At 49.5% G+C, this 71,689-nt stretch overlaps 8 pseudogenes; all 8 read right to left on the bottom strand.

The window, feature by feature from the left end:
- Positions 1–37,032: 37,032 nt before the first annotated feature.
- LOC138489833 (5S ribosomal RNA) lies at positions 37,033–37,151 on the bottom strand (annotated as a pseudogene).
- Positions 37,152–37,257: 106 nt separating this feature from the next.
- On the bottom strand, positions 37,258–37,376 carry LOC138490247 (5S ribosomal RNA; annotated as a pseudogene).
- A 761-nt stretch (positions 37,377–38,137) lies between these two features.
- Positions 38,138–38,256, bottom strand: LOC138490358 (5S ribosomal RNA; annotated as a pseudogene).
- A 1,466-nt stretch (positions 38,257–39,722) lies between these two features.
- LOC138490136 (5S ribosomal RNA) lies at positions 39,723–39,841 on the bottom strand (annotated as a pseudogene).
- A 678-nt stretch (positions 39,842–40,519) lies between these two features.
- Positions 40,520–40,638, bottom strand: LOC138490472 (5S ribosomal RNA; annotated as a pseudogene).
- A 10,618-nt stretch (positions 40,639–51,256) lies between these two features.
- LOC138491024 (5S ribosomal RNA) lies at positions 51,257–51,375 on the bottom strand (annotated as a pseudogene).
- Positions 51,376–51,695: 320 nt separating this feature from the next.
- Positions 51,696–51,814, bottom strand: LOC138490902 (5S ribosomal RNA; annotated as a pseudogene).
- A 1,954-nt stretch (positions 51,815–53,768) lies between these two features.
- Positions 53,769–53,887, bottom strand: LOC138490785 (5S ribosomal RNA; annotated as a pseudogene).
- Positions 53,888–71,689: the final 17,802 nt, after the last annotated feature.

Genomic DNA, 71,689 nt, shown 5'->3' with positions numbered 1-71,689 from the left:
CAGAAAGGTCCCCTCGTCTAATGGGAACTAGCCCACTCACACTGAAGCAGCTATTTCCCATTAGAGAAACGGCCCTCCGACCTGGAGAGGCAGAAAGGTCCCATCGTCTAATCGGAACTAGCCTACTCACACTGAAGCAGCTATTTCCCGTTAGAGATACGGCCCTCCGACATGGAGAGGCAGAAAGGTCCTTTCGTCTAATGGGAACTAGCCGCTGACACTGAAGCAGCTATTTCCCATTATAGAAACAGGCCTCTGATCTGTAGAGGCAGAAAGGTCCTTTCGTCAAATGGGAACTAGCCCACTCACACTGAAGCAGCTATTTCCCATTAGCAAAACAGCCCTTCGACCTGGAGAGGCAGAAAGGTCGCCTTGTCTAATGGAAACTAGCCCACTCAGACTGAAGCAGCTATTTCCCATTAGAGAAACTGCCCTCTGACTTGGAGAAGCCGAAAGTTTGCCTCGTCTAATGGGAACTAGCCCACTCACACTGAAGCAGCTATTTCCCTTTAGAGAATCGGCCCTCCGACCTGGAGAGGCAGAAAGGTCCTTTAGTCTAATGGGAACTAGCCCACTCACACTGAAGCAGCTATTTCCCATTAGAGAACGGCCCTCCGACCTGAATAGGCAGAAAGGTACTCTTGTCTAATGGGAATTAGCCCACTCACACTAAAACAGCTGTTTACCATTAGGGAAACGGCCGTCCGACCTGGAGAAGGAGAAAGGTCCTTTTGTCTAATGGGAACTAGCCCACTCACACTGAAGCAGCTATTTCCCATTAGAGGAACGGTCCATCGACCTGGAGAGGCAGAAAGGTCTTCTCGTCTTATGGGAACTAGCCCAGTCACACTGAAGCAGCAATTTCCCATTAGAGAAACGGCCCTTTGACCTGGAGAGGCAGAAAGGTCCCCTTGTCTAATGGGAACTAGCCCACTCACACTGAAGCAGCTATTTCCCATTAGAGAAACGGCCCTCCGACCTGGAGAGGCAGAAAGGTCCCATCGTCTAATCAGAACTAGCTTACTCACACTGAAGCAGCTACTTCCTATTAGAGAATCGGCCCTCTGACCTGGAGAGGCAGAACGGTCCTTTAGTCTAATGGGAACTAGACCACTCACCCTGAAGCAGCTATTTCCCATTAGAGAAACGGCCCTCCGACCTGAAGAGGCAGAAAGGTACTCTTGCCTAATGGGAATTAGCCCACTCACACTGAAAGAGCTGTTTCCCATTAGAGAAACGGCCATCTGACCTGGAGAGGCAGAAAGGTCCCCTCGTCTAATGCGAACTAGCCCACTGGCACTGAAGCAGCTATTTCCCATTAGAGAAATGGCCCTCCGACCTGGAGAGGCAGAAAGGTCCTCTAATCTAATGGGAACTAGCCCACTCACACTGAAGCAGCTATTTCACATTAGAGAAACGGCCCTCCGACCTGGAGAGGCAGAAAGGTCCTTTTGTCTAATGGGAACTAGCCTACTCACACTGAAGCAGCTATTTCCCATTAGAGAAATGGCCCTCCGACCTGGAGAGGCAGAAAGGTCCCTCGTCTAATGGGAACTAGCCCAATCACACTGAAGCAGCTATTTCCCATTAGAGAAACGGCCCTCCAACCCGAAGAGGCAGAAAGGTCCTCTCGTCTAATGGGAACTAGCCCACTCACACTGAAGCAGCTATTTCCCATTAGAGAAACTGCCCTTTGACCTGGAGAGGCAGAAAGGTCGCCTCGTTAATGGGAACTAGCCCACTCACACTGAAGCAGTTATTTCCCTTTGGAGAAACGGCCCTCCGACTTGGAGAGGCAGAAAGCTCCTTTCGTCTAATGGGAACTAGCCCACTCACACTGAAGCAGCTATTTCCCATTAGAGAAACGGCCCTCCGACCTGGAGCGGCAGAAAGGCCTCATCGTCTAATCGGAACTAGCCTACTCACACTGAAGCAGCTATTTCCCATTAGAGAAACGGCCCTCCAACCCGAAGAGGCAGAAAGGTCCTCTCGTCTAATGAGAACTAGCCCACTCACACTGAAGCAGCTATTTCCCATTAGAAAAACTGCCCTTTGACCTGGAGAGGCAAAAGGTCCCCTCGTCTGATGGGAACTAGCCCACTCACACTGAAGCATCTATTTCCCTTTGGAGAAACGGCCCTCCGACCTGGAGAGGCAGAAAGCTCCTTTCGTCTAATGGGAACTAGCCTACTCACACTGAAGCAGCTATTTCCCATTAGAGAAACGGCCCTCCGACCTGAAGAGGCAGAAAGGTACTCTTGTCTAATGGGAATTAGCCCACTCACACTGAAAGAGCTGTTTCCCATTAGAGAAACGGCCATCTGACCTGGAGAGGCAGAAAGGTCCCCTCGTCTAATGCGAACTAGCCCACTGGCACTGAAGCAGCTATTTCCCATTAGAGAAATGGCCCTCCGACCTGGAGAGGCAGAAAGGTCCTCTAATCTTATGGGAACTAGCCCACTCACACTGAAGCAGCTATTTCACATTAGAGAAACGGCCCTCCGACCTGGAGAGGCAGAAAGGTCCTTTCGTCTAATGGGAACTAGCCTACTCACACTGAAGCAGCTATTTCCCATTAGAGAAATGGCCCTCCGACCTGGAGAGGCAGAAAGGTCCCTCGTCTAATGGGAACTAGCCCAATCACACTGAAGCAGCTATTTCCCATTAGAGAAACGGCCCTCCAACCCGAAGAGGCAGAAAGGTCCTCTCGTCTAATGGGAACTAGCCCACTCACACTGAAGCAGCTATTTCCCATTAGAGAAACTGCCCTTTGACCTGGAGAGGCAGAAAGGTCGCCTCGTTAATGGGAACTAGCCCACTCACACTGAAGCAGTTATTTCCCTTTGGAGAAACGGCCCTCCGACTTGGAGAGGCAGAAAGCTCCTTTCGTCTAATGGGAACTAGCCCACTCACACTGAAGCAGCTATTTCCCATTAGAGAAACGGCCCTCCGACCTGGAGCGGCAGAAAGGCCTCATCATCTAATCGGAACTAGCCTACTCACACTGAAGCAGCTATTTCCCATTAGAGAAACGGCCCTCCAACCCGAAGAGGCAGAAAGGTCCTCTCGTCTAATGAGAACTAGCCCACTCACACTGAAGCAGCTATTTCCCATTAGAAAAACTGCCCTTTGACCTGGAGAGGCAAAAGGTCCCCTCGTCTGATGGGAACTAGCCCACTCACACTGAAGCATCTATTTCCTTTTGGAGAAACGGCCCTCCGACCTGGAGAGGCAGAAAGCTCCTTTCGTCTAATGGGAACTAGCCCACTCACACTGAAGCAGCTATTTCCCAGTAGAGAAACGGCCCTCCGACCTGGAGAGGCAGAAAGGTCCCATCGTCTAATCGGAACTAGCCTACTCACACTGAAGCAGCTATTTCCCATTAGAGATACGGCCCTCCGGCATGGAGAGGCAGAAAGGTCCTTTCGTCTAATGGGAACTAGTCGACTGACACTGAAGCAGCTATTTCCCATTAGAGAAACAGCCCTCTGACCTGTAGAGGCAGAAAGGTCCTTTCGTCTAATGGGAACTAGCCCACTCACACTGAAGCATCTATTTCCCTTTGGAGAAACGGCCCTCCGACCTGGAGAGGCAGAAAGGTCCTTTCGTCTAATGGGAACTAGTCGACTGACACTGAAGCAGCTATTTCCCATTAGAGAAACAGCCCTCTGACCTGTAGAGGCAGAAAGGTCCTTTCGTCTAATCGGAAGTAGCCTACTCACACTGAAGCAGCTATTTCCCATTAGAGATACGGCCCTCCGGCATGGAGAGGCAGAAAGGTCCTTTCGTCTAATGGGAACTAGTCGACTGACACTGAAGCAGCTATTTCCCATTAGAGAAACAGCCCTCTGACCTGTAGAGGCAGAAAGGTCCTTTCGTCTAATGGGAACTAGCCCACTCACACTGAAGCAGCTATTTCCCATTAGCAAAACAGCCCTTCGACCTGGAGAAGCAGAAAGGTCCCCTCGTCTAATGGGAACTAGCCCACTCACACTGAAGCAGCTATTTCCCATTAGAGAAACGGCCCTTCGACCTGGAGAGGCATAAAGGTCCCCTCGTCTAATGGGAACTAGCCCACTCACACTGAATCAGCTATTTCCCATTAGAGAAACGGCCCTCCGACCTGGAGAGGCAGAAAGGTCCCATCGTCTAATCGGAACTAGCCTACTCACACTGAAGCAGCTATTTCCCGTTAGAGATACGGCCCTCCGACATGGAGAGGCAGAAAGGTCCTTTCGTCTAATGGGAACTAGCCGCTGACACTGAAGCAGCTATTTCCCATTATAGAAACAGGCCTCTGACCTGTAGAGGCAGAAAGGTCCTTTCGTCAAATGGGAACTAGCCCACTCACACTGAAGCAGCTATTTCCCATTAGCAAAACAGCCCTTCGACCTGGAGAGGCAGAAAGGTCGCCTTGTCTAATGGAAACTAGCCCACTCAGACTGAAGCAGCTATTTCCCTTTAGAGAAACTGCCCTCTGACTTGGAGAAGCCGAAAGGTCGCCTCGTCTAATGGGAACTAGCCCACTCACACTGAAGCAGCTATTTCCCATTAGAGAATCGGCCCTCCGACGTGGAGAGGCAGACAGGTCCCTTTGTCTAATGGGAACAAGCCCAATCACACTGAAGCAGCTATTTCCCATTAGAGAAACGGCCCTCCAACCCGAAGAGGCAGAAAGGTCCTCTCGTCTAATGAGAACTAGCCCACTCACACTGAAGCAGCTATTTCCCATTAGAGAAACTGCCCTTTGACCTGGAGAGGCAAAAGGTCCCCTCGTCTAATGGGAACTAGCCCACTCACACTGAAGCATCTATTTCCCTTTGGAGAAATGGCCCTCCGACCTGGAGGGGCAGAAAGCTCCTTTCGTCTAATGGGAACTAGCCCACTCACACTGAAGCAGCTATTTCCCAGTAGAGAAACGGCCCTCCGACGTGGAGAGGCAGAAAGGTCCCATTGTCTAATCGGAACTAGCCTACTCACACTGAAGCAGCTATTTCCCATTAGAGATACGGCCCTCCGGCATGGAGAGGCAGAAAGGTCCTTTCGTCTAATGGGAACTAGTCGACTGACACTGAAGCAGCTATTTCCCATTAGAGAAACAGCCCTCTGACCTGTAGAGCCAGAAAGGTCCTTTCGTCTAATGGGAACTAGCCCACTCACACTGAAGCAGCTATTTCCCATTAGCAAAACAGCCCTTCGACCTGGAGAAGCAGAAAGGTCTCCTCGTCTAATGGGAACTAGCCCACTCACACTGAAGCAGCTATTTCCCATTAGAGAAACGGCCCTTCGACCTGGAGAGGCAGAAAGGTCCCCTCGTCTAATGGGAACTAGCCCACTCAGACTGAAGCAGCTATTTCCCATTAGAGAAACTGCCCTCTGACTTGGAGAAGCCGAAAGTTTGCCTCGTCTAATGGGAACTAGCCCACTCACACTGAAGCAGCTATTTCCCATTAGAGAATCGGCCCTCCGACCTGGAGAGGCAGAAAGGTCCTTTACTCTAATGGGAACTAGCCCACTCACACTGAAGCAGCTATTTCCCATTAGAGAACGGCCCTCCGACCTGAATAGGCAGAAAGGTACTCTTGTCTAATGGGAATTAGCCCACTCACACTAAAACAGCTTTTTACCATTAGGGAAACGGCCGTCCGACCTGGAGAAGGAGAAAGGTCCTTTTGTCTAATGGGAACTAGCCCACTCACACTGAAGCAGCTATTTCCCATTAGAGGAACGGTCCATCGACCTGGAGAGGCAGAAAGGTCTTCTCGTCTTATGGGAACTAGCCCAGTCACACTGAAGCAGCAATTTCCCATTAGAGAAACGGCCCTTTGACCTGGAGAGGCAGAAAGGTCCCCTTGTCTAATGGGAACTAGCCCACTCACACTGAAGCAGCTATTTCCCATTAGAGAAACGGCCCTCCGACCTGGAGAGGCAGAAAGGTCCCATCGTCTAATCAGAACTAGCTTACTCACACTGAAGCAGCTACTTCCTATTAGAGAATCGGCCCTCTGACCTGGAGAGGCAGAACGGTCCTTTAGTCTAATGGGAACTAGACCACTCACCCTGAAGCAGCTATTTCCCATTAGAGAAACGGCCCTCCGACCTGAAGAGGCAGAAAGGTACTCTTGTCTAATGGGAATTAGCCCACTCACACTGAAAGAGCTGTTTCCCATTAGAGAAACGGCCATCTGACCTGGAGAGGCAGAAAGGTCCCCTCGTCTAATGCGAACTAGCCCACTGGCACTGAAGCAGCTATTTCCCATTAGAGAAATGGCCCTCCGACCTGGAGAGGCAGAAAGGTCCTTTCGTCTAATGGGAACTAGTCGACTGACACTGAAGCAGCTATTTCCCATTAGAGAAACAGCCCTCTGACCTGTAGAGGCAGAAAGGTCCTTTCGTCTAATGGGAACTAGCCGCCCCCACACTGAAGCAGCTATTTCCCATTAGCAAAACAGCCCTTCGACCTGGAGAAGCAGAAAGGTCCCCTCGTCTAATGGGAACTAGCCCACTCACACTGAAGCAGCTATTTCCCATTAGAGAAACGGCCCTTCGACCTGGAGAGGCATAAAGGTCCCCTCGTCTAATGGGAACTAGCCCACTCACACTGAATCAGCTATTTCCCATTAGAGAAACGGCCCTCCGACCTGGAGAGGCAGAAAGGTCCCATCGTCTAATCGGAACTAGCCTACTCACACTGAAGCAGCTATTTCCCGTTAGAGATACGGCCCTCCGACATGGAGAGGCAGAAAGGTCCTTTCGTCTAATGGGAACTAGCCGCTGACACTGAAGCAGCTATTTCCCATTATAGAAACAGGCCTCTGACCTGTAGAGGCAGAAAGGTCCTTTCGTCAAATGGGAACTAGCCCACTCACACTGAAGCAGCTATTTCCCATTAGCAAAACAGCCCTTCGACCTGGAGAGGCAGAAAGGTCGCCTTGTCTAATGGAAACTAGCCCACTCAGACTGAAGCAGCTATTTCCCATTAGAGAAACTGCCCTCTGACTTGGAGAAGCCGAAAGTTTGCCTCGTCTAATGGGAACTAGCCCACTCACACTGAAGCAGCTATTTCCCATTAGAGAATCGGCCCTCCGGCATGGAGAGGCAGAAAGGTCCTTTCGTCTAATGGGAACTAGTCGACTGACACTGAAGCAGCTATTTCCCATTCGAGAAACAGCCCTCTGACCTGTAGAGGCAGAAAGGTCCTTTCGTCTAATGGGAACTAGCCCACTCACACTGAAGCAGCTATTTCCCATTAGCAAAACAGCCCTTCGACCTGGAGAAGCAGAAAGGTCTCCTCGTCTAATGGAAACTAGCCCACTCACACTGAAGCAGCTATTTCCCATTAGAGAAACGGCCCTTCGACCTGGAGAGGCAGAAAGGTCCCCTCGTCTAATGGGAACTAGCCCACTCAGACTGAAGCAGCTATTTCCCATTAGAGAAACTGCCCTCTGACTTGGAGAAGCCGAAAGTTTGCCTCGTCTAATGGGAACTAGCCCACTCACACTGAAGCAGCTATTTCCCATTAGAGAATCGGCCCTCCGACCTGGAGAGGCAGAAAGGTCCTTTAGTCTAATGGGAACTAGCCCACTCACACTGAAGCAGCTATTTCCCATTAGAGAACGGCCCTCCGACCTGAATAGGCAGAAAGGTACTCTTGTCTAATGGGAATTAGCCCACTCACACTAAAACAGCTGTTTACCATTAGAGAAACGGCCGTCCGACCTAGAGAAGGAGAAAGGTCCTTTTGTCTAATGGGAACTAGCCCACTCACACTGAAGCAGCTATTTCCCATTAGAGGAACGGTCCATCGACCTGGAGAGGCAGAAAGGTCCTCTCGTCTTATGGGAACTAGCCCAGTCACACTGAAGCAGCAATTTCCCATTAGAGAAACGGCCCTTTGACCTGGAGAGGCAGAAAGGTCCCCTTGTCTAATGGGAACTAGCCCACTCACACTGAAGCAGCTATTTCCCATTAGAGAAACGGCCCTCCGACCTGGAGAGGCAGAAAGGTCCCATCGTCTAATCAGAACTAGCTTACTCACACTGAAGCAGCTACTTCCTATTAGAGAATCGGCCCTCTGACCTGGAGAGGCAGAACGGTCCTTTAGTCTAATGGGAACTAGACCACTCACCCTGAAGCAGCTATTTCCCATTAGAGAAACGGCCCTCCGACCTGAAGAGGCAGAAAGGTACTCTTGTCTAATGGGAATTAGCCCACTCACACTGAAAGAGCTGTTTCCCATTAGAGAAACGGCCATCTGACCTGGAGAGGCAGAAAGGTCCCCTCGTCTAATGCGAACTAGCCCACTGGCACTGAAGCAGCTATTTCCCATTAGAGAAATGGCCCTCCGACCTGGAGAGGCAGAAAGGTCCTTTCGTCTAATGGGAACTAGTCGACTGACACTGAAGCAGCTATTTCCCATTAGAGAAACAGCCCTCTGACCTGTAGAGGCAGAAAGGTCCTTTCGTCTAATGGGAACTAGCCCACTCACACTGAAGCAGCTATTTCCCATTAGCAAAACAGCCCTTCGACCTGGAGAAGCAGAAAGGTCCCCTCGTCTAATGGGAACTAGCCCACTCACACTGAAGCAGCTATTTCCCATTAGAGAAACGGCCCTTCGACCTGGAGAGGCATAAAGGTCCCCTCGTCTAATGGGAACTAGCCCACTCACACTGAATCAGCTATTTCCCATTAGAGAAACGGCCCTCCGACCTGGAGAGGCAGAAAGGTCCCATCGTCTAATCGGAACTAGCCTACTCACACTGAAGCAGCTATTTCCCGTTAGAGATACGGCCCTCCGACATGGAGAGGCAGAAAGGTCCTTTCGTCTAATGGGAACTAGCCGCTGACACTGAAGCAGCTATTTCCCATTATAGAAACAGGCCTCTGACCTGTAGAGGCAGAAAGGTCCTTTCGTCAAATGGGAACTAGCCCACTCACACTGAAGCAGCTATTTCCCATTAGCAAAACAGCCCTTCGACCTGGAGAGGCAGAAAGGTCGCCTTGTCTAATGGAAACTAGCCCACTCAGACTGAAGCAGCTATTTCCCATTAGAGAAACTGCCCTCTGACTTGGAGAAGCCGAAAGTTTGCCTCGTCTAATGGGAACTAGCCCACTCACACTGAAGCAGCTATTTCCCATTAGAGAATCGGCCCTCCGGCATGGAGAGGCAGAAAGGTCCTTTCGTCTAATGGGAACTAGTCGACTGACACTGAAGCAGCTATTTCCCATTCGAGAAACAGCCCTCTGACCTGTAGAGGCAGAAAGGTCCTTTCGTCTAATGGGAACTAGCCCACTCACACTGAAGCAGCTATTTCCCATTAGCAAAACAGCCCTTCGACCTGGAGAAGCAGAAAGGTCTCCTCGTCTAATGGAAACTAGCCCACTCACACTGAAGCAGCTATTTCCCATTAGAGAAACGGCCCTTCGACCTGGAGAGGCAGAAAGGTCCCCTCGTCTAATGGGAACTAGCCCACTCAGACTGAAGCAGCTATTTCCCATTAGAGAAACTGCCCTCTGACTTGGAGAAGCCGAAAGTTTGCCTCGTCTAATGGGAACTAGCCCACTCACACTGAAGCAGCTATTTCCCATTAGAGAATCGGCCCTCCGACCTGGAGAGGCAGAAAGGTCCTTTAGTCTAATGGGAACTAGCCCACTCACACTGAAGCAGCTATTTCCCATTAGAGAACGGCCCTCCGACCTGAATAGGCAGAAAGGTACTCTTGTCTAATGGGAATTAGCCCACTCACACTAAAACAGCTGTTTACCATTAGAGAAACGGCCGTCCGACCTAGAGAAGGAGAAAGGTCCTTTTGTCTAATGGGAACTAGCCCACTCACACTGAAGCAGCTATTTCCCATTAGAGGAACGGTCCATCGACCTGGAGAGGCAGAAAGGTCCTCTCGTCTTATGGGAACTAGCCCAGTCACACTGAAGCAGCAATTTCCCATTAGAGAAACGGCCCTTTGACCTGGAGAGGCAGAAAGGTCCCCTTGTCTAATGGGAACTAGCCCACTCACACTGAAGCAGCTATTTCCCATTAGAGAAACGGCCCTCAAACCTGGAGAGGCAGAAAGGTCCCATCGTCTAATCAGAACTAGCTTACTCACACTGAAGCAGCTACTTCCTATTAGAGAATCGGCCCTCTGACCTGGAGAGGCAGAACGGTCCTTTAGTCTAATGGGAACTAGACCACTCACCCTGAAGCAGCTATTTCCCATTAGAGAAACGGCCCTCCGACCTGAAGAGGCAGAAAGGTACTCTTGTCTAATGGGAATTAGCCCACTCACACTGAAAGAGCTGTTTCCCATTAGAGAAACGGCCATCTGACCTGGAGAGGCAGAAAGGTCCCCTCGTCTAATGCGAACTAGCCCACTGGCACTGAAGCAGCTATTTCCCATTAGAGAAATGGCCCTCCGACCTGGAGAGGCAGAAAGGTCCTCTAATCTAATGGGAACTAGCCCACTCACACTGAAGCAGCTATTTCACATTAGAGAAACGGCCCTCCGACCTGGAGAGGCAGAAAGGTCCTTTCGTCTAATGGGAACTAGCCTACTCACACTGAAGCAGCTATTTCCCATTAGAGAAATGGCCCTCCGACCTGGAGAGGCAGAAAGGTCCCTCGTCTAATGGGAACTAGCCCAATCACACTGAAGCAGCTATTTCCCATTAGAGAAACGGCCCTCCAACCCGAAGAGGCAGAAAGGTCCTCTCGTCTAATGGGAACTAGCCCACTCACACTGAAGCAGCTATTTCCCATTAGAGAAACTGCCCTTTGACCTGGAGAGGCAGAAAGGTCGCCTCGTTAATGGGAACTAGCCCACTCACACTGAAGCAGTTATTTCCCTTTGGAGAAACGGCCCTCCGACTTGGAGAGGCAGAAAGCTCCTTTCGTCTAATGGGAACTAGCCCACTCACACTGAAGCAGCTATTTTCCATTAGAGAAACGGCCCTCCGACCTGGAGCGGCAGAAAGGCCTCGTCGTCTAATCGGAACTAGCCTACTCACACTGAAGCAGCTATTTCCCATTAGAGAAACGGCCCTCCAACCCGAAGAGGCAGAAAGGTCCTCTCGTCTAATGAGAACTAGCCCACTCACACTGAAGCAGCTATTTCCCATTAGAAAAACTGCCCTTTGACCTGGAGAGGCAAAAGGTCCCCTCGTCTGATGGGAACTAGCCCACTCACACTGAAGCATCTATTTCCCTTTGGAGAAACGGCCCTCCGACCTGGAGAGGCAGAAAGCTCCTTTCGTCTAATGGGAACTAGCCTACTCACACTGAAGCAGCTATTTCCCATTAGAGAAACGGCCCTCCGACCTGAAGAGGCAGAAAGGTACTCTTGTCTAATGGGAATTAGCCCACTCACACTGAAAGAGCTGTTTCCCATTAGAGAAACGGCCATCTGACCTGGAGAGGCAGAAAGGTCCCCTCGTCTAATGCGAACTAGCCCACTGGCACTGAAGCAGCTATTTCCCATTAGAGAAATGGCCCTCCGACCTGGAGAGGCAGAAAGGTCCTCTAATCTTATGGGAACTAGCCCACTCACACTGAAGCAGCTATTTCACATTAGAGAAACGGCCCTCCGACCTGGAGAGGCAGAAAGGTCCTTTCGTCTAATGGGAACTAGCCTACTCACACTGAAGCAGCTATTTCCCATTAGAGAAATGGCCCTCCGACCTGGAGAGGCAGAAAGGTCCCTTGTCTAATGGGAACTTGCCCAATCACACTGAAGCAGCTATTTCCCATTAGAGAAACGGCCCTCCAACCCGAAGAGGCAGAAAGGTCCTCTTGTCTAATGGGAACTAGCCCACTCACACTGAAGCAGCTATTTCCCATTAGAGAAACTGCCCTTTGACCTGGAGAGGCAGAAAGGTTGCCTCGTTAATGGGAACTAGCCCACTCACACTGAAGCAGTTATTTCCCTTTGGAGAAACGGCCCTCCGACTTGGAGAGGCAGAAAGCTCCTTTCGTCTAATGGGAACTAGCCCACTCACACCGAAGCAGCTATTTCCCATTAGAGAAACGGCCCTCCGACCTGGAGCGGCAGAAAGGCCTCATCGTCTAATCGGAACTAGCCTACTCACACTGAAGCAGCTATTTCCCATTAGAGAAACGGCCCTCCAACCCGAAGAGGCAGAAAGGTCCTCTCGTCTAATGAGAACTAGCCCACTCACACTGAAGCAGCTATTTCCCATTAGAAAAACTGCCCTTTGACCTGGAGAGGCAAAAGGTCCCCTCGTCTGATGGGAACTAGCCCACTCACACTGAAGCATCTATTTCCCTTTGGAGAAACGGCCCTCCGACCTGGAGAGGCAGAAAGCTCCTTTCGTCTAATGGAACTAGCCCACTCACACTGAAGCAGCTATTTCCCAGTAGAGAAACGGCCCTCCGACCTGGAGAGGCAGAAAAGTCCCATCGTCTAATCGGAACTAGCCTACTCACACTGAAGCAGCTATTTCCCATTAGAGATACGGCCCTCCGGGATGGAGAGGCAGAAAGGTCCTTTCGTCTAATGGGAACTAGTCGACTGACACTGAAGCAGCTATTTCCCATTAGAGAAACAGCCCTCTGACCTGTAGAGGCAGAAAGGTCCTTTCGTCTAATGGGAACTAGCCCACTCACACTGAAGCAGCTATTTCCCATTAGCAAAACAGCCCTTCGACCTGGAGAAGCAGAAAGGTCCCCTCGTCTAATGGGAACTAGCCCACTCACACTGAAGCAGCTATTTCCCATTAGAGAAACGGCCCTTCGACCTGGAGAGGCAGAAAGGTCCCCTCGTCTAATGGGAACTAGCCCACTCACACTGAAGCAGCTATTTCCCATTAGAGAAACGGCCCTCCGACCTGGAGAGGCAGAAAGGTCCCATCGTCTAATCGGAACTAGCCTACTCACGCTGAAGCAGCTATTTCCCGTTAGAGATACGGCCCTCCGACATGGAGAGGCAGAAAGGTCCTTTCGTCTAATGGGAACTAGCCGCTGACACTGAAGCAGCTATTTCCCATTATAGAAACAGCCCTCTGACCTGTAGAGGCAGAAAGGTCCTTTCGTCAAATGGGAACTAGCCCACTCACACTGAAGCAGCTATTTCCCATTAGCAAAACAGCCCTTCGACCTGGAGAGGCAGAAAGGTCGCCTTGTCTAATGGAAACTAGCCCACTCAGACTGAAGCAGCTATTTCCCTTTAGAGAAACTGCCCTCTGACTTGGAGAAGCCGAAAGGTCGCCTCGTCTAATGGGATCTAGCCCACTCACACTGAAGCAGCTATTTCCCATTAGAGAATCGGCCCTCCGACGTGGAGAGGCAGACAGGTCCCTTTGTCTAATGGGAACAAGCCCAATCACACTGAAGCAGCTATTTCCCATTAGAGAAACGGCCCTCCAACCCGAAGAGGCAGAAAGGTCCTCTCGTCTAATGAGAACTAGCCCACTCACACTGAAGCAGCTATTTCCCATTAGAGAAACTGCCCTTTGACCTGGAGAGGCAAAAGGTCCCCTCGTCTAATGGGAACTAGCCCACTCACACTGAAGCATCTATTTCCCTTTGGAGAAATGGCCCTCCGACCTGGAGGGGCAGAAAGCTCCTTTCGTCTAATGGGAACTAGCCCACTCACACTGAAGCAGCTATTTCCCAGTAGAGAAACGGCCCTCCGACGTGGAGAGGCAGAAAGGTCCCATTGTCTAATCGGAACTAGCCTACTCACACTGAAGCAGCTATTTCCCATTAGAGATACGGCCCTCCGGCATGGAGAGGCAGAAAGGTCCTTTCGTCTAATGGGAACTAGTCGACTGACACTGAAGCAGCTATTTCCCATTAGAGAAACAGCCCTCTGACCTGTAGAGCCAGAAAGGTCCTTTCGTCTAATGGGAACTAGCCCACTCACACTGAAGCAGCTATTTCCCATTAGCAAAACAGCCCTTCGACCTGGAGAAGCAGAAAGGTCTCCTCGTCTAATGGGAACTAGCCCACTCACACTGAAGCAGCTATTTCCCATTAGAGAAACGGCCCTTCGACCTGGAGAGGCAGAAAGGTCCCCTCGTCTAATGGGAACTAGCCCACTCAGACTGAAGCAGCTATTTCCCATTAGAGAAACTGCCCTCTGACTTGGAGAAGCCGAAAGTTTGCCTCGTCTAATGGGAACTAGCCCACTCACACTGAAGCAGCTATTTCCCATTAGAGAATCGGCCCTCCGACCTGGAGAGGCAGAAAGGTCCTTTAGTCTAATGGGAACTAGCCCACTCACACTGAAGCAGCTATTTCCCATTAGAGAACGGCCCTCCGACCTGAATAGGCAGAAAGGTACTCTTGTCTAATGGGAATTAGCCCACTCACACTAAAACAGCTTTTTACCATTAGGGAAACGGCCGTCCGACCTGGAGAAGGAGAAAGGTCCTTTTGTCTAATGGGAACTAGCCCACTCACACTGAAGCAGCTATTTCCCATTAGAGGAACGGTCCATCGACCTGGAGAGGCAGAAAGGTCTTCTCGTCTTATGGGAACTAGCCCAGTCACACTGAAGCAGCAATTTCCCATTAGAGAAACGGCCCTTTGACCTGGAGAGGCAGAAAGGTCCCCTTGTCTAATGGGAACTAGCCCACTCACACTGAAGCAGCTATTTCCCATTAGAGAAACGGCCCTCCGACCTGGAGAGGCAGAAAGGTCCCATCGTCTAATCAGAACTAGCTTACTCACACTGAAGCAGCTACTTCCTATTAGAGAATCGGCCCTCTGACCTGGAGAGGCAGAACGGTCCTTTAGTCTAATGGGAACTAGACCACTCACCCTGAAGCAGCTATTTCCCATTAGAGAAACGGCCCTCCGACCTGAAGAGGCAGAAAGGTACTCTTGTCTAATGGGAATTAGCCCACTCACACTGAAAGAGCTGTTTCCCATTAGAGAAACGGCCATCTGACCTGGAGAGGCAGAAAGGTCCCCTCGTCTAATGCGAACTAGCCCACTGGCACTGAAGCAGCTATTTCCCATTAGAGAAATGGCCCTCCGACCTGGAGAGGCAGAAAGGTCCTCTAATCTAATGGGAACTAGCCCACTCACACTGAAGCAGCTATTTCACATTAGAGAAACGGCCCTCCGACCTGGAGAGGCAGAAAGGTCCTTTCGTCTAATGGGAACTAGCCTACTCACACTGAAGCAGCTATTTCCCATTAGAGAAATGGCCCTCCGACCTGGAGAGGCAGAAAGGTCCCTCGTCTAATGGGAACTAGCCCAATCACACTGAAGCAGCTATTTCCCATTAGAGAAACGGCCCTCCAACCCGAAGAGGCAGAAAGGTCCTCTCGTCTAATGGGAACTAGCCCACTCACACTGAAGCAGCTATTTCCCATTAGAGAAACTGCCCTTTGACCTGGAGAGGCAGAAAGGTTGCCTCGTTAATGGGAACTAGCCCACTCACACTGAAGCAGTTATTTCCCTTTGGAGAAACGGCCCTCCGACTTGGAGAGGCAGAAAGCTCCTTTCGTCTAATGGGAACTAGCCCACTCACACTGAAGCAGCTATTTCCCATTAGAGAAACGGCCCTCCGACCTGGAGCGGCAGAAAGGCCTCATCGTCTAATCGGAACTAGCCTACTCACACTGAAGCAGCTATTTCCCATTAGAGAAACGGCCCTCCAACCCGAAGAGGCAGAAAGGTCCTCTCGTCTAATGAGAACTAGCCCACTCACACTGAAGCAGCTATTTCCCATTAGAAAAACTGCCCTTTGACCTGGAGAGGCAAAAGGTCCCCTCGTCTGATGGGAACTAGCCCACTCACACTGAAGCATCTATTTCCCTTTGGAGAAACGGCCCTCCGACCTGGAGAGGCAGAAAGCTCCTTTCGTCTAATGGGAACTAGCCTACTCACAGTGAAGCAGCTATTTCCCATTAGAGAAACGGCCCTCCGACCTGAAGAGGCAGAAAGGTACTCTTGTCTAATGGGAATTAGCCCACTCACACTGAAAGAGCTGTTTCCCATTAGAGAAACGGCCATCTGACCTGGAGAGGCAGAAAGGTCCCCTCGTCTAATGCGAACTAGCCCACTGGCACTGAAGCAGCTATTTCCCATTAGAGAAATGGCCCTCCGACCTGGAGAGGCAGAAAGGTCCTCTAATCTTATGGGAACTAGCCCACTCACACTGAAGCAGCTATTTCACATTAGAGAAACGGCCCTCCGACCTGGAGAGGCAGAAAGGTCCTTTCGTCTAATGGGAACTAGCCTACTCACACTGAAGCAGCTATTTCCCATTAGAGAAATGGCCCTCCGACCTGGAGAGGCAGAAAGGTCCCTCGTCTAATGGGAACTAGCCTAATCACACTGAAGCAGCTATTTCCCATTAGAGAAACGGCCCTCCAACCCGAAGAGGCAGAAAGGTCCTCTCGTCTAATGGGAACTAGCCCACTCACACTGAAGCAGCTATTTCCCATTAGAGAAACTGCCCTTTGACCTGGAGAGGCAGAAAGGTCGCCTCGTTAATGGGAACTAGCCCACTCACACTGAAGCAGTTATTTCCCTTTGGAGAAACGGCCCTCCGACTTGGAGAGGCAGAAAGCTCCTTTAGTCTAATGGGAACTAGCCCACTCACACTGAAGCAGCTATTTCCCATTAGAGAAACGGCCCTCCGACCTGGAGTGGCAGAAAGGCCTCATCATCTAATCGGAACTAGCCTACTCACACTGAAGCAGCTATTTCCCATTAGAGAAACGGCCCTCCAACCCGAAGAGGCAGAAAGGTCCTCTCGTCTAATGAGAACTAGCCCACTCACACTGAAGCAGCTATTTCCCATTAGAAAAACTGCCCTTTGACCTGGAGAGGCAAAAGGTCCCCTCGTCTGATGGGAACTAGCCCACTCACACTGAAGCATCTATTTCCCTTTGGAGAAACGGCCCTCCGACCTGGAGAGGCAGAAAGCTCCTTTCGTCTAATGGGAACTAGCCCACTCACACTGAAGCAGCTATTTCCCAGTAGAGAAACGGCCCTCCGACCTGGAGAGGCAGAAAGGTCCCATCGTCTAATCGGAACTAGCCTACTCACACTGAAGCAGCTATTTCCCATTAGAGATACGGCCCTCCGGCATGGAGAGGCAGAAAGGTCCTTTCGTCTAATGGGAACTAGTCGATTGACACTGAAGCAGCTATTTCCCATTAGAGAAACAGCCCTCTGACCTGTAGAGGCAGAAAGGTCCTTTCGTCTAATGGGAACTAGCCCACTCACACTGAAGCAGCTATTTCCCATTAGCAAAACAGCCCTTCGACCTGGAGAAGCAGAAAGGTCCCCTCGTCTAATGGGAACTAGCCCACTCACACTGAAGCAGCTATTTCCCATTAGAGAAACGGCCCTTCGACCTGGAGAGGCAGAAAGGTCCCCTCGTCTAATGGGAACTAGCCCACTCACACTGAAGCAGCTATTTCCCATTAGAGAAACGGCCCTCCGACCTGGAGAGGCAGAAAGGTCCCATCGTCTAATCGGAACTAGCCTACTCACACTGAAGCAGCTATTTCCCGTTAGAGATACGGCCCTCCGACATGGAGAGGCAGAAAGGTCCTTTCGTCTAATGGGAACTAGCCGCTGACACTGAAGCAGCTATTTCCCATTATAGAAACAGGCCTCTGACCTGTAGAGGCAGAAAGGTCCTTTCGTCAAATGGGAACTAGCCCACTCACACTGAAGCAGCTATTTCCCATTAGCAAAACTGCCCTCTGACTTGGAGAAGCCGAAAGTTTGCCTCGTCTAATGGGAACTAGCCCACTCACACTGAAGCAGCTATTTCCCATTAGAGAATCGGCCCTCCGGCATGGAGAGGCAGAAAGGTCCTTTCGTCTAATGGGAACTAGTCGACTGACACTGAAGCAGCTATTTCCCATTAGAGAAACAGCCCTCTGACCTGTAGAGGCAGAAAGGTCCTTTCGTCTAATGGGAACTAGCCCACTCACACTGAAGCAGCTATTTCCCATTAGCAAAACAGCCCTTCGACCTGGAGAAGCAGAAAGGTCTCCTCGTCTAATGGGAACTAGCCCACTCACACTGAAGCAGCTATTTCCCATTAGAGAATCGGCCCTCCGGCATGGAGAGGCAGAAAGGTCCTTTCGTCTAATGGGAACTAGTCGACTGACACTGAAGCAGCTATTTCCCATTAGAGAAACAGCCCTCTGACCTGTAGAGGCAGAAAGGTCCTTTCGTCTAATGGGAACTAGCCCACTCACACTGAAGCAGCTATTTCCCATTAGCAAAACAGCCCTTCGACCTGGAGAAGCAGAAAGGTCTCCTCGTCTAATGGGAACTAGCCCACTCACACTGAAGCAGCTATTTCCCATTAGAGAAACGGCCCTTCGACCTGGAGAGGCAGAAAGGTCCCCTCGTCTAATGGGAACTAGCCCACTCAGACTGAAGCAGCTATTTCCCATTAGAGAAACTGCCCTCTGACTTGGAGAAGCCGAAAGTTTGCCTCATCTAATGGGAACTAGCCCACTCACACTGAAGCAGCTATTTCCCATTAGAGAATCGGCCCTCCGACCTGGAGAGGCAGAAAGGTCCTTTAGTCTAATGGGAACTAGCCCACTCACACTGAAGCAGCTATTTCCCATTAGAGAACGGCCCTCCGACCTGAATAGGCAGAAAGGTACTCTTGTCTAATGGGAATTAGCCCACTCACACTAAAACAGCTGTTTACCATTAGGGAAACGGCCGTCCGACCTGGAGAAGGAGAAAGGTCCTTTTGTCTAATGGGAACTAGCCCACTCACACTGAAGCAGCTATTTCCCATTAGAGGAACGGTCCATCGACCTGGAGAGGCAGAAAGGTCCTCTCGTCTTATGGGAACTAGCCCAGTCACACTGAAGCAGCAATTTCCCATTAGAGAAACGGCCCTTTGACCTGGAGAGGCAGAAAGGTCCCCTTGTCTAATGGGAACTAGCCCACTCACACTGAAGCAGCTATTTCCCATTAGAGAAACGGCCCTCCGACCTGGAGAGGCAGAAAGGTCCCATCGTCTAATCAGAACTAGCTTACTCACACTGAAGCAGCTACTTCCTATTAGAGAATCGGCCCTCTGACCTGGAGAGGCAGAACGGTCCTTTAGTCTAATGGGAACTAGACCACTCACCCTGAAGCAGCTATTTCCCATTAGAGAAACGGCCCTCCGACCTGAAGAGGCAGAAAGGTACTCTTGTCTAATGGGAATTAGCCCACTCACACTGAAAGAGCTGTTTCCCATTAGAGAAACGGCCATCTGACCTGGAGAGGCAGAAAGGTCCCCTCGTCTAATGCGAACTAGCCCACTGGCACTGAAGCAGCTATTTCCCATTAGAGAAATGGCCCTCCGACCTGGAGAGGCAGAAAGGTCCTTTCGTCTAATGGGAACTAGCCTACTCACACTGAAGCATCTATTTCCCTTTGGAGAAACGGCCCTCCGACCTGGAGAGGCAGAAAGCTCCTTTCGTCTAATGGGAACTAGCCCACTCACACTGAAGCAGCTATTTCCCAGTAGAGAAACGGCCCTCCGACCTGGAGAGGCAGAAAGGTCCCATCGTCTAATCGGAACTAGCCTACTCACACTGAAGCAGCTATTTCCCATTAGAGATACGGCCCTCCGGCATGGAGAGGCAGAAAGGTCCTTTCGTCTAATGGGAACTAGTCGACTGACACTGAAGCAGCTATTTCCCATTAGAGAAACAGCTCTCTGACCTGTAGAGGCAGAAAGGTCCTTTCGTCTAATGGGAACTAGCCCACTCACACTGAAGCAGCTATTTCCCATTAGCAAAACAGCCCTTCGACCTGGAGAAGCAGAAAGGTCCCCTCGTCTAATGGGAACTAGCCCACTCACACTGAAGCAGCTATTTCCCATTAGAGAAACGGCCCTTCGACCTGGAGAGGCAGAAAGGTCCCCTCGTCTAATGGGAACTAGCCCACTCACACTGAAGCAGCTATTTCCCATTAGAGAAACGGCCCTCTGACCTGGAGAGGCAGAAAGGTCCCATCGTCTAATCGGAACTAGCCTACTCACACTGAAGCAGCTATTTCCCGTTAGAGATACGGCCCTCCGACATGGAGAAGCAGAAAGGTCCTTTCGTCTAATGGGAACTAGCCGCTGACACTGAAGCAGCTATTTCCCATTATAGAAACAGGCCTCTGATCTGTAGAGGCAGAAAGGTCCTTTCGTCAAATGGGAACTAGCCCACTCACACTGAAGCAGCTATTTCCCATTAGCAAAACAGCCCTTCGACCTGGAGAGGCAGAAAGGTTGCCTTGTCTAATGGAAACTAGCCCACTCAGACTGAAGCAGCTATTTCCCATTAGAGAAACTGCCCTCTGACTTGGAGAAGCCGAAAGTTTGCCTCGTCTAATGGGAACTAGCCCACTCACACTGAAGCAGCTATTTCCCATTAGAGAATCGGCCCTCCGGCATGGAGAGGCAGAAAGGTCCTTTCGTCTAATGGGAACTAGTCGACTGACACTGAAGCAGCTATTTCCCATTAGAGAAACAGCCCTCTGACCTGTAGAGGCAGAAAGGTTCTTTCGTCTAATGGGAACTAGCCCACTCACACTGAAGCAGCTATTTCCCATTAGCAAAACAGCCCTTCGACCTGGAGAAGCAGAAAGGTCTCCTCGTCTAATGGGAACTAGCCCACTCACACTGAAGCAGCTATTTCCCATTAGAGAAACGGCCCTTCGACCTGGAGAGGCAGAAAGGTCCCCTCGTCTAATGGGAACTAGCCCACTCACACTGAAGCAGCTATTTCCCATTAGAGAATCGGCCCTCTGACCTGGAGAGGCAGAACGGTCCTTTAGTCTAATGGGAACTAGCCCACTCACACTGAAGCAGCTATTTCCCATTAGAGAACGGCCCTCCGACCTGAATAGGCAGAAAGGTACTCTTGTCTAATGGGAATTAGCCCACTCACACTAAAACAGCTGTTTACCATTAGAGAAACGGCCGTCCGACCTGGAGAAGGAGAAAGGTCCTTTTGTCTAATGGGAACTAGCCCACTCACACTGAAGCAGCTATTTCCCATTAGAGGAACGGTCCATCGACCTGGAGAGGCAGAAAGGTCCTCTCGTCTTATGGGAACTAGCCCAGTCACACTGAAGCAGCAATTTCCCATTAGAGAAACGGCCCTTTGACCTGGAGAGGCAGAAAGGTCCCCTTGTCTAATGGGAACTAGCCCACTCACACTGAAGCAGCTATTTCCCATTAGAGAAACGGCCCTCCGACCTGGAGAGGCAGAAAGGTCCCATCGTCTAATCAGAACTAGCTTACTCACACTGAAGCAGCTACTTCCTATTAGAGAATCGGCCCTCTGACCTGGAGAGGCAGAACGGTCCTTTAGTCTAATGGGAACTAGACCACTCACCCTGAAGCAGCTATTTCCCATTAGAGAAACGGCCCTCCGACCTGAAGAGGCAGAAAGGTACTCTTGTCTAATGGGAATTAGCCCACTCACACTGAAAGAGCTGTTTCCCATTAGAGAAACGGCCATCTGACCTGGAGAGGCAGAAAGGTCCCCTCGTCTAATGCGAATTAGCCCACTGGCACTGAAGCAGCTATTTCCCATTAGAGAAATGGCCCTCCGACCTGGAGAGGCAGAAAGGTCCTCTAATCTAATGGGAACTAGCCCACTCACACTGAAGCAGCTATTTCACATTAGAGAAACGGCCCTCCGACCTGGAGAGGCAGAAAGGTCCTTTCGTCTAATGGGAACTAGCCTACTCACACTGAAGCAGCTATTTCCCATTAGAGAAATGGCCCTCCGACCTGGAGAGGCAGAAAGGTCCCTCGTCTAATGGGAACTAGCCCAATCACACTGAAGCAGCTATTTCCCATTAGAGAAACGGCCCTCCAACCCGAAGAGGCAGAAAGGTCCCCTCGTCTAATGGGAACTAGCCCACTCGCACTGAAGCAGCTATTTCCCATTAGAGAAATGGCCCACCGACCTGGAGAGGCAGAAAGGTCCTCTGATCTAATGGGAACTAGCCCACCCACACTGAAGCAGCTATTTCACATTAGAGAAACTGCCCTCCGACCTGGAGAGGCAGAAAGGTCCTTTCGTCTAATGGGAACTAGCCTACTCACACTGAAGCAGCTATTTCCCATTAGAGAAACGGCCCTCCGACGTGGAGAGGCAGAAAGGTCCCCTCGTCTAATCGGAACTAGCCCACTCACACTGAAGCAGATATTTCCCATTATGCAAACGGCCCTTCCGCCTGGAGAGGCAGAAAGGTCCCCTCGTCTAATGGGAACTAGCCCACTCACACTGAAGCAGCTATTTCCCATTAGAGAAACGGCCCTTTGACCTGGTGAGACAGACAGGTCCCCTTGTCTAATGGGAACAATCCCAATCACACTGAAGCAGCTATTTCCCATTAGAGAAACAGCCCTCCAACCCGAAGAGGCAGAAAGGTCCTCTTGTCTAATGGGAACTAGCCCACTCACACTGAAGCAGCTATTTCCCATTAGAGAAACTGCCCTTTGACCTGGAGAGGCAGAAAGGTCGCCTCGTTAATGGGAACTAGCCCACTCACACTGAAGCAGTTATTTCCCTTTGGAGAAACGGCCGTCCGACTTGGAGAGGCAGAAAGCTCCTTTCGTCTAATGGGAACTAGCCCACTCACACTGAAGCAGCCATTTCCCATTAGAGAAACGGCCCTCCGACCTGGAGCGGCAGAAAGGCCTCATCGTCTAATCGGAACTAGCCTACTCACACTGAAGCAGCTATTTCCCATTAGAGATACGGCCCTCCGGCATGGAGAGGCAGAATGGTCCTTTCGTCTAATGGGAACTAGCCGACTGACACTGAAGCAGCTATTTCCATTAGAGAAACAGCCCTCTGACCTGTAGAGGCAGAAAGGTCCTTTCGTCTAATGGGAACTAGCCCACTCACACTGAAGCAGCTATTTCCCATTAGAGAAATGGCCCTCCGACGTGGAGAGGCAGAAAGGTCCCCTCGTCTAATGGGAACTAGCCCACTCACACTGAAGCAGCTATTTCCCATTAGAGAAACGGCCCTTCGACCTGGAGAGGCAGAAAGGTCCCCTTGCCTAATGGAAACTAGCCCAATCACTCTGAAGCAGCTATTTCCCATTAGAGAAACGGCCCCCCAACCCGAAGAGGCAGAAAGTTCCTCTCGTCTAATGGGAACTAGCCCACTCACACGGAAGCAGCTATTTCCCATTAGAGAAACGGCCCTTCCACCTGGAGAGGCAGAAAGGTACCCTTGTCTAATGGGAACTAGCCCATTCACACTGAGGCAGCTATTTCCCATTAGAGAAACGGCCCTTCGACCTGGAGAGGCAGAAACGTCCCCTCGTCTAATGGGAACTAGCCCAATCACACTGAAGCAGCTATTTCCCATTAGAGAAACGGCCCTCTAACCCGAAGAGGCAGAAAGGTCCCCTCGTCTAATGGGAACTAGCCCACTCGCACTGAAGCAGCTATTTCCCATTAGAGAAATGGCCCTCCGACCTGGAGAGGCAGAAAGGTCCTCTGATCTAATGGGAACTAGCCCACTCACACTGAAGCAGCTATTTCACATTAGAGAAACGGCCCTCCGACCTGGAGAGGCAGAACAGTCCCCTCGTTTAATCGGAACTAGCCCACTCACACTGAAGCAGACATTTCCCATTATGGAAACGGCCCTTCCACCTGGAGAGGCAGAAATGTCCCTTTGTTTAATGGGAACAAGCCCAATCACACTGAAGCAGCTATTTCCCATTAGAGAAACGGCCCTCCAACCCGAAGAGGCAGAAAGGTCCTCTCGTCTAATGGGAACTAGCCCACTCACACTGAAGCAGCTATTTCCCATTAGAGAAACTGCCCTTTGACCTGGAGAGGCAGAAAGGTCCCCTCGTCTAATGGGAACTAGCCCACTCACACTGAAGCAGCTATTTCCCTTTGGAGAAACGGCCCTCCGACCTGGAGAGGCAGAAAGCTCCTTTCGTCTAATGGTAACTAGCCCACTCACACTGAAGCAGCTATTTCACAGTAGAGAAACGGCCCTCCGACCTGGAGAGGCAGAAAGGTCCCATCGTCTAATCGGAACTAGCCTACACACACTGAAGCAGCTATTTCCCATTAGAGGTACGGCCCTCCGGCATGGAGAGGCAGAAAGGTCCTTTCGTCTAATGGGAACTAGTCGACTGACACTGAAGCAGCTATTTCCCATTATAGAAACAGCCCTCTGACCTGTAGAGGCAGAAAGGTCCTTTCGTCTAATGGGAACTAGCCCACTCACACTGAAGAAGCTATTTCCCATTAGCAAAACAGCCCTTCGACCTGGAGAGGAAGAAAGGTCGCTTCGTCTAATGGAAACTAGCCCACTCAGACTGAAGCAGCTATTTCCCATTAGAGAAACTGCCCTCCGACTTGGATAGGCCGAAAGGTCGCCTCGTCTAATGGGAACTAGCCCACTCACACTCAAGCAGCTATTTCCCATTAGAGAATCGGCCCTCCGACCTGGAGAGGCAGAAAGGTCCTTTCGTCTAATGGGAACTAGCCCACTCACACTGAAGCAGCTATTTCGCATTAGAGAAATGGCCCTTCGACCTGGAGAGGCAGAAAGGTCCCCTCGTCTAATGGAAACTAGCTCAATCACTCTGAAGCAGCTATTTCCCATTAGAGAAACGGCCCTCCATCCCGAAGAGGCAGAAAGTTCCTCTTTTCTAATGGGAACTAGCCCACTCACACGGAAGCAGCTATTTGCCATTAGAGAAATGGCCCTCCGACCTGGAGAGGCAGAAAGGTCCCCTCGTCTAATGGGAACTAGCCCACTCACACTGAAGCAGCTATTTCCCATTGGAGAAACGGCCCTCCGACCTGGAAAGGCAGAAAGCTCCTTTCGTCTAATGGGAACTAGCCCACTCACACTGAAGCAGCTATTTCCCATTAGAGAAACGGCCCTCCAACCTGGAGAGGCAGAAAGGTCCCATCGTCTAATCGGAACTGGCCGACTCACACTGAAGCAGCTATTTCCCATTAGAGATACAGCCCTCCGACATGGAGAGGCAGAAACGTCCTTTTTGGCTAATGGGAACTAGCCGACTGACACTGAAGCAGCTATTTCCATTAGAGAAAAAGCCCTCTGACCTGTAGAGGCAGATAGGTCCTTTCATCTAATGGGAACTAGCCCACTCACACTGAAGCAGCTATTTCCCATTAGCAAAACAGCCCTTCGACCTGGAGAGGCAGAAAGGTCGCCTTGTCTAATGGGACCTAGCCCACTCACACTGAATCAGCTATTTCCCATTAGAGAAACTGCCCTCCGACTTGGAGGGGCCGAAAGGTCGCCTCATCTAATGGGAACTAGCCCACTCACACTGAAGCAGCTGTTTCCCATTAGAGACTCGGCCCTCCGACCTGAGAGGCAGAAAGGTCCTTTAGTCTAATGGGAACTAGCTTACTCACACTGAAGCAGCTAATTCCCCTTTAAAGAAACGGCCCTCCGACCTGAATAGGCAGAAAGGTACTCTTGTCTAATGGGAATTAGCCCACTCACACTGAAACAGCTGTTTCCCATTAGAGAAACAGCCGTCTGACCTGGAGAGGCAGAAAGTTCCTTTTGTCTAATGGGTACTAGCCCACTCACACTGAAGCAGCTATTTCCCATTAGAGAAACGGTTCATCGACCTGGAGAGGCAGAAAGTTCCTCTCGTCTAATGGGAACTAGCCCACTCACACTGAAGCAGCTATTTCCCAGTAGAGAAACAGCCCTCCGACCTGGAGAGGCAGAAAGGTCCCATCGTCTAATCGGAACTAGCCTACTCACACTGAAGCATCTATTTCCCATTAGAGATACGGCCCTCTGGCATGGAGAGGCAGAAAGGTCTTTTCGGCTAATGGGAACTAGTCGACTGACACTGAAGCAGCTATTTCCCATTAGAGAAACAGCCCTCTGACCTGTAGAGGCAGAAAGGTCCTTTCGTCTAATGGGAACTAGCCCACTCACACTGAAGCAGCTATTTCCCATTAGCAAAACAGCCCTTCGACCTGGAGAGGCAGAAAGGTCCCCTCGTCTAATGGGAACTAGCCCACTCACACTGAAGCAGCTATTTCCCATTAGAGAAACGGCCCTCCGACCTGGAGAGGCAGAAAGGTCCCATCGTCTAATCGGAACTAGCCTACTCACACTGAAGCAGCTATTTCCCGTTAGAGATACGGCCCTCCGACATGGAGAGGCAGAAAGGTCCTTTCGTCTAATGGGAACTAGCCGCTGACACTGAAGCAGCTATTTCCCATTATAGAAACAGCCCTCTGACCTGTAGAGGCAGAAAGGTCCTTTCGTCAAATGGGAACTAGCCCACTCACACTGAAGCAGCTATTTCCCATTAGCAAAACAGCCCTTCGACCTGGAGAGGCAGAAAGGTCGCCTCGTCTAATGGAAACTAGCCCACTCAGACTGAAGCAGCTATTTCCCTTTAGAGAAAATGCCCTCTGACTTGGAGAAGCCGAAAGGTCGCCTTGTCTAATGGGAACTAGCCCACTCACACTGAAGCAGCTATTTCCCATTAGAGAATCGGCCCTCCGACGTGGAGAGGCAGACAGGTCCCTTTGTCTAATGGGAACAAGCCCAATCACACTGAAGCAGCTATTTCCCATTAGAGAAACGGCCCTCCAACCCGAAGAGGCAGAAAGGTCCTCTCGTCTAATGAGAACTAGCCCACTCACACTGAAGCAGCTATTTCCCATTAGAGAAACTGCCCTTTGACCTGGAGAGGCAAAAGGTCCCCTCGTCTAATGGGAACTAGCCCACTCACACTGAAGCATCTATTTCCCTTTGGAGAAACGGCCCTCCGACCTGGAGGGGCAGAAAGCTCCTTTCGTCTAATGGGAACTAGCCCACTCACACTGAAGCAGCTATTTCCCAGTAGAGAAACGGCCCTCCGACCTGGAGAGGCAGAAAGGTCCCATCGTCTAATCGGAACTAGCCTACTCACACTGAAGCAGCTATTTCCCATTAGAGATTCGGCCCTCCGGCATGGAGAGGCAGAAAGGTCCTTTCGTCTAATGGGAACTAGTCGACTGACACTGAAGCAGCTATTTCCCATTAAAGAAACAGCCGTCTGACCTGTAGAGGCAGAAAGGTCCTTTCGTCTAATGGGAACTAGCCCACTCACACTGAAGCAGCTATGTCCCATTAGCAAAACAGCCCTTCGACCTGGAGAAGCAGAAAGGTCCCCTTGTCTAATGGGAACTAGCCCACTCACACTGAAGCAGCTATTTCCCATTGGAGAAATGGCCCTCCTACCTTGAGAGGCAGAAAGGTCCCATCGTCTAATCGGAACTAGCCTACTCACACTGAAGCAGCTATTTCCCATTAGAGAATCGGCCCTCTGACCTGGAGAGGCAGAAAGGTCCTTTAGTCTAATGGGAACTATCCCACTCACACTGAAGCAGCTATTTCCCATTAGAGAAACAGCCCTCTGACCTGAAGAGGCAGAAAGGTACTCTTGTCTAATGGGAATTAGCCCACTCACACTGAAACAGCTATTTCCCATTAGAGAAACTGCCCTCCGACCTGGAGAGGCCAAAAGGTCGCCTCGTCTAATGGGAACTAGCCCACTCACACTGAAGCAGCGATTTCCCATTAGAGAATCGGCCCTCCGACCTGGAGAGGCAGAAAGGTCCTTTAGTCTAATGGGAACTAGCCCACTCACACTGAAGCAGCTATTTCCCATTAGAGAAACGGCCCTCCGACCTGAAGAGGCAGAAAGGTCCCCTTGTCTAATGGGAACTAGCCCACTCACACTGAAGCAGCTATTTCCCATTACAGAAATTGCCCACTGACCTGGAGAGGCAGAAGTTTGCCTCGTCTAATGGGAACTAGCCCACTCTCACTGAAGCAGCTATTTCCCATTAGAGAATCGGCCCTCCGACCTGGAGAGGCGGAAAGGTCCTTTAGTCTAATGGGAACTAGCCCACTCACACTGAAGCAGCTATTTCCCAGTAGAGAAACAGCCCTCCGACCTGGAGAGGCAGAAAGGTCCCATCGTCTAATTGGAACTAGCCTACTCACACTGAAGCAGCTATTTCCCATTAGAGATACGGCCCTCCGGCATGGAGAGGCAGAAAGGTCTTTTCGTCTAATGGGAACTAGTCAACTGACACTGAAGCAGCTATTTCCCATTAGAGAAACAGCCCTCTGACCTGTAGAGGCAGAAAGGTCCTTTCGTCTAATGGGAACTAGCCCACTCACACTGAAGCAGCTATTTCCCATTAGCAAAACAGCCCTTCGACCTGGAGAGGCAGAAAGGTCCCCTCGTCTAATGGGAACTAGCCCACTCACACTGAAGCAGCTATTTCCCATTAGAGAAACGGCCCTCCGACCTGGAGAGGCAGAAAGGTCCCATCGTCTAATCGGAACTAGCCTACTCACACTGAAGCAGCTATTTCCCGTTAGAGATACGGCCCTCCGACATGGAGAGGCAAAAACGTCCTTTCGTCTATTGGGAACTAGCCGCTGACACTGAAGCAGCTATTTCCCATTATAGAAACAGCCCTCTGACCAGTAGAGGCAGAAAGGTCCTTTCGTCAAATGGGAACTAGCCCACTCACACTGAAGCAGCTATTTCCCATTAGCAAAACAGCCCTTCGACCTGGAGAGGCAGAAAGGTCCCCTCGTCTAATGGGAACTAGCCCACTCACACTGAAGCAGCTATTTCCCATTAGAGAAACGGCCCTCCGACCTGGAGAGGCAGAAAGGTCCCATCGTCTAATCGGAACTAGCCTACTCACACTGAAGCAGCTATTTCCCGTTAGAGATACGGCCCTCCGACATGGAGAGGCAGAAAGGTCCTTTCGTCTAATGGGAACTAGCCGCTGACACTGAAGCAGCTATTTCCCATTATAGAAACAGCCCTCTGACATGTAGAGGCAGAAAGGTCCTTTCGTCAAATGGGAACTAGCCCACTCACACTGAAGCAGCTATTTCCCATTAGCAAAACAGCCCTTCGACCTGGAGAGGCAGAAAGGTCGCCTCGTCTAATGGAAACTAGCCCACTCAGACTGAAGCAGCTATTTCCCTTTAGAGAAACTGCCCTCTGACTTGGAGAAGTCGAAAGGTCGCCTCGTCTAATGGGAACTAGCCCACTCACACTGAAGCAGCTATTTCCCATTAGAGAATCGGCCCTCCGACGTGGAGAGGCAGACAGGTCCCTTTGTCTAATGGGAACAAGCCCAATCACACTGAAGCAGCTATTTCCCATTAGAGAAACGGCCCTCCAACCCGAAGAGGCAGAAAGGTCCTCTCGTCTAATGAGAACTAGCCCACTCACACTGAAGCAGCTATTTCCCATTAGAGAAACTGCCCTTTGACCTGGAGAGGCAAAAGGTCCCCTCGTCTAATGGGAACTAGCCCACTCACACTGAAGCATCTATTTCCATTTGGAGAAACGGCCCTCCGACCTGGAGGGGCAGAAAGCTCCTTTCGTCTAATGGGAACTAGCCCACTCACACTGAAGCAGCTATTTCCCAATAGAGAAACGGCCCTCCGACCTGGAGAGGCAGAAAGGTCCCATCGTCTAATCGGAACTAGCCTACTCACACTGAAGCAGCTATTTCCCATTAGAGAAACAGCCGTCTGACCTGTAGAGGCAGAAAGGTCCTTTCGTCTAATGGGAACTAGCCCACTCACACTGAAGCAGCTATGTCCCATTAGCAAAACAGCCCTTCGACCTGGAGAAGCAGAAAGGTCCCCTCGTCTAATGGGAACTAGCCCACTCACACTGAAGCAGCTATTTCCCATTGGAGAAATGGCCCTCCTACCTTGAGAGGCAGAAAGGTCCCATCGTCTAATCGGAACTAGCCTACTCACACTGAAGCAGCTATTTCCCATTAGAGAATCGGCCCTCTGACCTGGAGAGGCAGAAAGGTCCTTTAGTCTAATGGGAACTAGTCCACTCACACTGAAGCAGCTATTTCCCATTAGAGAAACAGCCCTCTGACCTGAAGAGGCAGAAAGGTACTCTTGTCTAATGGGAATTAGCCCACTCACACTGAAACAGCTATTTCCCATTAGAGAAACTGCCCTCCGACCTGGAGAGGCCAAAAGGTCGCCTCGTCTAATGGGAACTAGCCCACTCACACTGAAGCAGCTATTTCCCATTAGAGAATCGGCCCTCCGACCTGGAGAGGCAGAAAGGTCCTTTAGTCTAATGGGAACTAGCCCACTCACACTGAAGCAGCTATTTCCCATTAGAGAAACGGCCCTCCGACCTGAAGAGGCAGAAAGGTCCCCTTGTCTAATGGGAACTAGCCCACTCACACTGAAGCAGCTATTTCCCATTACAGAAATTGCCCACTGACCTGGAGAGGAAGAAGTTTGCCTCGACTAATGGGAACTAGCCCACTCTCACTGAAGCAGCTATTTCCCATTAGAGAATCGGCCCTCCGACCTGGAGAGGCGGAAAGGTCCTTTAGTCTAATGGGAACTAGCCCACTCACACTGAAGCAGCTATTTCCCAGTAGAGAAACAGCCCTCCGACCTGGAGAGGCAGAAAGGTCCCATCGTCTAATTGGAACTAGCCTACTCACACTGAAGCAGCTATTTCCCATTAGAGATACGGCCCTCCGGCATGGAGAGGCAGAAAGGTCTTTTCGTCTAATGGGAACTAGGCAACTGACACTGAAGCAGCTATTTCCCATTAGAGAAACAGCCCTCTGACCTGTAGAGGCAGAAAGGTCCTTTCGTCTAATGGGAACTAGCCCACTCACACTGAAGCAGCTATTTCCCATTAGCAAAACAGCCCTTCGACCTGGAGAGGCAGAAAGGTCCCCTCGTCTAATGGGAACTAGCCCACTCACACTGAAGCAGCTATTTCCCATTAGAGAAACGGCCCTCCGACCTGGAGAGGCAGAAAGGTCCCATCGTCTAATCGGAACTAGCCTACTCACACTGAAGCAGCTATTTCCCGTTAGAGATACGGCCCTCCGACATGGAGAGGCAAAAACGTCCTTTCGTCTATTGGGAACTAGCCGCTGACACTGAAGCAGCTATTTCCCATTATAGAAACAGCCCTCTGACCTGTAGAGGCAGAAAGGTCCTTTCATCAAATGGGAACTAGCCCACTCACACTGAAGCAGCTATTTCCCATTAGCAAAACAGCCCTTCGACCTGGAGAGGCAGAAAGGTCGCCTCGTCTAATGGAAACTAGCCCACTCAGACTGAAGCAGCTATTTCCCTTTAGAGAAACTGCCCTCTGACTTGGAGAAGCCGAAAGGTCGCCTCGTCTAATGGGAACTAGCCCACTCACACTGAAGCAGCTATTTCCCATTAGAGAATCGGCCCTCCGACGTGGAGAGGCAGACAGGTCCCTTTGTCTAATGGGAACAAGCCCAATCACACTGAAGCAGCTATTTCCCATTAGAGAAACGGCCCTCCAACCCGAAGAGGCAGAAAGGCCCTCTCGTCTAATGAGAACTAGCCCACTCACACTGAAGCAGCTATTTCCCATTAGAGAAACTGCCCTTTGACCTGGAGAGGCAAAAGGTCCCCTCGTCTAATGGTAACTAGCCCACTCACACTGAAGCATCAATTTCCCTTTGGAGAAACTGCCCTCCGACCTGGAGGGGCAGAAAGCTCCTTTCGTCTAATGGGAACTAGCCCACTCACACTGAAGCAGCTATTTCCCAGTAGAGAAACGGCCCTCCGACCTGGAGAGGCAGAAAGGTCCCATCGTCTAATCGGAACTAGCCTACTCACACTGAAGCAGCTATTTCCCATTAGAGATACGGCCCTCCGGCATGGAGAGGCAGAAAGGTCCTTTCGTCTAATGGGAACTAGTCGACTGACACTGAAGCAGCTATTTCCCGTTGGAGAAACAGCCCTCTGACCTGTAGAGGCAGAAAGGTCCTTTTGTCTAATGGGAACTAGCCCACTCACACTGAAGCAGCTATGTCCCATTAGCAAAACAGCCCTTCGACCTGGAGAAGCAGAAAGGTCCCCTCGTCTAATGGGAACTAACCCACTCACACTGAAGCAGCTATTTCCCATTGGAGAAACGGTTCATCGACCTGGAGAGGCAGTAAGTTCCGCTCGTCTAATGGGAACTAGCCCACTCACACTGAAGCAGCTATTTCCCAGTAGAGAAACAGCCCTCCGACCTGGAGAGGCAGAAAGGTCCCATCGTCTAATCGGAACTAGCCTACTCACACTGAAGCAGCTATTTCCCATTAGAGATACGGCCCTCCGGCATGGAGAGGCAGAAAGGTCTTTTCGTCTAATGGGAACTAGTCGACTGACACTGAAGCAGCTATTTCCCATTAGAGAAATAGCCCTCTGACCTGTAGAGGCAGAAAGGTCCTTTTGTCTAATGGGAACTAGCCCACTCACACTGAAGCAGCTATTTCCCATTAGAGAAACGGCCCTTCGACCTGGAGAGGCAGAAAGGTCCCCTCGTCTAATGGGAACTAGCCCACTCACACTGAAGCAGCTATTTCCCATTAGAGAAACGGCCCTCCGACCTGGAGAGGCAGAAAGGTCCCATCGTCTAATCGGAACTAGCCTACTCACACTGAAGCAGCTATTTAGCGTTAGAGATACGGCCCTCCGACATGGAGAGGCAGAAAGGTCCTTTCGTCTAATGGGAACTAGCCGCTGACACTGAAGCAGCTATTTCCCATTATAGAAACAGCCCTCTGACCTGTAGAGGCAGAAAGGTCCTTTCGTCAAATGGGAACTAGCCCACTCACACTGAAGCAGCTATTTCCCATTAGCAAAACATCCCTTCGACCTGGAGAGGCAGAAAGGTCGCCTCGTCTAATGGAAACTAGCCCACTCAGACTGAAGCAGCTATTTCCCTTTAGAGAAACTGCCCTCTGACTTGGAGAAGCCGAAAGGTCGCCTCGTCTAATGGGAACTAGCCCACTCACACTGAAGCAGCTATTTCCCATTAGAGAAACTGCCCTTTTACCTGGAGAGGCAAAAGGTCCCCTCGTCTAATGGTAACTAGCCCACTCACACTGAAGCATCAATTTCCCTTTGGAGAAACTGCCCTCCGACCTGGAGGGGCAGAAAGCTCCTTTCGTCTAATGGGAACTAGCCCACTCACACTGAAGCAGCTATTTCCCAGTAGAGAAACGGCCCTCCGACCTGGAGAGGCAGAAAGGTCCCATCGTCTAATCGGAACTAGCCTACTCACACTGAAGCAGCTATTTCCCATTAGAGATACGGCCCTCCGGCATGGAGAGGCAGAAAGGTCCTTTCATCTAATGGGAACTAGTCGACTGACACTGAAGCAGCTATTTCCCATTGGAGAAACAGCCCTCTGACCTGTAGAGGCAGAAAGGTCCTTTTGTCTAATGGGAACTAGCCCACTCACACTGAAGCAGCTATGTCCCATTAGCAAAACAGCCCTTCGACCTGGAGAAGCAGAAAGGTCCCCTCGTCTAATGGGAACTAACCCACTCACACTGAAGCAGCTATTTCCCATTGGAGAAACGGTTCATCGACCTGGAGAGGCAGTAAGTTCCTCTCGTCTAATGGGAACTAGCCCACTCACACTGAAGCAGCTATTTCCCAGTAGAGAAACAGCCCTCCGACCTGGAGAGGCAGAAAGGTCCCATCGTCTAATCGGAACTAGCCTACTCACACTGAAGCAGCTATTTCCCATTAGAGATACGGCCCTCCGGCATGGAGAGGCAGAAAGGTCTTTTCGTCTAATGGGAACTAGTCGACTGACACTGAAGCAGCTATTTCCCATTAGAGAAATAGCCCTCTGACCTGTAGAGCAGAAAGGTCCTTTTGTCTAATGGGAACTAGCCCACTCACACTGAAGCAGCTATTTCCCATTAGCAAAACAGCCCTTCGACCTGGAGAAGCAGAAAGGTCCCCTCGTCTAATGGGAACTAGCCCACTCACACTGAAGCAGCTATTTCCCATTAGAGAAACGGCCCTTCGACCTGGAGAGGCAGAAAGGTCCCCTCGTCTAATGGGAACTAGCCCACTCACACTGAAGCAGCTATTTCCCATTAGAGAAACAGCCCTCCGACCTGGAGAGGCAGAAAGGTCCCATCGTCTAATCGGAACTAGCCTACTCACACTGAAGCAGCTATTTAGCGTTAGAGATACGGCCCTCCGACATGGAGAGGCAGAAAGGTCCTTTCGTCTAATGGGAACTAGCCGCTGACACTGAAGCAGCTATTTCCCATTATAGAAACAGCCCTCTGACCTGTAGAGGCAGAAAGGTCCTTTCGTCAAATGGGAACTAGCCCACTCACACTGAAGCAGCTATTTCCCATTAGCAAAACATCCCTTCGACCTGGAGAGGCAGAAAGGTCGCCTCGTCTAATGGAAACTAGCCCACTCAGACTGAAGCAGCTATTTCCCTTTAGAGAAACTGCCCTCTGACTTGGAGAAGCCGAAAGGTCGCCTCGTCTAATGGGAACTAGCCCACTCACACTGAAGCTGCTATTTCCCATTAGAGAATCGGCCCTCCGACGTGGAGAGGCAGACGGGTCCCTTTGTCTAATGGGAACAAGCCCAATCACACTGAAGCAGCTATTTCCCATTAGAGAAACGGCCCTCCAACCCGAAGAGGCAGAAAGGTCCTCTCGTCTAATGAGAACTAGCCCACTCACACTGAAGCAGCTATTTCCCATTAGAGAAACTGCCCTTTGACCTGGAGAGGCAAAAGGTCCCCTCGTCTAATGCGAACTAGCCCACTCACACTGAAGCATCTATTTCCCTTTGGAGAAATGGCCCTCCGACCTGGAGGGGCAGAAAGCTCCTTTCGTCTAATGGGAACTAGCCCACTCACACTGAAGCAGCTATTTCCCAGTAGAGAAACGGCCCTCCAACGTGGAGAGGCAGAAAGGTCCCATTGTCTAATCGGAACTAGCCTACTCACACTGAAGCAGCTATTTCCCATTAGAGATACGGCCCTCCGGCACTCCGGCATGGAGAGGCAGAAAGGTCCTTTCGTCTAATGGGAACTAGTCGACTGACACTGAAGCAGCTATTTCCCATTAGAGAAACAGCCCTCTGACCTGTAGAGGCAGAAAGGTCCTTTCGTCTAATGGGAACTAGCCCACTCACACTGAAGCAGCTATGTCCCATTAGCAAAACAGCCCTTCGACCTGGAGAAGCAGAAAGGTCCCCTCGTCTAATGGGAACTAGCCCACTCACACTGAAGCAGCTATTTCCCATTGGAGAAATGGCCCTCCTACCTTGAGAGGCAGAAAGGTCTCATCGTCTAATCGGAACTAGCCTACTCACACTGAAGCAGCTATTTCCCATTAGAGAATCGGCCCTCTGACCTGGAGAGGCAGAAAGGTCCTTTAGTCTAATGGGAACTAGCCCACTCACACTGAAGCAGCTATTTCCCATTAGAGAAACAGCCCTCTGACCTGAAGAGGCAGAAAGGTACTCTTGTCTAATGGGAATTAGCCCACTCACACTGAAACAGCTATTTCCCATTAGAGAAACTGCCCTCCGACCGGGAGAGGCCAAAAGGTCGCCTCGTCTAATGGGAACTAGCCCACTCACACTGAAGCACATATTTCCCATTAGAGAATCGGCCCTCCGACCTGGAGAGGCAGAAAGGTCCTTTAGTCTAATGGGAACTAGCCCACTCACACTGAAGCAGCTATTTCCCATTAGAGAAACGGCCCTCCGACCTGAAGAGGCAGAAAGGTCCCCTTGTCTAATGGGAACTAGCCCACTCACACTGAAGCAGCTATTTCCCATTACAGAAATTGCCCACTGACCTGGAGAGGCAGAAGTTTGCCTCGTCTAATGGGAACTAGCCCACTCTCACTGAAGCAGCTATTTCCCATTAGAGAATCGGCCCTCCGACCTGGAGAGGCGGAAAGGTCCTTTAGTCTAATGGGAACTAGCCCACTCACACTGAAGCAGCTATTTCCCATTAGAGAAACGGCCCTCCGACCTGAAGAGGCGGAAAGGTCCCCTCGTCTAATGGGAACTAGCCCACTCACACTGAAGCAGATATTTCCCTTTGGAGAAACGGCCCTCCTACCTGGAGAGGCAGAAAGCTCCTTTCGTCTAATGGTAACTAGCCCACTCACACTGAAGCAACTATTTCACAGTAGAGAAACGGCCCTCCGACCTGGAGAGGCAGAAAGGTCCCATCGTCTAATCGGAACTAGCCTACTCAGACTGAAGCAGCTATTTCCCATTAGAGGTACGGCCCTCTGGCATGGAGATTCAGAAAGGTCCTTTCGTCTAATGGGAACTAGTCGACTGACACTGAAGCAGCTATTTCCCATTAGAGAAACAGCCCTCTGACCTGTAGAGGCAGAAAGGTCCTTTCGTCTAATGGGAACTAGCCCACTCACACTGAAGAAGCTATTTCCCATTAGCAAAACAGCCCTTCGACCTGGAGAGGAAGAAAGGTCGCTTCGTCTAATGGGAACTAGCCCACTCAGACTGAAGCAGCTATTTCCCATTAGTGAAACGGCCCTCCGACCTGGAGGAATAGAAAGATCCTTTTTTCTAATGGGAACTAGCCCATGCACACTGAAGCAGCTATTTCCCATTAGAGAAACGGCCCTCCGACCTTGAGAGGCAGAAAGGTCCTCTTGTCTAATGGGAACTAGCCCACTCACACAGAAGCAGCTATTTCCCATTAGAGAAACGGCCCTTTGACCTGGAGAGGCAGAAAGGTCCCCTCGTCTAATGGGAATTAGCCCAATCACAGATCAGACCTTCCCTCCTCCTGTTATCTCTATTCTTCCCCCGCTCTGACCTTCTTGTTTACTATGTATTCTTGTTGTTGTACTGTAAAGCGCTTTGGCGTAAAGCGCTATATAAACCTAATAAATACAAATAAATACAAATTTAAAAAGCAATTGAGAAGTGGCACAATTACTAATCATGGAGCACAAAAAAGTTTGCAGCATCTGGTATCCCCAGGCTGTCTCCCATCCAGATTCTACCTAGGCCCAACACTGCTTAGCTTCTGAAAACGGGTGCATTCAGTGTGGTGTGGCGTAGTCTCTGGTCTTATTGAGTTTTGTACTGTTAAGCATCTAGTCGGCTAGACCATGCAGTTTTGAAAGACAATTGAGAAATGGCTCACTTCCTGAACATTGAGCACAAAAAAGCCTACAGCACCTGATATTCCCAGGTGGTCTCCCATGCAGGTACTAACTAGGCCCAATACTGCTTAGCTTCCAAGATCAGAAGAGATTGGGCACATTCAGTGTGGTGTGGCTGTAGGCTTTGGCCCTAGTGAGTTTTGTCCTGTTAAGCATCTAGTCGGCTAGACCATGCAGTTTTGAAAGACAATTGAGAAATGGCTCACTTCCTGAACATGGAGCACAAAAGAGCCTACAGCACCTGGTATTCCCAGGTGGTCTCCAATGCAGGTACTAACTAGGCACAATGCGGCTTCGCTTCCGAGATCAGAAGAGATCAGGCACATTCAGTGTGGTGTGGCTGTAGGCTTGGGCCCTAGTGAGTTCTGTCCTGTTAAGCATCTAGTCGGCTAGACCATGCAGTTTTGAAAGACAATTGAGAAATGGCTCACTTCCTGAACATGGAGCACAAAAAAGCCTACACCACCTGGTATATCCAGGCGGTCTCCTATACAGTTACGAACTAGACCTAACACTGCTTAGCTTCAGAGATCAGACGAGATGGGGTGCATTCAGTGTGGTGTGGTCAGAAGCTCTTGGACATCTGAGTTTTGTACCTTTAAGCATCTAGTCGGCTAGACCATGCAGTTTCGAATAACAATTCAGAAATGGCTCACTACCTGAAAATGGAGCACAAAAAAGCCTATAGCACCTGGTATTCCCGGGCGCTCTTCCATCCAGCTACTAACTAGGCCTGACACTGCTTAGCTTCCAAGATCAGAATCATTCAGGGTGGTGTAGCCGTACTCTTGGGCCCTAGTGAGTTTTGTACTGTTAAGCATCTAGTCGGCTAGACCATGCAGTTTTGAATGGCAAATGAGAAATGGCTCACTTCCTGAACATGGAGCACTAAAAAGTCTACAGTACCTGGTATTCCCAGGCAGTCTCCCATCCAGGTACTAACTAGGCCTGACACTGATTACCTTCCAAGATCAGATGCATTCAGTGTGATGTGGCTGTAGGCTCTTACCGTTGTGAGTTTTGTACCTTTAAGCATCTAGTCGGCTAGACCCTGCAGTTTCGAAAGACAATTGAGAAATGGCTCACTTCCTGAACATGGAGCACAAAAAAGCCTACAGCACCGGGTATTTCCTTCCGGTCTCCCATCCATGTACTAACTAGGCCTGACACTGCTTAGCTTCCAAGATCAGATGAAATGGGGAGCATTCAGGGTGGTGTAGCCATAGGCTTGCGTCTGTCAGGAATAAGGGCTGCCAAAGGCGTGGTGTGTTCAAATATGCCTCTTAAGTTATACGGTCTTGGAAACTACAGTTCCCAGCATGCCTGGTGCTTTTTGGTACTTTGCGCGCACACGTCCTGCCAGCTGTCTTTAATTAATAACAGGTTTTAAGCAGGCAATGGCAAAGTGCAGGTGTGGCTTATTTTTGATGGCAGTTGGAGACAGGTGGGTCGCGTGTGAAGCGGAGCAATGTCAGCACGAACTCTTAAACTCGGCACGGCCGTGGTCTGAATCAGGAAGGCTCGAGGTTGCCGATAGACTCGTCGCATTCTGCACATCGTCTGGGAAGTCTCATGGGGCTCCCCAGACCAAAGCTATGTATTTGTGAACCGCATTGTGATTACATGCCTACTGAAGGGTGCCGGTAGTGATTTACTGCTGATCATTTACTGTCTGGGAGGTCCCGAGCGGCTCCCAGACCTAAGTTAAGTGTAGCACATTTATTTCATGTACTGATGGGTGAAGCTTGTGTGTGTGTGTCAAGTTACCCTTACATCCTGCATACTGTGACCTCGTAATTTGGGGCGTTCTAGCATACGGCTGTGTAACGGAATATCCACGGACAAAATGCAATATGATATGCCATGTTAAAATGTTTGTTAATCTTCACTAATGCAGTGAACTAGAGGGAAGTACCATTGATGTTTGTATGAGGCTTCTGCTGCCCGTAGGGCCATGTGTAATGTCTAATCATTATATGTGTCTTCATCACATTGCTTGCTTATATGTTTTCTGGTGAACCTGCAGGGTGTAGTACACGTATTAAGGTGTACTATTAGGATTTGTGGCAAAACCAGTAGCACCAAGTGCATCTAAGTGGTTACATGTTAGATAGGGTAGGGATATTTCCTGGTGTTTCCCCGTTCCCATCCAACTTAGGATTTCCTTACCCTTATTCTGGTGTTCCTAAATTCCCCTTTCCTGTCCACAACCTCTCCCTAACCCCTCTTGCCCCCATTGGCTGCCATGTGGCAATCTGTTTTCTATATCAGACGCCTGTGCCAACCACGGTGGGAGGGTCGAGTTAATTCGGCTTCCGTGGTTCGGGGGAGAGTCTCGATCTCTCTTACTTCACGCCTTGTGTGTTTGTGACAGGGTCCTAGTGAGTTTTGTACTGTTAAGCATCTAGTCGGCTAGACCATGCAGTTTTGAATGGCAATAGAGAAATGGCTAACTTCCTGAACATGGAGCACAAAAAAGCCTACTGCACCTGGTATTCCTAGGCAGTCTCCCACCCAGGCATTAACTAGGCCTGACACTGCTTAGTTTCTGAAATCAGACAAGATCGGGCATATTCAGTGTAGTGTGGCTGTAGCCTTCCTGAGTTTTGTCCTGTTAAGCATCAAGTCGGCTAGACCATGCAGTTTTGAAAGACAATTGAAAAATGTCTCACTTTCTGGACATGGAGCACAAAAATGTTACAGCACCTGGTATTTCCAGGTGGTCTCGCATCCAGGTACTAACTAGGCCTGACACTGCTTAGCTTCCGAGATCAGATGAAATCAGGCACATTCAGTGTGGTGTGGCCGTAGGCTCTGGTTCTAGTGAGTTTTGTACTGTTAAGCATCTAGTCAGCTAGACCATGCAGTTTTGCAAGACAATTGAGAAATGGCTCACTTCCTGAACATGGAGCACAAAAAAGCCTAGAGCACCTGGTATTTCCAAGCAGTCTCCCATCCAGCTACAAACTAGGCCCACCGCTGCTTAGCTTCTAAGCTCAGACGAGATTGGGCACATTTAGTGTGGTGTGGCCATAGGCTCAAGAAATGCTAAGAGTATTACTCTTATGCAGTTGCATTTAGTAATCTAAGCAATAAAGCCACTTGCAACATGATGTCACGCTCATCGCTCGATCAGGCGAGATATATAAGACTTGTGGGCCCATTCAGGACTCCTATGGCTAGTAGGATAACTTTACTCCATCCATCCTGTTTCTGTTGCAGGGAGTTGGAGAAAACAACCAACACAATAATGACTTATTTTCAAGCCTCTTTATGGACTCAATATTCTCTGTACTGCATTACATGTGAAGGTAGATTTATTACCCATGAACACATTACCTGTATGTTAATTCTATGTAAATAGGTAGCTCCAGCCCTCATGTTGTTGTCCAACATTTCTGCTATAAAAAGGGATACATTTATTTTGGAAACATAAGCAAATTTAAAAAGCAATTGTGAAGTGGCACAATTACTAATCATGGAGCACAAAAAGCCTACAGCACCTGGTATTCCCAGACGGTCTCCCATCCAGGTAATAACAAGCCCCAATATTGCTTAGCTTCTGAGATCAGAAGAGATTGGGCACATTCAGTGTGGTGTGGCTGTAGGCTTTAGTCCTAGTGAGTTTTGTCCTGTTAATCATCTAGAGATTGTGGATTTACAACTAAGACCTTCAGAAAAAGTACCTCAGTCAACTCAGTTTTACATGCAGACAGCTGCCACAAGAAACAAGTCATCACAAACATACCTAAGGGAGAACTAATCAGAGCTCAATGCAATTGCAGGACCCGTCAAGACTTTGATTCAGAAAGCAGACTTTTTGGCTTACTGCACAAAAACCCAGACTCATTTAAAAGTGGAAAAGGTCGCTTTAATGTGACAGGCCAAAGCTTACAATCAAAACGCTTAGCTGGCTCCATGGCCTAACAAGCTAAATAGCTATTTGAACAATCAATTAAATAACTTAAACATTTTCCATTTTCCCCCCAACAATTAAATAATTAAATAACCAATTTCCTCCCTAATGATCCCTTGGATCCTACCGTATCCTTGCCCCTTTTCCAGGCGTCCCGCTTTCTCCCCAGGGGCCATGCCCCTCCAGGCTCAATACCTGATCCCCCGGGGTGACCTGCTTGTGCAAACAGCGCCACCCCCTCCTTTCCCGTGTCATTCCCCCATTGTGCTTCCCTTCCCCCACATCAAAAGGGGCCATGCCCCCGGCACCAGAAAAACCCTCCCCCGAGGAGTTCTTTCTGCCCCAACCCCCCCCCATTTTCTACCTCAAACTTTTCACCCAGTCTCCCAGCCACGAACCCAAGTCCGCCAGGTAGTGACTATTCCCATACATGGACAAGTGTACCCCATCCTCTCTAAAGATAAGAAACCCCTCATATGTTATTTCTTTATGGTCCATGACCCTCACCGCCACTGACGCACAAAAGTTTTCCATTTCCCTGTTTATCCCCTTCCTGGCCCGCTCTATTGCTCCCTCATTTCTTGCTCCCCTCCAAACTCTTCTCGGCAACAACTTAGTCCACACCACCACCGCTTGAGGCCACATATCCCTAATCCACCCTAAGTCCCTCTTCATTTTTCTCAGCAGAGCCACCCCCGTATCCCTAACCAGGTCATTCTCCCCAGCATGCAGCATCACCACCCGAGGAACTCCATAGCGTTCCCTCATTCCTGCCAATATGGGCAGCAGCTGATCCCACCGCAGGCCCCCCAAACCGTGCCACCTCACCACCACTTCCTTATAACTGCACCCCAATTGCCTTCCAAACACCCTTTTCTCCGCCTCTTTGCCAGCCCACTTCACAATCGAATGTCCAACAATCCAAACTTGCGCCAACTCCCCCGTCCTTTGCGCAGCATCTGAAACAGAAATTACAACAAATTACCGACAAGTCAACTTATTACAAAACAACTTGCCCCCCAGGTCCTCCACCAACTTTCTTCAACAATCCCCTTTCCCAAAATCCCTAACGTAACCCTTGTATTTTCCCGACCTCCAACGCCCCAAGCTTTTCACCTTTTCTTCCGAAAAACCCAGTCTGCTACCCTCAGATGCTGCGCCCATCCTAAAGGAATGAGTCCCAAACTCCTCCCCCTTTTCTCCTACCCTGCCCAACGCCTTACGCAATACCCCCAGCACCTGTGCTGCTGTAACCGGCGATCCATCCGAATGCTGGAAAACCAAACTTGAGTCAACCCCACAGTGCTCCTTCCACACCTTGCACGCCTTAACTGGGCATAGAGCCTCGCTCCCTCGACCCAGCAGGACCCAAGAGCCCCTTCCCTTCTGATCCGTCTTGGACCTTTGAATCTTGATGTCTAAACCTTCCTCTGTAATTTGCACATCTTCCCACTGCAGCCTCCCTACCCCCGCTTTTTCCCCAACCAACTCAGAAATCCTGAAGGCCCCAAAAAATAACCATGTAAAACAAGCCGCAAACAGTTCCCCTTCCCATACCGACCAGCAAACTCCCCCCAAAACCTCAATCAACCTCTGCAGCAATTCAGCCGATATCGGCCTCCTCTTATCCTAATCCCTCTTACTCTCCCTTGCCCATCCTTCCAACATCCTACTCGCCATCTCCCCCCCACTTGGTTGAAAACCCCAAAACCATTTTCCGTAAAAGGAAATCCCCGCTAGCTTTCCTGTTATCGTTGCCCTTGACCAGCCCCTATCCATGCACCTCAGCAGGAAATTAATAACATCGTCCCTCCTCCGCTCTTCCGCATCCCATCTACCCCTCCAACTACAAGCTCCTCCTCTAATAAAATCCTCCCAGGCCCTCCTGTATGACTTCTTAGATGCCGCGGCCAATGAACCCTCCACCACTGCAAGCGCTCTCAGCTTCCTATCTTCCACAGCTCCTTCGGGATCTGCTGCCCCTCCTGATCTGCCTCTGGAGCCAATCCACGGAATCTCTGCCATTGAAAACGAGATAATGCATCAGCGATGCCATTATCCTTCCCTGGCACATGTGTTGCCTTAAACACCACATTCCATTCCATGCAACACAGGAAAAATTCTCTCATCAGCCTTGCCACCCTCTGATCCCTCGCTGACTGCCTGTTCACCACATGGACCACGCATTAGTTGTCTACATTGAAATTCACCTTCTTATTTCGCAACTCCTTCCCCCACAACTCCAATGCTACTAGTAATGGAAAAAATTCAAGAAATGCTATGCTCCTCCCTTCCCTCAACCATCTCTCTGGCCACTTTTCGGCACACCATTTTCCCCCCCCAAAACACTCCAAAACCACCGGCCCCCGCTGCATCCGAGAGAATCTGAACTTCCCATGTCACTGGGTCTCCCTGCAACCACATTGACGTTCCATTGAAACTCTCCAAAAAGCGCAACCAAATCCTGCAATCCTCCCTCACTGCCCCCGATACTCTTATCCGGTGATGTGGGCACTTCGCTCCCGCCATGGCCCTTGCCATGTTCCTGCAAAACGTCCTCCCCGGGGCCACCACCTTGCATGCAAAATTCAGATGCCCAACCAATCTCTGCATCTCCACCAGCATCATTTTCTTGGCCCCCACCGCTTTTTCCAGCAGTACCACCAATTTTCTCACTTTGTCGTGCGGCAAGCGTGAGGTCATGGCCACTGAATCCAACTCAATTCCCAGAAATGTTAACACCACTGCCGGCCCTTCCGTTTTGTCTTCGGCTAATGGTACCCCCAGCTCCTCCATCAAGTCTTGAAACAACTTTAGCATTCCTTTGCAATCCTCCTCCCTTTTTGCCCCGCTAATGAACAGAAAGTCATCCAAATAGTGCAACACCCTCTCCCACCCTGAGCTGAATGAGAAGACCCACTGCAAAAAAGAGCTAAATCGTTCAAACAACGCACAGGAAATTGCGCACCCCATAGGCAATGCTTTGTCTATGTAAATACGGTCCTCAAACTGCAAACCTAACAACCAAAAATCCTCTGGGTGCACTGGCAATAATCTAAACGCCGCCTTGATATCGCACTTGGCCATGAAGGCCCCTCGCCCTTCCTTCCTTATTAGCTCAACCGCCTGGTCTACACTCGCATACACAACCCCACATTCTTCCGGGGCAATGAAATCATTAACTGATATACCCTCTGGCCATGACAAATGATGAATCAGTCTGAACTCCCCCGGGGCTTTCTTGGGCACCACCCCCAATGGAGATATCACTAAGTCACCCGGTACGTCATCAAATGGACCCACTATCCTTCCAGCCGCTATTTCCTTGCTCAATTTTTGCCTTACCACCTCCGCATTTTCTCTCGCCGACTTCAAATTTTCCGCCCACCGCCGTACCCTTGGACCCTGGTAACCTAATCTGAACCCCTGCCCGAACCCCTCACTCAAAATCTTAGCCCCTTCCCTGTCCGGATAAAATTGCAACCATTTTTCCAACACCCCCACTTTAATTGGAGTAAAAGCTTTCCCCCCCCAACCCCTTTTCCTGCACCTCTCCCCCTCCCCCTGTCTCCTTGTTGAAAACACTGCGTGAGAGGGTGTTTTCCCCCGCACTTACTACACTTGTGCTTGAACCTGCACATGGTTCTTGCGCAGCTATCCTTATTGTACCCCCAGCACGCTGCTGAGGACTGGCCCCTGCCTCCACCCCCCGCCCCCTCATGGGCTGGGCGACCAAGAAAGGGCCGGAAAGGCACTGGCAGCCCACTCGCCGTATGTAATGTCAGGGCAGGCCTCGTTGGGGCCATCCATTGCAGCCAAAGATCCATGTCTATCTCCCCCCAGACCGCCTGACTGTCTTCTGCCATTCTCGCTCTAAATTCCTCATCATACCTTACCCAGACAAAGCCCCCAAAGCTCGTAAAAGCCTTCCTTATTACGTCCATATATTTAAGCAGGGCCACGCAATGCTCCGGGAATTTTTCGCAATACACACTGGCATAAATGATAAACTCCGACGTCCAATTCTCAATGGTCACTGGGACCCTCGGGCGTGAAGCCAGTTCCCTCTCTTCCTCCTTAGACCCCTCTTTAGCTCTCACATCCCTATGTAGCAATTTGAAGACATCCACAAATTCACCTTCCTGTATCTTCTCCCTGGTCGCCGCCATCAAATGTGCCCCCAATGGTTTTGTTATCCCCATGTATGGCAATTTCTTCTCCTTTCCTTTTACTTCCACCTCTTTATCTTTACCCGCCTGCACCTCGAGCCCCGATGGCTCCACCACTTTGTCCGTTTGGACCTCCACTGAGCAAATGTTCTTCTCAACCCCTTCGGCTCCAATGGCCTGCACCCCAACCTCCTTCATCACACCTTGAAAGCCACCCCGGTCATCCCCCAACCACCTATTTGTAACCCCTCTCTGCCATGCAGATGACCATTCCCTTTCCCGCTCACCTCTTTCCACGCCTGCCACCTGCGGCCTGGCATCCACACCGGTGCTCCTCCTCTCCATTCTTGGAGGGCTCCTGCTGCGGGGACAAAACATGTCAGCACAATCACCCAGCCAATAATTCCCTTGACCCCTTTCACCCCGACCCCCCTGTACTTCCCTTTCCCTATCCCACCTTGAACTTCTTCTCTCCTCCACCCTTTCCCTTTCCGCCCTGTAATCTTCAAATTCCCATTGCCCCCCGTATTCCTCCCAACCAACTTCATCACCCCTTAAATACCATTGAGGATGCGAGCTCCTGCCCGAGATGATTTGCTGATCTTCTTGCGAGCCCAGGGCGTCCGCCCCGCCACTCCCCTGACGTCTTCTCGGCGGGGTTGTGGGAACCTCTGCCTGGTCCTCTTCTCTTGGGCGAGGCGTTCCGACCTCCACCCTGAAATCCTCGTTGCTAGGGGCTGTGCTGCGCCCTCTAGGCTCTCCTTGCGTTGACCGAGGAGGGGCCGTACCGAAACCCTCACCCTCCATCTGTACAGCGGGGGCTGCGCAGCGCCCTCCGCCCCACTCCTCCTATCCGGGGGGGCCGTTCCGCGCCCCGCCCTACTCTCCTCAATTGACGGGGACCTCTCCCTCCTTCTCCCACCTGCGCTCTTCTGCAGGTATTTACCACCTCTTCCCCTCTGCCCTGACACCCCCACCTGCGCCCAACCCCTCCCCCCACTGGTGTTCCCTCGGTCCCTACCTTCTTGAGCGTTCCCCTCTTCCCTAGAGCTATCATACCCTTCCTCCCTCCCTGGCTGCCCCCCCGCCCTCCTTAAACCCCCATCCACCCTCTTGTCTATCTCCCTCCTCATCTTCCTGCCCCTGGATTCCCAAATCTCCCCTCTCCCTGCCGTAGGGGTGCAAGCCACCACCGCCGCCAACGCACCGTCTGCCGCCGCTCTGCGCTGCGGCCGGCCCCCACCACTCTCCTCCTCTCCCGTAACTTCCCCTACCGCCCCTTCCAATTGGGCCTTAGTTGCCCTGCTAATGATTTCCAGGGCCTTCTTCAAGGCCCCAGCATCCACCAGCCCCTTCTTGCTTGCCCCCGGCCTGTCATTGTGCACACTAATCCGCGTGTGCCCAAAAATATGCCCCTTTAAATCAAACTACGTACTCTACGCCCCCGAGCCAGGACCTACCCTTGGACTAGCACCCTGGCCCTGAGAAAACCTTGACCCTAAGTTAACCAGCCCCCAGAACCAAAACACACCTTGTGTGATAACCTGTAAAATAACCTCCCTAAAATTGATAATTAATAAAAGAAAAATTAAACCCAAAAATATCCTACCTAATTAGCTATTATTACTGTTATAGTCACTATTATGCTTGCCTTATGCTAATTTGTAAAATTTATAAAAAATTATTTTTTTTTTTTTAAAAAACCCTATTAAACTAAATTTTTCCTTGAACCCCCTCCCTCCCTACTACCTGGCAAAACCCGCAAAAAGGGGCCACAACAACCACTATAAGAAACGAGCACTAATTAGTGCTTGCTAACAGCAGCGCACACTGCCACCTGGCGGTGCCCAAACAGCACCGCACTTCTCCCACGTATGAGGGACATTGCCCCTTTAACTGCGCTGCCCTGCCCACCAGACCGAGCCAAACGCTCGATATCAGCGGGAAATCCCCACTGAAGAGCCGCAGAAAAGCCGCTGCCGCTCTGCTCCCTCCCTGGCCCTAAAACCCACGCACAGCACGCCCGCACACGGATTCAGGATCCACCCCAAATCCCCGCCGAAAACCACGGAGCCCTCATGCCCCCGCTCACGGGATAACCCCGGCGCGCCCACGGAAGCCCAGAGACACGGTAAGACGCGAGGGGTGTCTTATCTACGGCACCCCTCCTACGCAACTCCTAACCAAAAAGTAAACCATTTATATTATATATTTTTTTTTTTAAAACAAAACCTAACCGCCCTCCTCTGATATTACTCCCCTCCTCACCTGCTCTAAGATGCCACCTAGGCCCCAGGCACTACAGGGACGGCTCGGGAGCAGGCGACAGGACTTGACAATCGCCAAGTCCTAACCGTCGCCTGCCTCCCGAACCTTCCCTGAGCCCTTAAATACCCCCGGAGGGGCGCTCTGCATCCCACGGCCACTCGCTGGCCGTGTGCAGCGCCAAAAAACTCCCCGGGGGAAACGCTTTGCGTTCCCCCCGGGGCCCCTCTATTCAAGCTAAGTTTGCACAAAGAGGTTATAATGCCAAACAGGTCTTAGCCACAGCGACAAAGGTCAGCAAACCTGAGAGGCACGCTTTACTTCAACCCAAAACTGGAACCATGACACAAGGAGCTTACAAGATTCTCCCTATTAACAAATATACCCAAGACAGTCATATTCTTTACACGATTTTTTAAAAGACATTGGCACCTTTTGCATTAGGATGTGGATATCACGAATTGGATTGACCCATTTCCCAATTTCACCTTCAGCAAAGGGATTACTCTCAAGAACACGCTTAGCCCATCATTCATGCGCAATCAAGCGTGGCAATCAACATGGCTAAGCCAAGATCAACCAAAAGGCTTTCGGAAATGTAGCAGTTGCTCAATGTGCCCCTATGCACTCGAGACTACAAATGTTGTATTCAACCCAAGACAGGCCCACCAAATTGACACTTTCATGAATTGCAACACCAAATTCATTGTTTTCTGTATTATTTGTGTGTGCAATAAAAAATACATCGGCAGTACCATCGGACCACTCAAGACTCGGATCAGAGAACAGTTGTCCACCATAGTGAGTCAGGATGCTAAATTCCCTCTTGCCAGCCACTGGCAGAAATATCATCAAATGGACCTTAAACAGAATATCAGATTCGTAGGGCTTGTAAAAGCAGTCCTCCCCACAAGAGGGGGCAACCTAACTTTGATCCTTCATCGACTTGAAGCTAGGCTTATATGCAAATACAGGACTGTCTGGCCTTCGTTCAGACCATGAATTATCTGTTTTCTTATAATTTGACGATGGATTCCATTTACTGCAAGTTTTATAACATTTCTTTTTTGGGGTCAGAAATCTCCCACCAGCAGCTGTTTATCTAATTGTACTTTGTTCTTATCTCTTTATACCTCTATCTCCTTATCTTTTTTCTTTGCTTACTTAACACAAACATCCACATGCCAGGTTGTATGCGTGCCCACGTGGGTAACCCACACCCACTAATTGATCTCGCATCATTTAGGACATTGATCAAAGGAGGAGATGACATCAACCAATAATGACACGCATTGACCAACTCGGGCGCCCATCCCTATTATCTTAATTCATTGCCTTCTTATCAAAACCCACAACCACTCCACATGTTAGCGGGAATAAGGGGCTGCGCGCGTCCTAATTACATGGCTGCACGCAATTCATACATTGGTTTAATATTTAAGATATAGGTAGCCCCTTCTTTTCCGTTATTTTGGTTTTAGCGTTAACTCTTATTTGATTTCCTATCACTGTTCGTCGGGGCTATGCACCTTCCATGCCTTACATTAGTTGACCGTCCACTCCAAGAAGGCGGTTTTACAATCCTACGCTCCTCGTACTCAGGCTCCTCCCAAGCACACACGGCAATAACTAACAAGTTAGTTTGTGCGTACGCGCGTGTGGGGACCAGCTACTCGTGAAGCAGACCACCCAGGTAAGCCACTTTTCTACGGTCCCTAGGACGGCTGCCGAAACGCAGCCGCTCCTTTCAATTACAAGTGCTAGAGGCAGCAACACTGGCAGACGCCTGCAAGACTTCTAACTGATTCCTTCAAATCGCTTTTTTCTCTCCCGACTGATCGGAATCTTGCTTCGTGTGTATCCTGATCATTGCTTTCTTCTCCTTTGAATACCATTAACACTCACAGCCCGACTCTTAAACAAGAGCAAGCCGTAACAGCGACGAATTTGACAAATGAAGTATGCTTGAATTCATATACTATAACTTGTCATGGACCTCACTCTGAATGCGCTCACAGTGCCTCATGTGTTTTTATCTTTTTCAAATAATGGGTATCAAATGCCAGTTCGCTAATGCCACCATTGCACTTTTGCAGTTCAAACATCCAGATGTTAAACCATTGACACAAGTACTCCCTCCAATAACAAGGTATTTTCTGGTTAAGCAACTACACTTAACATGTTCTCAGAACGTAACTTCTCCATAAGGTTGTTATAATGCTAAACATGCTGCTCTGTTTCCTACCCCTCCACTTTTCTCCATATCTTTATTTTCTCACAGGATGAAACAACTGAATCAACTCCTGATTCGGTCCGCATCTGCTTCAAATTGACGGTATCTATAACTTACATGCACTAATTTGGATTTGCCACAAATTTTCCACCAATATGCATTGATGCTACTTGTAATGTTGCAATGTGATGTAATGTTGGGTAAATTACATATGCAATTGGATGTTATGTTGCCTTCCCCATATGGACTCTTACATATATACACTAATGGTGCTTATCCATTTGATAACCATTCGCGTTGCTTTGCAAACACTCCCCCCTCCCCTACCCCCCCATTTTTGCTTTCTTATCAAATATGATACAAAATTTGATTTGTGTAAAGACTTAACACTACTTTCTTATTTCAACTTATTATTAAAACATGATGAAGAGCAAGGACTGCTCGAAACACGTGTCAGGCTGTTTCAAACCACAATAAATCTGCAGCTCTAGCAGTGTGTATTTTTCTTTGTGTCGGTGCAGTGAGACTGGGAATCCTCGCTTTGTCTCTTATTACGGTGGTGCACACAGGCAAGGTACCCACAACTCCCAGTCACCTGCTGCCCTCCAAGCACTTATTACATGGTGCAAGCGCGGTGTTGCACCTTTGGGTTCTTATCGCCCATATCACCTTTGCATCAGTCTGTTAAGCATCTAGTCGGCTAGACCATGCAGTTTTGAAAGACAATTGAGAAAGGGCTCACTTCCTGAACATGGAGCACAAAATAGCCTACAGCACCTGGTATTCCCAGGCAGTCTCCCATCCAGGTACTAACTATGTCTAACACTGCTTAGCTTCTGAGATCACACAACATCCAGTGCCTTCAGTGTGGTCATAGGTTTTGGTCCTACTGAGTTTTGTCCTGTTAAGCATCTAGTCGGCTAGACCATGAAGTTTTGAAAGACAATGGAGAAATGGCTCACTTCCTGAACATGGAGCACAAAAAAGGCCACAGCACCTGGTATTGTGAGGCGGTCTCCCATCCAGGTACTAACTAGGCACAACACTGCTTAGTTTCTTAGAGCAGACCAGAGCAGGTGCATGCAGTGTGGTGTGGCCATAGTCTCTGGTCCTAGTGAGTTTTGTACTGTTAAGCATCTAGTTGGCTAGACCATGCAGTTTTGAAAGACAATGGAGAAATGGCTCACTTCCTGAACATGGAGTACAAAAAAGCCTAGAGCACCTGGTATTCCCAGGCTGTCTCCCATCCAGGTACTAACTAGGCTAGACACTACTTAGCTTCTTGGACGCGTTCAGTCTGGTGTGGCCGTAGGCTTTAGTTTTAGTTTGTTCTGTTCTGCTAAGCATCTACTCGGCTAGACCATGAAGTTTTGAAAGTCAATTGAGAAATGGCTCACTTCCTGAACATGGAGCACAAAAAAGCCTACAGCACCTGGTATTCCCAGGCGGTCTCACATCCAGAGACTAACTAGGCCCAACACTGCTTAGTTTGTGAGATCAGACAAGATCAGGCGCATTCAGTGCGGTGTGGCCTAGGATGGGGTCCTTGTGAGTTTTGTACTGTTAAGCATCTAGTCGGCTAGACCATGCAGTTTTGAAAGACAATTCAGAAATGGCTCATTTGCTGAACATGGTGCCCAAAAAAAGCCTACAGCACCTGGTATTCCCAGGCGGTATCCCATCCAGGTACTAACTAGGCCCAACACTACTTAGCTTTTAAGATCAGACAAGATCGGGCACATTCAGTGTGGTGTGGCCGTAGGTTCTGGTTCTAGTGAGTTTTGTACTGTTAAGCATCTAGTCAGCTAGACCATGCAGTTTTGAAAGACAATTGAGAAATGGCTCACTTCCTGAACATGGAGCACAAAAAAGCCTACACCACCTGGTATTCCCAGGCGGCCTCCCATGCAGGTACTAACTAGGCCTGACACTGCTTAGTTTCCGAGATCGGGTGCATTCAGTGTGGTGTGGCCGTATGCTCTGGGCTTTGTGAGCTTTGTATCTTTAAGCATCTAGTCAACTAGACCATTCAGTTTTGAAAGACAATTGAGAAATGGCTGACTTCCTGAACATGGAGCCAAAAAAGCCTACAGCACCTGGTATTCCCAGGCAGTCTCCCATTCAGCTACTAACTAGGTCCGACATTGCTTAGCTTCTGAGATCAGAAGAGAGCGGGTGCTTTCAGTGTGGTGTGGCCGTAGGCTCTAGAAATGCTAAGAGTATTACCCTTATGCAGTTGCATTTAGCAAACTAACCCATAAAGCCACTTGCAACACGATACCACGCTCAGCGCTCGATCAGGCGAGATATATAAGACTTGTGGGCCCATTTAGAACTCCTATGTCTAGCAGGATAACTTTACTCCATCCATCCTGTTTCTGTCGCAGGGAGTCGGAGAAAACAACCAACACAATAATGGCTTTCTTTCAAGCCTCTTTATGGACTCAATATTCTCTGTACTACATTAGTTTATTATTTGATTGACATTACATGTGAAGGTAGATTTATTACCCATGAACACACTACCCGTATGTTAATTCTATGTAAATAGGTAGCTCCAGCCCTCATGTTGTTGTCCAACATTTCCCCTATAAAAAGGGATACATTTATTTTGGACACATAAGCAAATTTACTGGATGTCTTCCCACTTTCTTTCCCTCAACTCTGAAAAAACAGAAGTCTTATTCTTCCCCTCAAACACGCTTCCTCCTCCTCCCCATCCTTTTATTTTCTTTCCTCCTACTAACTTCCCTATCTCTGCCTCTGCTCGCAACCTTGGCCTCCACCTCGACTCTACCCTCTCACTTTCCCATCATATTTCTCTTACCTCTCGCGTCTTCTGCTTTCACCTATTCAATGTTCGCATAATCCGCTCCTCCCTCACCTTCCATGCTACTAAACTCTTAATATCTTCGCTCATTTTCTCCCGACTTTTCTATTGTTCTTCTCTCCTCTTTGGACTCACTGCCTCTCAAATTTCTTTACCACTCTGCCATCCGTACCCTCTGCTTTCTTGCACCTCTTGATTCCATTTCTTCCTCTCTTTCTTTTCTTGGCTGGCTTCCCTTTCACTCCCAACTTAACTTCCTCTGCCTAGTCTTTAAATCTCTTCATGGGCTAGCTCCCCCTTACCTTTCCTCTCCTTTCTTTCTACTCTCCTTCTCGCTCCCTCAGATACGCTGATCTCTTCCTACTCACAGTACCTACTTCCCCTTGTGCTAACTCTCGTTTCTGTTCCTTTCAGCTTCTAGCCCCCATCACTGGAACTCTTTACCTCTCTCCATCCGTTCCATTTCCTCTTACCCCTCTTTCCGTGCCTCCTTGAAATCTTTCTTTCTTCACCCCTAGCCCTAACTCCCCTCCTTCTCCTATTAGCTCTCTCCTTTATATCTACCCTCCTTCCTACTTCCCCTCTTCTTCCGTTTCTTTCTCATCCCTCCTCCTGATATCTCTGTATTCTTCCCCCGCTCTGACCTCCCTTTCTGCTTCCCTTTCTTCTTCCTCTTATCTAGTCCTCCTTCAGAAATGGTCAATTGATCTACATACTGTTTTTGATGGTTTGTTTCATGTCTTGGTACTTTATGCTTCTTGTTTACTATGTATTCTTGTTGTTGTATTGTAAAGCGCTTTGGCGTAAAGCACTATATAAACCTAATAAATACACATTTAAAAAGCAATTGAGAAGTGGCACAATTACTACTCATGGAGCACAAAAAAGCCTACAGCATCTGGTATTACCAGGCAGTCTCCCATCCAGGTTCTAACTAGGCCCAAAACTGCTTAGCTTCGTAGATCAGATGAGAAAAGGTGCATTCAATGTTTTGTGGCCGTAGGCACTTGGCCTGCTGAGTTTTGTACTGTTAAGCATTTAGTCGTCTAGACCATGCAGTTATGAAAGACAATTGAGAAATGGCTCACTTCCTGAACATGGAGCACAAAAAAAGCCTACAGAACCTGGTATTGCCAGGTGGTCTCCTATCCAGGTACTAACTAGACCCAACACTGCTTAGCTTCTGAGATTAGAGGCATTCAGTGTGGTGTGGCCGTAGGCTATGGTCTGCAGGAGTTTTGTCCTGTTAAGGATCTAGTCGGCGAGACCATGCAGTTTTGAAAGACAATTGAGAAATGGCTCACTTCCTGAACATGGAGCACAAAAAAGCCTATACCACCTGGTATTCCCAGGCGGTCTCCCATCCAGGTACTAACTAGGCCCAACACTGCTTAGCTTTGAAGATCAGACAAGATCAGGCGCATTCAGTGTGGTGTGGCCGTAGGCTCGGGTCCTTGTGAGTGTTGTACTGTTAAGCATCTAGTCGGCTATACCATGCAGTTTTGAAAGCCAATTGAGAGAGTCCGTGGACCCTTGGCACGGCTCTGCCGGCCCCAGAATTTACCCTGACCGTTGTGACATCAGCTCGGCCAGCTGCTGCCTCCTCTGCCGTCGTACCTCGGAGGACTGTAGGACCCTCGCGAGAATTGCGAGATAACCGCCCTGCACAATCGGAAGAATTTTTTGTGTCGGTGGGTGAGGGATGTGCAAATAAGGGGAAAGGAGGAATGTGGATTGGATTTATTATTTGGTGTTAGAGTCAGAGTCTGTTCGAGTTGCGTAGCGGCAAGTTCAGTTATTGTGTTTTTCGCAGAATTGGTTGGTCACGTGACACGCTCAAATAGTGAATAAGAAGTAGAAGTAGCGGATCCCTATGAGCTTGACGTTTTAGCTCGGCGAGTAGAAGACGTATTCCCATAGATGTTAGCTGAGGCTATCTAGTATGGAAGTTGCACTGACTGGTTAAGTCTCCCTGGTGAGAGATCTATCATCCGTTAGGTGACACAGAGAGTGCAGTCTAATCACACAGAGTTAAGAGGTTGAAAACGCATACTCCACTCCTGTGAGGTGGGAAGACAGCTGTGGGGATTTTTGTGGGTGGGATTGAAATAATGCTTTGTTGTTCTGTCAGTGCGCAAGGTGTTCTTCTCTCACATGAACCTTAGTCTGGTGACATCACCCATTGGCCATTGCATAGGACCCTGCATTGTGGATTGGTGGAGGATTAGCAAGCTGATATTTCTTGGATCGTCAGATAGGTGACTGAGCGGCAGTGTGCGGAGGCGCCTGCGCACGATTGAGGTGCTATACCGGACCACGGCAGTTCGGGTGAAGGTGGGCCAGTACAAGAGTAAGCCAAGCAAGGTGGAGAGCTGTGGAGGCTCGTACAAGGAAAGGAGAAGTAATATTTGCATTGTATAACCTGCAAATTTCTCCTTTCTTGCTTGACAGCAGAGTGCCGAAATCCTCAATTAGAGGTCAGTTAACACATACACTGGTATTGCTTCTCACAGGAAGATAACAGGGGAGGGGAGGAAAATATATGGGGGTTCAGGAATGGTGTTGACCCCTATTCAGCACATGTGTCTCGCTCTGCCCCTTTTTAAGGACAAAATAATAAAGTGCAGCGTACAATGGTCCAAAAGTACAGAAGGGAAGGTACTACGACCATGGCAGCCCAACGGCAGTTTCTCTCCAGACACGCTGCAATCGCTACTTATGCACATACAGAACACATGCAAGGGGAAGAAGTTAGCTAGCTGTATGGAAATATACAAGTTATGTCTTATATTCCAGGTGGACAGGCCATGGATGATGAGCTTTCGAGGTGGGTGAAGTTGGGGGGCGTGGACTCAGGCACGCCACCTCCTGTACCACCTAGCGTCACCTCTGACAACATAGAGGAGGAGGAGCACAGATTATACCCGTTTCAGGACCTAGACGAAGTAAGGGAGCCCCGAGAATTAAAAGCAGCAGAAGGGTATTCCAATCCTATGTATAAGCCACCCCCATACGCTCCGAAGGTACAGGCCCCAGGCATTCCGCAACACGGGAAGGGGGAAGAGGCCACCAGCCCAGGCCTGGGTGAGGAAAGTCTGCGGCGCGCAAAAACAGAGTTTGCGGGGATAGGCCCGGAGGAATGGGTGGCGGAACACGTGCTGCTGCAGTTACAAGGAGTAACGACAGGGGAGGCAGAAGGGGCTGCAGAGGAAATGGAAGGGTTGGAACTGGGACAGGGGTGTAGAGGGAGGAGGACACACAAGGTAAGTAAAGACTGGCAGAGGGAAGATCCAGAGGGAAAAGTGGAGGAGGACAGGAGGGAGCAGAAGGAAACAATAATAAAGGGGCTGGAATGGCAGGAACGATCAGCTCCGACGGACATGGAACAGGAAGAGGAAGTCGGAAGGGAAGCAGAGAGAATCAAGCAGATTGCAGAAATAGAGAAGGTCAAGAAGGAGATAGAAAGGAGGGAAAGAGAAGATGCAGAGAGAAAGATGGCGTTGTGGAGGAAAAAGACGCTGTATACAAGCAGGCTCCGGGATCTCCCAGGGCGCAGACAGGATGGGGTGACAGTAACACAAACAAGGGGACACACAAGTTCACGAGGCGGGCCCACTTGGACACAAGGCACCCCACACCTACCACACGCATTACAGGTAATGGACATACATGCAGAAGCAGACAATGAAAAGGGGCCCATTCAGATACAGCAGTACAGACACACGCCAGAAGATAGGGCCGCGTATTCGCAGATGCCCTTATTGGAGAGGGGTGGGAGCCGGCCACAGTATGTACCCTGGAAGCAAACAGATAAGAAAAACATGAAGCTGAGTTTGCTCTCATTAAGTGGAGGGGTGGGAAATGGATATACGAAATGGAGAAGCTGATGGCAGGTCACAGGTTGGCGGTGGGTGATGTCAAGGGCTTATTAGTATCCATCTTGGATGACGCTGCAGATGACATTTGGAAGAGGGCAGGGTTCCCGGGGGTGACCACCTACAACACCATACACGAAGGAGCACCATTCGCAAATTGCAGACATGCAGTATGGAAAGCATCGCAGACACAATATCCCGACACATCAGATATAGGTGCAATCACGTCACGCAAAATACATGACGATGAAGATCCTGTTAGCTACATTGAGGAGATTCAGGAGCTTTGGCGCCTCGAAACTCAAGAGCCAATGGGATAAAATGATAGCAATCTTCTATCACATTCTGATACAAGAGTTACCAGAGCCGGTACAGAGACAACTAAAGAAATTGGTAGGGCTGGAGGCTAAAGCATGGTCGGAAAAATACAACTCACAATAGTACACCACTGCAGACTATGGCAAGACAAGATGAAACAAAAGGCTGAAGATAGAAAAGCAGATGTAGCCAAGCTAGTACAAAAGAAACTATCCAAATGTGCCCTAAACGGTACGCTCATAACCAGCCCAGCTCCACGAAAACAGGTAGCAGTGTGACAGCCCCAAACACAGCAACAAAACCATGCAGTGCAGCAATTCATGCCCCAATTGGGAGGAGGATATATGGGAATAGGTGGTTACTAAGGTAACTATAGGGGACAGGGAGGATTCCAGAGGGGGCGCGCAGGTGGCAGATTTAGGGGTTACCCACAGGCACAGGGAGAAGGAGGAGAGGGGTTCCCATGGCAAGCGCAGTACCCCAGCAATGTTGGGCCTGTGGGCAACTAGGACATATTTCTCGCACATGCCGTAGCCGGTGGATGCAGCAAGGATGGGGTGAACCAGGGCAGCAGAACTACCAGAAGGGACATAATGGGTATTATGTGCAAGATGCCCACCAGACAGGGCAGCTACAAAACGCATCACAACACAACCCAACAGCCCAGGTGCAACAACAGGTTATCCCAGTAAACACACACACAACAAGCACAGCAGCTGCAACAACAAAATACAGCAACACCCCAGCCCCAAAGCATGCAACTGGTACAGCAGTTGACACAACCGTGACGAGGATGGGTGGGGTAACATTGGTGGGGCATAACCCGTACAAAGGGAACGGACAGTCATTATACCCGCAATAGGACAGCCCACAGACGAACTTGCTGTGTCCCATCCTATCAGTCACACCTAATCCTGTGGAGGAACCTCACATACGGTTGGTTATAGGTGACAAAATATTCCCCTTTCTGGTTGACACTGGGGCGACTAGGTCATGCATACGGGAGGGGAAGCACACATTGTCAGGCGATGCCATGAACACTCAGGGATTCTATGCGGCTTGAGAGGTGGTTCCTTTTACTGATAACATCTCCTTATCAATAGGAGACCATGACTTATGATTATCCCTACTTTACTCCATGCAAGCACCTGTAAACATACTGGGGCGTGACATAATGAGCAGACTGAACATGGCAATTTCCTTTACAGACAAGGGCATAATTTGCTCCAAACCAGGCATCCACATGCTTCCAGCCAGGCAAATTCTTCGGGCATACTGTGGGCACAGAGGGGGAGACTGTTGACCAAGAAGTGTTCAAGTATGGAACAGATGTGGCCATTGCGTGGCTGCCCCGGATTGCAGGGAAGGTATGGCGAAGGCCCAGTCAGTATCTCTGTAGGCCAGAAACACCAACTAATGAAAGGGAAGGTACGTTTGTATCAATAGATATAGAAGGAATTATGGCACAAGATGATTGGGTTGCTGTACACGCATTGGATGAGGAGGGGAAGGCACGGAGAGCAATAATAGCACTGGGGGAAGGGTGTTGACTAACACAGGTGTCAGATGAGGAATTGTTCTTACAGGCCAAAGGGAGCAGCGAGATGATGTTAGGAATGAGTGTGTACTTCTCGTTACGGATAACATACAAGGTGGTGGCACAGAAAATGGCAGTGGCCTTAGAAGCTGCACCTTCCTTTCGCAAGGAGGATCTAGCAAGGCTATGGACCACCTGTCCATACGATGACGGGTGCATAAAAAGCATAGGAGGAGTGCAGATAAAACTGAAACCAGGAGCGATCCTGCCCAGGGCCCGGCAATACCCTCTGACTAAGGAAGCAGATAAAGGTATTTATGAGACAATCAGTGCCCTGATAGACAGAGGTATTCTGGCACCGTCAGCGCCTCGGGGTGTACCCCGTTCGCAAGGCAAGTGGGGGTCATGGCATTTCATACAAGATTTTATAAATGCTCACCTGGTATTCACGGGGACGCCACTCAGCCTGTTTGTACCTCCTACAACCTCAAACCCTTCCCTGGAATCTGCTCGGCTGGAGGCTGGGCCTGAAACACAGGATTTCCGGATTTAAACTTTGTCTCTGGCTGCTTGACTCCCTCTTCCCTTGGCGACCAAACCTTCCGCTATGTCCTCTCCTCACCTTGTTTTCTTGTGTGGTGTGCTCTCCATCCTGCCCTTCCATGCAGGGGTGCGTCAATTGATGTGGGCGCTATGCAGCCTAGTTGCTTCACTGGCACAGGCCCAAATGGACTGGGCTTGTAACTCCAGCCCGACAAGATAGGTTGGATGATTCTTAATGAATGTCCTTTTCTTGTCTCTTGTCCACTTTATAACGTGTCCCTTCTCCCTTAGGTGTTGGAGGGGTCGGAGATGATGGCGTGCTGCTTAGGGGAGCCGAGCACTAAGCGGTGAGTGAAAGCGCGATGCGTGACGCAGTTTGCTCTTTCTTATTTTGACAAATGTCTCTCCCTATGACCCTTGCAGGCGCTGCAATGTCCCAGCGTGGCTGCCGGCTGAGAGAATAAGGTGCGGTGAGTAAGTGCAATGTGCGGCGCCTTCTTGTCCTTTCTGTGCTAACCTGTACTGTCTTTCCCGTCTGCAGGTCGATGGGGTGCTCCGGAGCTGAAGTTACTCTGAGTGGCTCGAGTCCAGGTAAGCGTTTGATTCTTCTTGCAGTTTTCAAGTGAGCTGGGATACGAAGAATGCTTACTAATGTCTTTTGTTTCGTTCGTTTCTCCCCAGGAAGCGGCGTGCCGAGATGGAGGTGACACCATAGTAAAGCTGCCCACAGGACCGGAAGAGCGATGGATGGAAGCAGGATACTCCCCAAGGTAAGTATAATATTAATGTTGTTCTTGCAGGTGCGCGGGATGCAGAGGAAAGGCGAAGGCTGTCAGGAGACTGATCCGAACATGGTGAGTGTCACACTGCAAAGCGTGTTTCCCTGCCTGGGCATGGTTTAAATAGCCTCCAGGTATCCCTGGGCCGAACCACACCCAAAAGGCTAGACCGCATACTCAGTTCATGGAACTGGGTTATGTGGGGGCATCCATATTGCCCACAATGCATTACAAGTCCAATGCCAAGTTGTCCTCAGAGTTATATGTGAGCCTGGCGCCAAGGCCGGTCTTACACCAGATTGCACCCCAGGCGGGAAGCATCGTTGGCGTCTCCCACCCACATCCGACCCCTAAAAATGACAACCAAAAAATGTGTTGCAAATGTTGTAAATAGGGCACTTCATTAAGAACCAGATAGAACCTATAGGGAACTCTGGAGATGTCCCGGTAGGTGGTAGGCCTGTCTGCACCCTGGGCCTCTTGTGTGGTAACCTGTTTTATTTCGCATATTTTACAGGAAAGAGGTTGGGCTTGGTGAAAATGTGTAATATGCGACCACTTGATTTCCTGGGCCTCTTTTGGTTCCCAGGCCATCCTTGAGTGGCACACCCTCCCTGCGAAGCCCCAAGTTACACCACTCTTTCCAGACAGACCAATATAGACCACACCAGTGCAGGTGTGCGAAACACAAATACCAATTAGGATAGCATGGAAGGACTAAGAAGTCCTAATGAGCAGATTAGACACTTGCTGAGATGGACAATGTAGGGGATCACGTGGGGTACACCACGCATGCATATGGGTTAAGATGACGAATGGCTCCCAAGGAGCACTTCTGAGGCCCCTACCCCCCGGAAGCAATAAAACCACCTCATTGACTCCAGGTCTCATTAAGCGACCGCCAAAACATATGACAATAGTACTGAAGGGCACAGAAAAGAGCAAGAGCACCAATAAATATGGCACCCCAAAATAATCCATGGCCAACAACTTGTCCACAAACCTCCACCAGGGAAGGTTCTGTGCCATGTTGAAACTCTAAACCTGATTGAAAAGAGCAGAGAAGGTGGTGTCCTTCAAGGTGAGCTGGCGGTTGTTTTACCCCTTCCTACAGCAAGATGCCAGCCAGAGGAAGAGAGAATACTAAGAGGATGATAGTTACCATGAACTTTGGGATATAGGGTAGCTTTCTTCAACAGATGCTTGATCAGTGAAATGAGCAAGGTGGAAGGAGCAGCACCACTCTGCAAGGAGCCATTATATACATCAACTACAAACAGGGTTATGCACTCAGCACAAGACTGAAGAGTTCACCCGGGATCATATCATTTATTGACTCTGTGGGCTTCAGTTTGCTCAGCGCTTGAGTGACAGCAGCTTCCCGTATACTGGTTAAGTGAAAGTGGGGGACAGGAATCCTATCAGATATGAGGGAGCAACACATTTCCGCCAACACCCAGCTTATCATTTTTTCCACTGTATTTATTTTACGATTAATTTTAGTTATAAAAATGTGCCCTTAAATAGAGAGGCGCCCTTAGCATTGGACACACGCCTGACAGCAAAGAGCTGACAGCACTCACAGAATGCAACAGTACTTGAAACCAAACACTACAGCTTCAGTCAAACAGCGCTGTCACGGCAGCTTTGAGATGTAAGGTGGCCCCCTGAATCATTTAGTGTCTCTCCATTCTCCACAGGAATCTGACTGGTGGGCAAAGAACAAGAAAAGTCAGGAATTGGTGCCCCACGTACCTAATGTGACCTAAAGCGAAAATGGAGGCGATATTGTTCACATGGCTTTACATTCCTTCGCGTGTGAGGACCGGAGTTTGCTCTTTCCCAAGTTCCCAGAGCTGGGCCTCTACAGCCGTTCTTCGGGTTTGCGTATTTCTCAACTCTGTCAGTGTAAAGTGAAAAGCATGGATGAAACACTTCATGCCAGCAGCCAGAATCACAAACAACCTGACAGTGCTGAAGGGAGCCTATAGGTGGGACTCGGGTCCAGGTGTCCTATCTGTCACAGCCTCGCGCCTAGAGCTTGCCCAGGACGGCTAACCTCTCTGCAGCTGCCACACTGCAGTGGATGATTAGTTTGACACCAGGCATTGAAGTATGTTTGAGGAAGGAGCCGATCGTTTCTAGTTTTTTCCTGGACTGTCATATTTTCAGCTGCGCACATGTTCCATGTGTATAGCTTCACTTTGCGACTCTGTTGATTTTGAGCTTCATTGAGGCTGGCTGTGGCGGTACAAACAGGCAGCAGTATTGTTACAGCCTGTTTTACCACTCCGTCTGATTGCGGGCTTGGGAAATCCATAGGCAAGAAACCCACCTGCTGCCAAATGGAGATATTGCCAATACTAAAAATGGTGCTGGCGGGAATTACCACGTGCGATAATACAGCCACTCCCCAATGAAGTCCTATGTTACTTCTGAATCGGGAGTAACACACATCATTAATCAGGCACAGACTTACTATTACAACACACTCTTCTCTTTTATGCCACTGTTTTCTGGTCACTGCCTTTCAGCAGACTAGGGGCCTGCGTTCCCAGGGAGAGACTGAAGGCTCCTAACTTAGAAACGGTTTACACACTTTGAGGCCACTGTGATGGTGAACTGGCGCAGTATAAAAACTCAATAATAATAATAATAATAATTACTGCCAGCAGCAAAGGTACCCTAGTTTGGCAGGGTATTAGCCACACTTGTAATGAGGCAGTTTGTTTTTGTTGACTCTATTGAATATGGTGATCTCTGAAAGACCGGTTTGTCCACCACCAGTGTGCGAATCCAAATAAATCAGAATAACCACCTGTGTTTTTGTTCCAATAACAGTCTCGCGTTTCACCAAAGCAGACAGGGGGCCCAGGGGTAAACACTAGTTGTGACTTGGCTTTGAAATACATGATTAAACACTGGGCTAGAAGACTCTGTACAGTGTCATAAGCAGATTTCCACTCTACTTCCAGAGAACTGGGAACAGCGTCCTTCATTTAAATGATCTACCATAAGAACTAGGGTTCATGTACAAACATGAGCCACAGAATTATCAGCATTTGCTTTCAGATACATCAGACAATTAAGAATTTCTAGATCTGCCTTTGACTTCCCTTTTTAGGTTGGTACACTATGGGAACTAGCACAAGTATGTCGTCCTTATTGTGATATATTGCATATTTCTTGTTGTCAGTTACCAGTGTTTGGCTGGATGATATCCATTTCTCCGCAATGAGTTCAGACTATCCCCATTCGTTTCCATGAAATCATCAATCAAATTGATGATAAAACAGAAACATTAGTTGAGGCTCAAGCGACCTCCAGGTGTGCCAGCTCATCTTGTGAAGAGTGGATGATATTGAAACACAAAACTGAACGGGGGTGGGGGGACATGCATTATATAGAGCTTGTTAGGAAGTCATTTGACCTAGGCGCCATCTTCTGAGCACGGAAAAAAAGGAAACGATCATGGAGATATTCAAAGAAAAAGGTTTTTACATTTAGACACGAGCAATACTTCTAATAATGGAAGCATTGACAGTGTATTAAAAACAGTGAACTTCAGCCACGGAATGGGACATTACTTCCCTCTCCCTATATCTTAGAGTGAATTACAGGAGACCCTGGAGACAAGGGGATCCAAGCACCACCACCAGAGGCTACTGGCTGCGGGCCACACAGTCCCACCTGGGGATTAACGGGAACACGACTCCGCCGCATGACCTAATAACAACAGAGCAGCCCCGAGCCCGCTCAGTAGATAGACATCACAGCCGGCTGGCCCCAAAGCGATGAAGTATCACTCGGGTACAGAAGCAATAAAGAGTGCAGGGAGAAGTGTCATCCCGTGATTGCATTAGGCACGTTGTTCCTTATGGCAGCAGCAGCACCCACCTGGGCGTGTTTTGGTGCTGCTGCTGCTCACAAGGAATCGGGATGGGATGCATATATGGAACAACATGCCTGAGTCGCCATTGCCCCAAACACAGACACTACATTTACTTACCTGATATTGTGTGCATGCATCCACTCCACTCCACTCGCTCGGCGCTCCTGTTTTCGAATGGTGGGGGCTGACAACAACGGCAGCAGCCAGCACCAATCCAAGCTATCAGTGCGCGCGCGCACATAGCCTGAGGGCACACGTGCGCCCATGGGCCTGGGTGGCGCCAGCGCCATGGGCCCGGGGCGGGGGGGGGGAATCGGGGAAGTGAAAAGCAACCAACAAATGTTGCTAATGTATTAATTGCTGCTGCCCTGCCTGAGGGCAGAGGCTGCAGCCTGAAACAGTGCTCAGTGCTCAGTGCTCACTGCTCCATACGGCATCAAAATCTAGGCCTGGCTGCTGGTGCGTGTGGGCCCGCCTGGCCTGGCTTGCAGCAGGACTCAGAGCACTGCTGTGCAGCGCCCCGTAGAGGCTGGCTGACGTCAGGCAGCCGCTTGAGCTGCCTGACACAAAGACCGGCCCTGCCTGGCGCCACAGGCGCCAAGTCTGACTCCAAGTGGGTCTCTGGTAAAACGGAGAGACCTTTAAGGTCCATGTGGGGGATCGTGGCCTGGCTCCAGCAAGGTGTCTCGGATGGCTAGGGGCAGGGATCATGACAGCACTCCCCCCTAAGGCCCCTCTCATGGTGGTTCTCCTGTCTGGTCCTGGTTTGGTTGGATGGTTTGATGGAACCTTTTGGGAAAGCGAGGCGCATGGATGTACTCGCAAGGTTCCCATGTCCTGTCTTGCGGGCCATACCCTTTCCAGTCCACTAGATAGTATAGATTAGATCTGACATACTTTGAATCCAGAATGTCCTCGACCTCAAACTCTGGTTCCCCATTGATTAGTACTGGCTTCGGTGGTGTTGTAACACGGGTTCCAGGTTGAACAGGTTTTAGGAGAGATACGTGGAACACAGGATGAATCTGCATGTTGGATGGTAAGGCTAGTTTGACTGCTACTGGATTTATCACAGAGGTGATGGTGAATGGACCCAGGTATCTAGGGCGGAAAGTCCGGGTTCCTTTAATCGGCACATGTTTAGATGCCAACCAGACTTCGTCTCCAACTTGGTAATTGGGGGACTTTACTCGGTGTTGGTCAGCAAACTTCTTCTGGCGGTTCTTAGCTTGGAGTAAGTGTTCAACTGCCCTTTTAAAGGTTTGAGAAATGATCGTGTGCAAGGTCTTCATTGCTGGCATTTCCAGGGTTTTAGGGGCGTCTAGCTCCGAAGTGTGTGGATGCCTGCCATATATGGTATAAAAGGGAGTTTGGCCAGTGCTGGTGTGTAGGGAATTATTGTAGGCATATTCAGCTATCCATAACAGGTCTGACCAACTTCCTTCTGCTTGATGTAGCATACAGCGTAGGTACTGCTTGAGCGTTTGATTCGTTCTCTCTGTTTGACCATCCGTTTGGGGATGGTGACTGGAGGATAGTCGGATGTCGATTTGGGCCATAGAACAGCACTTCCTCCAGAAGTTGGACACAAATTGAGTACCTCGATTAGAGACCAGTACCAAAGGAAACCCGTGGAGGCATACGAGGCATTCGAGAAACACCTTTGCCAGAGTGGATGCGTTTGGGAGACCCTTAAGAGGAATGAAGTGTGCCATTTTTTAAAACGGGTCCACAACCACTAGAATGGTGTTAAACCCGTGACTGGGTGGTAAGTCAGTAATAAAGTTGAGGGATAGTGTATTCCCGGGCACTGATGGAATATCCAATGGTTGTAAGAGTCCAGCTGGTTTCTGCTTGGAAGATTTGTTTTGTGCGCACAGTCCACAGGATACGATGAATTGGATAATGTCTTTATGCCACATGGGCCACCAGTAACTCTGTTTGACCTTGGCTAGGGTTTTTGCAATTCCAGGATGGCCCTCGATTAAGGAATCGTTATAACCGGACATGACTTGTTCTCGTAGTTCTTTGTTTGGCAGAAATAAACGGTTCCTGAAATAGGGCAACTGGTCCTTTATTGTGTGATGTTCCCCTTGTGTACTCCATTCTTGCAGTTGCTCGGGACTCATCAAGCCTTGGATTTCTTCATGTAACTCGCTCTGAGTCATGGTTGCTGTGATTCCTAGGAGTTTGTCACTTGGAATTGGGTCAGGGGTTTTGTATCCCTGTTCATCAACACCCATACGGGAAAGAGCATTGGCTTTTCTGTTTTTAACTCCTGGTCGAAACGTAATCACGTAGTCATATTCAGCGAAGAAAAGGGCCCAGCGTAGCTGTCGTGAAGATTGAGCCTTTGCTGTTTTTATGTACTGGAGATTTTGATGGTCAGTTATTACGGTGATTGGGTGTCTGGCACCTAGGAGATAATCTCACCAGGCTTTAAAGGCTGACTTGATGGCTAGGAGTTCTTTGTCCGTTGTTAGGCAGAATCCTGTGCAGTTCCCTTGGGGACCACTGCAAGAAGATTAAGACTACAGGAATAAGCAGTAAACCCAATTGGTAGCAGTCCGCACCACCCAGATTTACCTGGTAGCTGTGGCTGAGCAGTCAGACTCCTCTCAAGAAGAGTAGGGCAGTATAGAGAGGATACACAATAGGGCTAAAAACACCACAGAGCAAGCAAACACTGACCAGAGCTTTGTATCAAAAGTATATAATTATCATCAACAGTGGTGACAGTGTCTGTGGTTGACTTAGGGCATAAAGGAAGCCCCATCTTTGCTGCGAGATCTTGATCCATATTGTTCCCAACGGCTCCACTGTCTATGCACGCTGTTACTGCGTGCATCCAAGATGGTTGTTGGTGATTGATCAAGATCAGAGACAATTCAAAATGGGAAGTCTGTAGTTCACTTTCTTCACTCGACAAGTGGACCCCTACACTTGACGGGCTTGGTAGTTTTCCGATTCTTTGTTGCTATCTTCTTTGTCCGTGGCCCATACCGTTCTCTTTGGTGGCTTCACTGGACACTCTTCAAGGAAATGGCCTGACTTTCCACAGTACAAACATAACTGCTGCTGTCTCCTTTTATCCCTCTCAGCCTTAGTCAAGGGGGACTTGACCCCTCCGATCTGCATTGTTTCCTCTGAGCTCTCTGTTGTTTGAGAAACATTGTCCTTTGAAAGCACATACATAGGGTGAGGGTCCAGTCTGGTTCAATCTGCTCTTCGGTCTTGCAACCTATGATCTAATTGAAATGATAAATTCTGTACAGTCTTTCGGGGGGTCCACCACTTGTGCGAGAACGTCTTTTAGCTCCCCCGCAGACCCCGATGAAATAACGTGGTGCTCTTCTCCTCCGGCCATTCTGCTTCAACCACGAGCCTATTGAAGGTGGCTATGTATGTTAATATGTCTTGGCTTCCTTGACGAAGGGACAAAAGTCAGTTGTCTAATGCCTGTCCATGAGTGCGACGGGCGAAGAGTTTCTCCATCTCCTGCTGGAAATCCCTGAAATCATGTAGCAAAGGATCATCTTGACTGACAAAGGGTACAGACCAGTCTGCGGCACTGCCGCTCAGATAGGATAGCACGAAAGCAACCCGTGATTGGTCATTAGGAAAGGCCCCTGGCCTACAAAGAAAATGCAGACGGCATTGGTTCATAAATGTTGCATACTTCTTGGGATCCCCGTGAATCGCTCTGGCGGGGCCAAAGGAATTGCCAGAGGAAGGGTTATCTGAACAGGGTTGGCTGAAAGTACTGGCATTAAAGACACGTTACCGGGTAACGGTACATGTTCCGCCTGTGACTGGAGAAGTTGCCAGCTTAAATCATCAGTGCGTTCTTTAGCGACTATCAACTCCTTCTTCAGGGTATTGGTCTCCTGCCTGGCTGCATGTACTTCGGCACGTGACTGCCCCAACATTTGGGCTAACTGGTCGGTTTCTGATGTTTCCATGACGTCCAGGTGGATTATGGTGTGAGGCTTTGCATTTTGTAACGCTCACCTGGTATCCACGGGGATGCCACTCAGCCTGTTTGGACCTCCTATGACCTCGAACCCTTCCCTGGAATCTGTTCGGCTGGAGACTGGGCCTGAAACACAGGATTTCCGGATTTAAACTCTGTTGTCTCTGGTTGCTTGACCCCCTCTTCCCTTGGGGACCAAACCTTCCCCTATGTCCTCTCCTCACCTTGTTTTCTTGTGTGGCGTGCTCTCCGTCCTGCCCTTCGGTGCAGGGGTGCGTCAATTGATGTGGGCGCTATGCAGCCTAGTTGCTTCACTGGCGCGGGCCCAAATGGACTGGGCTTGTTGTAACTCCAGCCCGACAAGGTAGGTGGGATGATTCTTAATGAATGTCCTTTTCTTGTCTCTTGTCCCCTTTATAACGTGTCCCTTCGCCCTTAGGTGTTGGAGGGGTTAGAGATGATGTTGTGCTGCTTAGGGGAGCCGAGCACTAAACATTGAGGGAAAGCGCGATGCGCGGTGCAGGTCGCTCTTTCTTGTTTTGACAAATGTCTCTCCCTATGTCCCCTGTAGGCGCTGCAATATCCCAGCATGGCTGCCGGCTGAGAGAATAAGGTGCGGTGAGTAAGCACAATGTGCAGTGCCTTCTTGTCCTTTCTGTGCTAACCTGTACTGTCTTTCCCCTCTGCAGGTCGATGGGGTGCTCCGGAGCAGAAGTTACTCTGAGCGGCTTGAGTCCAGGTAAGCGTTTGACTTTTCGAGTGAGCTGGGATACGAAGAATGCTTACTAATGTCTTTTCTTTTGTTCATTTTTCCCCAGGAAGCGGCATGCCAAAATGGAGGTGACACTGCAGTAAAGCTGCCCACACGACAGGAGGAGCGATGGATGCAAGCAGGATACTCCCCAAGGTAAGTATACCAGTGCAGGTGTGCGAAACACAAATACCAATTAGGATAGCATGGAAGGACTAAGAAGTCCTAATGAGCAGATTAGACACTTGCTGAGATGGACAATGTAGGGGATCACGTGGGGTACACCACGCATGCATATGGGTTAAGATGACGAATGGCTCCCAAGGAGCACTTCTGAGGCCCCTACCCCCCGGAAGCAATAAAACCACCTCATTGACTCCAGGTCTCATTAAGCGACCGCCAAAACATATGACAATAGTACTGAAGGGCACAGAAAAGAGCAAGAGCACCAATAAATATGGCACCCCAAAATAATCCATGGCCAACAACTTGTCCACAAACCTCCACCAGGGAAGGTTCTGTGCCATGTTGAAACTCTAAACCTGATTGAAAAGAGCAGAGAAGGTGGTGTCCTTCAAGGTGAGCTGGCGGTTGTTTTACCCCTTCCTACAGCAAGATGCCAGCCAGAGGAAGAGAGAATACTAAGAGGATGATAGTTACCATGAACTTTGGGATATAGGGTAGCTTTCTTCAACAGATGCTTGATCAGTGAAATGAGCAAGGTGGAAGGAGCAGCACCACTCTGCAAGGAGCCATTATATACATCAACTACAAACAGGGTTATGCACTCAGCACAAGACTGAAGAGTTCACCCGGGATCATATCATTTATTGACTCTGTGGGCTTCAGTTTGCTCAGCGCTTGAGTGACAGCAGCTTCCCGTATACTGGTTAAGTGAAAGTGGGGGACAGGAATCCTATCAGATATGAGGGAGCAACACATTTCCGCCAACACCCAGCTTATCATTTTTTCCACTGTATTTATTTTACGATTAATTTTAGTTATAAAAATGTGCCCTTAAATAGAGAGGCGCCCTTAGCATTGGACACACGCCTGACAGCAAAGAGCTGACAGCACTCACAGAATGCAACAGTACTTGAAACCAAACACTACAGCTTCAGTCAAACAGCGCTGTCACGGCAGCTTTGAGATGTAAGGTGGCCCCCTGAATCATTTAGTGTCTCTCCATTCTCCACAGGAATCTGACTGGTGGGCAAAGAACAAGAAAAGTCAGGAATTGGTGCCCCACGTACCTAATGTGACCTAAAGCGAAAATGGAGGCGATATTGTTCACATGGCTTTACATTCCTTCGCGTGTGAGGACCGGAGTTTGCTCTTTCCCAAGTTCCCAGAGCTGGGCCTCTACAGCCGTTCTTCGGGTTTGCGTATTTCTCAACTCTGTCAGTGTAAAGTGAAAAGCATGGATGAAACACTTCATGCCAGCAGCCAGAATCACAAACAACCTGACAGTGCTGAAGGGAGCCTATAGGTGGGACTCGGGTCCAGGTGTCCTATCTGTCACAGCCTCGCGCCTAGAGCTTGCCCAGGACGGCTAACCTCTCTGCAGCTGCCACACTGCAGTGGATGATTAGTTTGACACCAGGCATTGAAGTATGTTTGAGGAAGGAGCCGATCGTTTCTAGTTTTTTCCTGGACTGTCATATTTTCAGCTGCGCACATGTTCCATGTGTATAGCTTCACTTTGCGACTCTGTTGATTTTGAGCTTCATTGAGGCTGGCTGTGGCGGTACAAACAGGCAGCAGTATTGTTACAGCCTGTTTTACCACTCCGTCTGATTGCGGGCTTGGGAAATCCATAGGCAAGAAACCCACCTGCTGCCAAATGGAGATATTGCCAATACTAAAAATGGTGCTGGCGGGAATTACCACGTGCGATAATACAGCCACTCCCCAATGAAGTCCTATGTTACTTCTGAATCGGGAGTAACACACATCATTAATCAGGCACAGACTTACTATTACAACACACTCTTCTCTTTTATGCCACTGTTTTCTGGTCACTGCCTTTCAGCAGACTAGGGGCCTGCGTTCCCAGGGAGAGACTGAAGGCTCCTAACTTAGAAACGGTTTACACACTTTGAGGCCACTGTGATGGTGAACTGGCGCAGTATAAAAACTCAATAATAATAATAATAATAATTACTGCCAGCAGCAAAGGTACCCTAGTTTGGCAGGGTATTAGCCACACTTGTAATGAGGCAGTTTGTTTTTGTTGACTCTATTGAATATGGTGATCTCTGAAAGACCGGTTTGTCCACCACCAGTGTGCGAATCCAAATAAATCAGAATAACCACCTGTGTTTTTGTTCCAATAACAGTCTCGCGTTTCACCAAAGCAGACAGGGGGCCCAGGGGTAAACACTAGTTGTGACTTGGCTTTGAAATACATGATTAAACACTGGGCTAGAAGACTCTGTACAGTGTCATAAGCAGATTTCCACTCTACTTCCAGAGAACTGGGAACAGCGTCCTTCATTTAAATGATCTACCATAAGAACTAGGGTTCATGTACAAACATGAGCCACAGAATTATCAGCATTTGCTTTCAGATACATCAGACAATTAAGAATTTCTAGATCTGCCTTTGACTTCCCTTTTTAGGTTGGTACACTATGGGAACTAGCACAAGTATGTCGTCCTTATTGTGATATATTGCATATTTCTTGTTGTCAGTTACCAGTGTTTGGCTGGATGATATCCATTTCTCCGCAATGAGTTCAGACTATCCCCATTCGTTTCCATGAAATCATCAATCAAATTGATGATAAAACAGAAACATTAGTTGAGGCTCAAGCGACCTCCAGGTGTGCCAGCTCATCTTGTGAAGAGTGGATGATATTGAAACACAAAACTGAACGGGGGTGGGGGGACATGCATTATATAGAGCTTGTTAGGAAGTCATTTGACCTAGGCGCCATCTTCTGAGCACGGAAAAAAAGGAAACGATCATGGAGATATTCAAAGAAAAAGGTTTTTACATTTAGACACGAGCAATACTTCTAATAATGGAAGCATTGACAGTGTATTAAAAACAGTGAACTTCAGCCACGGAATGGGACATTACTTCCCTCTCCCTATATCTTAGAGTGAATTACAGGAGACCCTGGAGACAAGGGGATCCAAGCACCACCACCAGAGGCTACTGGCTGCGGGCCACACAGTCCCACCTGGGGATTAACGGGAACACGACTCCGCCGCATGACCTAATAACAACAGAGCAGCCCCGAGCCCGCTCAGTAGATAGACATCACAGCCGGCTGGCCCCAAAGCGATGAAGTATCACTCGGGTACAGAAGCAATAAAGAGTGCAGGGAGAAGTGTCATCCCGTGATTGCATTAGGCACGTTGTTCCTTATGGCAGCAGCAGCACCCACCTGGGCGTGTTTTGGTGCTGCTGCTGCTCACAAGGAATCGGGATGGGATGCATATATGGAACAACATGCCTGAGTCGCCATTGCCCCAAACACAGACACTACATTTACTTACCTGATATTGTGTGCATGCATCCACTCCACTCCACTCGCTCGGCGCTCCTGTTTTCGAATGGTGGGGGCTGACA

The sequence above is a fragment of the Ambystoma mexicanum genome, chromosome 9 (genome assembly GCF_040938575.1).
Source record: "Ambystoma mexicanum isolate Mex_15411 chromosome 9, UKY_AmexF1_1, whole genome shotgun sequence".
NCBI lineage: Eukaryota > Metazoa > Chordata > Amphibia > Caudata > Ambystomatidae > Ambystoma > Ambystoma mexicanum.
The sequence above is the reverse complement of the archived record's forward strand: the minus strand, read 5'-3'. Positions and strand labels throughout refer to the sequence as shown.